Raw genomic sequence first — 72,089 nt, 5'->3', positions numbered from 1 at the left:
GTCGGTTGGTTGATTGGTTGACTGGTTGGTCGGTTGGTTGGTTGGTCGGTTGGTTGGTTGGTTGGTTGGATGATTGATTGATTGATTGATTGATTGATTGGTTGATTGGTTGATTGATTGAAAGGTAAGAGAATTTATGTGACCTTCCCGCATAGCTCTCGGGAAGATCACGTGAGAGATTTAGACAGGTAGATATGTGATATGACTGCCAGAACACTAGCTATGAAAGGTATAAGTTACGCCCGAATTTAAGACTGTTTTAGCCTGTTGGTAATGTAAGCAACCATTATGTGAGTAGCCATCGTCTTATTTACTCCCTTTCTCCATAAAATATCGTTATCCAACCAAAGAGATTTTTATTTCACCATTATCAGCATCAATGCTGAGAGTTCAATGTTAATGTTTATTTTCTTCACGACTTCGATTACTTGAGTTCCTTTTCTACTTTTTTTTTTTGCTTTGTTTTTGCAAACAAGTACCTTTTTTGAACAAAACCTGGCGTGACTGTGTGGTAAAAAGTTTGCTTCCCAGCCACATGGTTCCAGGTTCAATCCCATTGTGTGGCATTTTGGGCAAGTGTCTTCTACAATAGCTTTGTAGTAGCCAAAACCCTGTGAGTGGATTCGGCGGGGAAAACTGAAAGAAGCTCATTGTGTGTGTGTGTGTGTGTGTGTGTGTGTGTGTGTGTGTGTGTGTGTGTGTGTGTGTGTACCTGCCTGTGTCCACCACCATAAAACAGTGTTCTCACTGTTTTATTTAGTGTGATATACACACAAATGTGTGTGCCTTGTCTCTGTTTTATTTCTCCGTTTTTATTTCACTTTTTGTGTGTCCTACCTTTCAGAAGAGGAATGTATACTCGAAACATAAAAGACATTTCCTTCTTTTTACCGGTTTCTTACACATTTCTTTTATTGTTTTGTTTTCTACTTTGTCCTCGTGTTATATTTTTTCTGTGCACTATATGCGTGTGTATATACATATATATACATACAAACACACACATATACAGAGAGAGAGGAGGAAGGAGAGAGAGAGAAAAAACGTATGTTGCCCAAAGTTTCTGATCATATTCACTGTTTATATTCCAGTTGCATTATGCTGTCTTTTCCTGTATTGACTATTCAGTTTTTATTATGTATACATGTATTACACTCTTTTCTTTTGTTTCTTGCCATAAGCTTGGATTAGTCCCCAGAACGTTTTCCGGGATTCTATTACTTCTTCCGCTGTTTGCGATATTTTCTAATTCAAGATATTGTTAATTACATTTAATATCTTTTTTTTTATTCCGAAATATAAACTATTTTATTTCGGTTATTTATTGTTTTTTAAGCCATTTTATCTTCAAGATTTTGCTCTAGGAATTTGCTTCTCCAAGTTAGAAATTTATTCTTAGCTTTCTATTTCCTCTCTTGTACTGCTTTTCTTTCTGTTTTTTTTTTTTTATACTTTTAACCTACTTTTCTTTATATGTTTTCGTTAATTTATTTCCCAGCCGATTCTGATTTTTGTTTACTTTTTACAAAATCCTCTTTTCCTTCTTTGATTTTGATCTCAGCTTTTACTTTTAGTATATGGACTGTTGTACAATTTAGGTGAATTATACTGCTTTTTATCAATTTCGTTTTCTCCTGTTGTTGCAAATATTGTAATGTGTCGGTACTTCCATCATGTTCTATTTTGAATGTTAAATGGTGTCAGATCCGTTTGTAAGGTTCTTTCACTTGACATACATACTACTTCTTTGAAAATTTTAATTTGATATTTGGTTGAATAACATCTAATTGTAGTTATTGTTATCGCTTTATTTTTCACATTTTATGTTGACGTAGATAATTAAACTTGATCTATGGTATCTATCAACTATATTTATAATTCACTAAATTTATCAATGACGATGTCTATCATAAGTCAGAAACTTGACGGCGGAGAATAGTCGATTCAAGTGAGATCAAGCAGTACTTGACGAGTACTTATTTCATCGAATAATGAAAGAAAGGGTGTGGATTCAAATTATAAAGGGACGTTACTAAATACCACAAGACATTCGCAGATCGATCGACAGTACCTACTTCTAATCCATTGGTATTCCTTGTAGTCTGTTCTCTTTGTTTCTTTTAAGGGTATTCCTTCAAATTTTGGCACAAAAGAATTTTGACCTTGCGCCAAAATTCTTTCAAACTTTGACACACGGTCAGCAATTTTAGGAGAAGAGTAATTACATCAGCTCCAGTGCTTAATTGATTTATATTTTATCGACCACAGAAGGATGAAAGGCAAAGCGAAACTCGTTCAAATTTGAGCACAGAACGACTCTGCCTGCATTAATGACTCCGCCTGCTAGCCGCCTCCTTTCAGGTATATAATGATCGTGATATGATGCTCTTCTCTATGTTTCATTTTAAATAGGATTTGTTTTTGTTTTTGAAGCATACAAACTTTATAAATGTGACATTCTGAAGAGTTCACATTAACTTCAAATAACCCTTAACCTCTTGTGTCCGATACTTCTTGCGTTTGGTGCGGAATTTGCACTTGTTTTTGGTTGGATTTTTTTCTTTTACTTTTTTCTTTTTTGGCTTATATTTTGTTTTGCTTTTTTTACGTTTTTTTTTTTTCTTTTTTTTGTTTTGGGGTGGGTTGTAATAAATGAGTCGGAGGAAAATGGGCACCAACTACTTCAACTTCATAGAAAAAATGTTCCCTGACATCAGTATGAACTCCTATCAGTATAAAAACAACATCGAAGCGAAAGTACCATGGCATTATTTTAATATTCCCAGCCAACCGGACAACACATAAATACAGTAATAATTCGAAGACCAACGAAACACTTTGTATACATCTGATCGAACGATAGTTTGAAGTAAACTGAGACCACGTTACCAGAACAGATGTCATAAGTGCTATCTGTGCGCACACACGCACACACATACACACACACACGCACATACGCTAGTCTCTTACTTTCTCATTAACCTCTCAACAGAGAGGTTAAATAGAAATTAGAACAAAGATCCGTCACACTGTCACATGAAATGCAAGAAAGAGCAACAAAATATCTTTCGAATTACACTTTACCTTGCTAAAAAAATAGCAAAATGCACGACTGGAATATTTTTGATCTTAGGTGAACTCGATCAAAATTGCCCCACGGTTAAACAATGATATCAATAACAACAACAGCTCTGGCTATTTTCTTCTACCACTTTCTGAAGACTCTTTATTAATAACGCAGATATGTGTGTGTGTGTGTGTGTGTGTGTGTGTGTCAATAGATTATTACACATAAACACACAAAAATATACGCATACATACATACAAATACAAAATTATATGCCCAAATTATATATAAAATGAAAGTGTTTCGTAATCCTTTAATGAATTAATGGGTCGCCTGTGAAAGCTGAGATAGTCTTATAAGTGTTTAGATTGTTTTGTAAGATCTTGAAACTTGTCACTTTCTTTTTATTACTAATAAAGAAGCTGTCCTTCACTCTATTTTATTCTATCTTCTCTTTCTTCACTTCAATGAGGGATCGAGGATGGTTGACTAGAGAAAGGTAGGTGGAGAGAAAATAAGAGAAAAAGACAGCGTGAGAGAAGGAAAAGACAAACAGAGGGTAAACAACGACTTGAAATAATGTGATTAATCTTTCGCTTTTCACGATGGTTTCAATTCAAATGATGACCATGTTCATAACAATAAGTGTATAAACACATTTCCTTTGTATTTCTAATTATGCTTTCATTGTTTAAAAAAACTGAAACAACAACATTTCAAACTTTCCGAAAGAAAAACCGTATTATTTTAATGATTTCATTGCTGCATATATGATGGTTTCTTTATTCGTTAGTGTCGTATACTTTCGTTGAACAAGCTGACGTTTCACGGTCCCAGTATTTTTCTTTCTGCATTTTATTCAAAAAGTTGTTTTTCTTTATTTATCATTTCAAAGGGATTGTATTATAAACAGTATTGAATTGGATTCCACATATTAATTGAGTTTAAAATATTGTGAAATACATCATAACCATTCTTTCTAAAATGGCTTGCCATAACTCCATTTAAATAATTCGAGACCAAAAAATATCTTTTTTAACAGTCTTGAAAGAAATACAAAATCTATATTTCTTGGGGAAATGTTGTCTTCCCAATGTAATTTGATGGGGATGTGTGTCATGTAGAAATTCCATCTTATAAATTAATTTCAAGTTCTAAACTGACATAATAATGCAAAAATTTGTTTGAGACATTCTGAATAGAAAGAAAAAGTAGTTTAAATAATGCAAGATAAAACTCATTAAAATTATGTTTCCAAGAATGAAACTAACAAAGGAAAATAATTTGACTGGGAAAAATCAACAATGCCCAGAAGGCAATATCGTAATTATATAATTTATCAAGTATTGTCCGTTACATTTAGTAAAATTTAATTTTCAGTATATCTTAGAATTTACTGATCTCTTTCAAATGGAATCTTCAGTCAGAGTAGAGTCTTAGTTAAATATTTCACGTAAATACTCAATTATGTGTGCATACATATACACAGAGAGACAGACAGTTATATCAGCGCTAAGCAGTGATGAGAAATAAACGAACCTTAGGTTAGCTAAAATATGTGACATATTTTAAATTAATTCTAAAGGTAAATTCACTGCAGTTATGGTGCAGGAAAAAATTCTCGCTTGCGGTAAAATATGTAAAAACACAATATCTGCTCAGTTTTTCCTATTTTTAAAAGTTAAGGAGCCAGACACACGTCTGAGAGTCGGCTATGTGAAAACACTGAGCAGATATAGTGTTTTTTTTTCCCCCTTTTTACCATAAGCGGGAATCTTTTTTCCTCCACCGTAACTGCAGTGAATTTGTCTTTAGAATTCAAAATAGTCATATAAACATTTTTAAAACTAATCTGAAGTTTCTATCATTATGGCTGAGCGTTACTACTACTGCGTTTATTCTGACCAGGTGGGGCCCGATGGCAATCAGATACCGATGTTGACTGTTCTAAGCAAGGGCCCGGGAACAGGGGGTGCAGCGGGTGCACCTGCACCCCTTGGAATTTTCAGGTGGTCCAAGATCAACTTAGAGAAAAACAATTTAGATGACACTCGGTATCGGTTTCGGACTGAACGAAGTTGCCAGTCACAATTCTTACAGCATTATAACATTACCTCTAATAATCTCTTAAGGGGAAAGATCATTGACTGTTAATACCTTGATATTGTTAAGGTGTTTGACAAGACTGATCATGGAACCATCTGTCATAATTTAAGAAATCTTGGTATCACAGGAAAAGTCGGAGAATGGTTCTTTAACTCCCTATGCGGTAGGGGGTCAACCTGTTACTGCAAATGGATTTCTCTTTAAGTTACCTGTAATATGTTGTATGCATCAGGGAACGAATTACACAAAAACATCGATGGCTAGGAGCTAAACCAGGAAAAATATGAAAATTAGTACATCAAAATTTCAGCTTCTTCATTACAAACGAATTCACCCAAATCGCAATATTTGATACAAGGTAACATAATGATTCAGAGCACTAATGACATACAGGACTTAGGTTTAATCATGTCAAATGATGCATTTTCCATCAGCCATATTATCTAAGTAACCTTTAACTGCAGCAAACTCATAGGCTGCATCCTATGAACATTCATGACAAGGGAACCGGTAGTTAGTTTTTTTTTTTAGGGAAAACACTAGTTCTGAGCAGTTTATATTACTGCTTACAATTTTAATCTTCTAACTCATCCGGTCTCATAGAAGAAATTGAAAGGTTACAAGGAACGTTCACTGGTAAAATACCTTCGGTTAAAAGTCTTATTTACCGAGAATGTCTGAAAGCGCTGCGTCTCTTGACACCGAAGAGAGATTTCTACTATCACATTCGTATGGAAAATTGTTGGGGGACATATGGCGTAGTGGTTAAGAGCGCGGGCTTCTGACCCCAAGATTCCGAGTTCGATTCCAAGCAGTGACCTGAACACTAACAACAACATCAACAACAACAACAATCATAATAATAACATCGAAAAATACCTTAGGAATGAGAACCCAGGTTCGAAATTTCCCCAAGACACCTGAAGAAGGCTGGATGGTATATCAGCCGAAACGTTGTGTTAACAACAAATAAGATGAGGACAAATATCCATCGAATATAGATAATGTAAATAATGTATATAATTCCTCATCTCTTAAATATAAAACTATGGAGGGACATGTTCCAAACTTCGGCACTGGAGAGAGTTTTAATGCACGAACACTTATATGCTCTATTATTATTATTATTATTATTACCTTGGTTTTGCTTTTTTCTGCTAATCAAATCCACTGAAGACAACAGTAACATTGACAATCTCTATATACTTATAAGATTCTTTTTCTGTATGTTCCCTATGCATTCTCAAACGGCTCCACCAAATCAAATCAAATTTTACAAGGTAATAGCATTAGACCCCGCAAGTGTTAATATGTAATTTTTATTTTCATTTGGACTAAAACAATATAACATTTTTACGAAAATAATCTTTCTATAGTCAACTATAGTAAAGAGCATTTTATACCAGTGTGTATGTGTCTGTCAGTGTGTGTGTGTTTGCCTGATCGTTACGTACGAAATAGTAAAGGATATTTTATACCACGACGATGATGACACATTTTGTATATGAGTGTGTAATGTGTCTGCCAGTGTATGTGTGTTTGTGCATTTGTTACGTACGAGATAGTAAAGAGCATTTTATGCCACCACTACGACACGTTTTGTATATGAGTGGATATGTGTCTGTGAGTATGTGTGTGTTTGCGCATTCGTTACATAATGTATATCTGTGTGTGTCTGTCTTAGTATATGTATGTGAGAGTGTATGTATGTGTATGCATGATTGTCAATTACACTGATGTAAACTGGCTATGTGAAAGAGCTATACTGGCTCCAACTAATGAAACGGTTGATAAAGTCAATCGTGAATTTCAAAATTTAACAGATACATCAGAAATGACTTTTCCATCAATTCACACAACAGTCGATCAAGATCAGGCTGTTCAATACCCTATTGAATTTCTGAACACACTTAAACCTACTGGCAAGCCACCGCATAACTTGACACTAAAGCTGGATGCTCCCATCATGTTGCTTAGGATTCTAGACCCACCTTGCCTGTGTAATGGAACTCAATTGTTACTTCCATGAAGCCCCATGTCCTGCAGGCAACAATCATAACAGGTAGTCAAAAAGAAGAAAATGTCTTTATTCCAAAATTTCCTCACATACTGACAAATGTTCCATTTGAACTTAAGAGGCTTCAGTTTCCAGTCAAACTAAGTTTTGGTATTTCAATTAACAAATTTCAGGGTCACTCTCTCAAGGTAGTTGGACTTCATTTCTCTACTATATGCTTATCCCATGGCCAACTCTATGTTGGTTGCTCACAAGATGGAAGCAGCAACAATTTATTCATTTGGACACCAACAAAAAATTACACAATGAATATTGTTTGCCCTGAGGTGCTTCAAGATTGAAATATTTTCAGTTTTAAATTCTATTATCATTACAATTTGAATATTTTTTTAATAAAATATACATATTTTGAAATAATTATGAGAAAAAAATATATCTTCATGTTTATTATTTACTAATCTGAATTAGAACTGCAGTAACCCAAGCAACGCTGGGTACTTCAGCTAGTCATAAATAATTCAATATTTCATGATTCTGATTGTGATGATCATGATAATAATAATCACCATTAATCAGCTTAAGTCTTAAATTTTGAGAAATTTTTTTTTGTTGCAACATTCAGAGACTTTCAATGAAATAGTAAGGCATAATTTTTTTTTCAAAATCAGTGCTCAGAAATCCGATTTCAGAAAGTATAATGATTTTATTTTTAATCTCGGTAGCTTTACAAAGATTAAATGGATACTTGGTAATCTACATCTATTAATTTACACTACATTAAGGAGATACGTATATGCATGTATGCAAGCATGCACACACACACACTTTCATATGATCAGTCCACACATCTTGGTGTAAATGAGGCAAGCATGAATAGCATTTGTGAAATAGATTTTATTCACATTATTACAGGTGACAAGCTGGGCAGAATGCTTAGCAGCATCCTTACACTCTGAGTTCAAATTCTCCGAAGTCAACTTTGTCTTTCATTCTTTTGAGATTGATAAAATAAGTATTAGTTGAAAACTGGAGTACTGTACTTGTACTTGTGACAGCGTTCACCCAGTGCAGGTTGAGCCGGCTTCTTCTCTGGTCCTAATGGCATCACAAACCATGGCGGCCCATGCTCGACGGTCCTGTGCGAGGTCACTAGAGATAGCAAGCCATTCGCGGTTCCATCTGCACAGACCGACCACCTGATAGTTTGGAGAGGTCCTCTTTTATGGCCATTGCCCAGGTCTTCAGCTGTCGGCCCGTGCGTTTGCGCCAACTGAGAAGTGGAGGTGGGAGGAGGACATCGCGAATCAGCTCACCCTCTGGATGCCGGGCTGCATGACCGAACCACCTTAAGTGCCATTGTAAAAGCATCGAAGGGAGGGGCTAGGGATTCAGGCGATGATGAAGACCGGCTGTAGGAACCCGATCAATGTGTTGGTAGCGAAGAATGCGGCAGAGACAGTCATTGTCGAGCACCTCCAGCCTTCGCTGATCGGCTACCCTCACAGGCCATGTTTTGCAACCATAGAGGAGGATAGTACGAACGACAGCCTGCTAGATTCACCCTTTGGTCACTGAGGAGATTTCGCTTCTGTCCCACAGGCACCGCTGGAGGCGCACGAATGCGGACCTGGCAACACCTATGCGACGCTGGACCTCAGCTGCGCCCTGGCCCGTTGGAACCACCGTTGAACCCAGATAGACGAAGGATTCCACATCCTCCAGTTCCACACCCTCGAGAACGATTGGCTGCCATTCATATGCTGTGACCAGAGACGTCATCACTTTGGTTTCGCCAGCATTGATCCGAAAACCGACAGCTTCTGCCGCCGCATGCACCCTTATGAGAGCATCTTGGACATCTGCCTGGTTAGAGCCCATGAGTGCAATGTCATCTGCTTAGGTCAGATCCGTCACCACAAGTCCTCTTCCAGCTTCTACGCCCGGGTAATCTCGAAGTGCAGTGTTGAGAATGTAATCGATGGCGTAATTGAATAGGGTTGGTGAGAGCGCACAACCCTGTCGAACACCGGTAGTGACATCAAACGACTCCGTCTCCCTGCCATAGACCCCCACAAGATTGACCACTGTAGTCAATATAATTGACTAGATACCATCCCCCAAAGTTTCAGTCCTTGTGCCTATAGTAGAAAGGATTACTACCGGTAAGTAAACAACTAAAATATTTTTCCATCTACTTCATATTTGATATTCTTTCTATCTGTATCCTGCCTTATTCAATATTTCATGCATCATCAGTCCAGGATAGGAGACAATCATATTAATTATATCATATTGTCTTTTCAATAACTGAGAAGAGTGAAAAATTTTCACTAAGATTTACATAGGACTAGTAATTGTTAGTGTAAGAAACACAGTCTTATGTCCTAAGTCATGAGAGATATGCTCAGTATTGTTTCAACCACTTTCAAAAAGGATTCCAATAGCATCAGTGTCAGTACAATGTATTTTTAATGACAGAGAACATGAGAAAAAGGTAAGAGTGATTTCAAGAATATTACTTAATGTATAAAGAACACGGGTCAGGTAAAACAAAGTGTAATTAATTAAAAGTTTACAAGAGAGAATTTGTCAATGAAAAGGAGTAATCTCAGTGGACAAACTAATCAACAAGAATAAAAGAGATACGTGTGCAAAATATTTTTTAGAAAATATAAAGGAATTTAAAATAAAATGAATCTCTAACACAGCAATCACCATCTCTAAAAGAATAATTAAAACAATATTAGCAACAATCACCACCACTAGTTTCAACAACGATATAAACAGCATACAGTATTTGAGCTACCAGGAGAATATGAAATAAATCATGCCAAATACTGTAGACTTTTCAAATGTACTTATTTCATCATTCTTTATTAAGTAATTCTCAAGAATTACAAATTATCACTTTCAGTTTATTTAGTTGCTACGAAATGATTTAAATACTTGAGTAAATGTTGTTTAGGTAAAAGGGTACATCATTTTATTGGGTGGAATATTAACTAATTTTTATTTTTTATCTTATTTTTTAATTTCTTAGTCTCTGGAGGATGGGCAATTCCCATGATTTCTTGCATGGCCTCTAAGATTGGTGAAAGTAAAAGAGCAAACTAACCTTATACAGAGACCAGACTTGAATGTTCACAAAAGTGAGAACTTCAGTGAAGGCACCCAAGAGCCATATGGTGGCATTAACTTTAGCAACAAATAAAGTCTACCCCAAAAAAGAAACAGGAGCAGTCCTGATGGACTCCTACACAGTTTCCTTCAACCAAATTTCACTCACAAGGTCAATTCAAGGCTGTTATAGTGAATGGATATGAAAAGCTACCAAATGTAAGGTTCGATACTAGAGATAGAATATGTGCAAACTTGAAGGTGCAGGCATAGCTGTGTGATAAGAAGCTTGCTTCCCAACCACATGGTTCCAGGTTCAGTCCAACTGCATGGCACCCTGGGTAACTATCTTCTGCTACAGCCTCGGGCTGGCCAAAGCCTTGTGAATGGATTTGGTGGACAGAAACTGAAAGAAGACAGAACTGAAAGAAACTGGACAGGGGATCACTCGGCTCGTCCGTCAATGAAGAGCACGGCTATCCACATGAACTGATGCGAATTGCAGGACTCGGTGAACATCAACACCTCGAACGCTCATTGCGGCCTCATGATCCCATTGTCCCGGGGCCCCATCCGTTTGAGAGGTTAATTTATAAGGCGGCGAGCTGGCAGAAACATTAGCGCCGGGTGAAATGCTTAGTGTTATTTCGTCTGCCATTACGTTCTGAGTTCAAATTAGGGGTCAATAAATTAAGTACCAGTTACGCACTGGGGTCGATGTAATCGACTTAATCCCTTTGTCTGTCTTTGTTTGTCCCCTCCATGTTTAGCCCCTTGTGGGCAATGAAGAAATAAGAAACTGAAAGAAGCCAGCGTATGTGTGTGCATGTGTGTGTGTGTGTGTGTGTGTGTGTGTGTGAGAGAGAGAGAGAGAGAGAGAGAGAGAGAGAGACTTTGTGTCTGTGTTAGACTCTCCACAACTACTTGAAAACTGGTGTTGGGTTTTTTTACATCCTGTTTAACTTAGCAGATCTGCAAAAGGAGGCCAACAGAATAAGTACTGGGCTTTAAAATAAGTACTGAGCTTGATTCATTCAACTAAAAAGTTCTTCAAGGTGGTGCTCCAGCATGGCTGCAGTTTAATGACTGAAACAGATAAAAGATACAGGAATTTATGTAAAAATGTCTCTCTATACCGTGGTAGTTGTGCAGACCAGAGATCCAATGAACTATGTTGTGTTGTGACCCTTTCGGTCATGAATGACCATGGGATTGCACCTAGAAAGTTACCCTCTGAGGCACAAGTCTGGGCAAGGTTGTTTATGGAAGGACAGCAGTCGCCCATGCATACCAGCCTCCCCTCTCTATGCCACCAATGTTATCCAAGGGAAAGGCAAAGGCCAATACAGTTTGGCACCAGTGACGTCGCATTTCATTTATTAACGTGCAAGTGGCTGAGCATTTCACAGACACGTGTACCCTTAACGTAGTTCTTGGGGAGATTCAGCATAACACAGAGTGTGACAAGGCTGGCCCTTTGAAATACAGGTACAACAGGAAGAGTGAAAGTTGTGGGGAAAGAGTACAGCAGGGTTCACCACCACCCTCTGCCAGAGCCTCGTGAAGCTTTAGGTGTTTTTGCTCAATAAACACAATGCCCAGTCTGGGAATCAAAACCGTGATCCTATGATCACAAGTCCGCTGCCCTAACCACTGGACCATTGCGCCTCCACCCAATGAACTATAAACGAGGTGAATTTTGCTAAAAACTATAGTTGGAACAACCTACCAACTGCTAGATAAATTGTTGATGACTGAGTGTTGTGCAGTTACAGCTCCAACAGACCTGGAAACTTTTCTTTTGAACAGAGGTCACTAATGAGAGGCATTCATCCAGATCGATTAATGTTCTCTTAGACACTTCCCACATTTGATTTGTAAAGACAATAAAAGTGAAAACAGTTGCCTAAAGACAAAAGCTATATTTATACCTGAACCTTCAGTAAATCTGTCTTATATAGAAATATGAATGAGATGTTTTTCTGTCAATCATTGGTATTGGAGTTGGCTTTTCATTAACCAAGTTAAAGAAAAAGGTTTCCTGACAGCTGAAAGGTGACATTCATTTAAATAAAACAGAATATATTTCCAAATCAACATATTGCATAATTAAATTAATTATAAATTCTAAGTGCTTTTTAATTTTTGTTTGTTTATTTTTGTTGTTTTTAGGTTTTGTGGGGTTTTTACTGAGTTCTTTTTTTGCTTCCTTTTTTTTTTTTTCAGTAAATGGCAACCAGCAAAAAGGACAAAAAGGATTTCTTTAGCGATCTTTGGTCACTATTTCCATTAATCTCACATTCACAAACTTAACAAATACAGCTTTTTGGCAGAATAGGGAGTTCAGATGAGATTGATTGATTGATTGATTGATTCTAGTTTCAGCTTATGAGCTGTGGCCATGCTGGGGCACTGCCATTTAGGTTATCTTAAACTTACAATTTAAACATAGACAACAAACTGATCTTTATGTCTCCATTCTAATTCCTTATTTGTTTTATCTTAGACACACACACCATTAATATCAGATATGATACACCAGAAAGTAAAACCAATCAATGCTTAAGCTCACCCAAACCAAATACTCTAAAACATCAGGTCCACTTCACTAACCACACACTTTCTTATGTTTTGAACCACAATTCAGTTAGTTAAATCTCAAGCTAACAGAGGAACCTCTGTGCAAAAGCAAATCTTCATGGACTAGTAGCAAAATTTCCCTAAAAATTACACACTGTTATCTTTGGAATAGAAGAGCATTTTAGACAATTTAACCCTGTAATTTTATCAGAATAAATAATTTGGCTGGAATGTCTTTAATCAGAAGTCTGCTGAATCAACAAATAATGTTTTAATTGGAATAATTTTCTTCTTGTAAGGCTGTGGATGACAGATTTTGTGTTTGTAGCTGATAAAGGGTAAGGACACAGAAATACATGCATCCTTCAATCGGGTGACATCATTCACAACCCCTTATATGTTTACAAATGTGTCAAGGAAGAGAATCTCCTCCCAGGACTAATTCTGTAGCAGAAGGTCTTCTGGCATCCAAATGCAATCAAATTAAATGCAATTTTACACAACTACTTCAATTTCTGATTGAACTAAGATGTAATACTCTTGTACACATACATATCTTTAAACTGCTTTTGAACTCAAATCATTTATTTCTAACACATAATTAGAACATCCTTAAGAATTAAACCAATTTCCATAGACAGTTATTCCTCAAATTTTGGAATATTTAGAAATAATTTCAGAAATAACAGACATATTATACTGAAGTGGATTTTTTTTTTAATAATTATTGAAACTATTATTTTTGGAGGGAAGCAACCTGGCAGAATCATAAGAGAAATGGAAAAGTACTTTTCACCATTCATTCTGGTTCTTAATGTTCTGATTTCAAATCCAACCAGGGTTAACTTTGCTTTCATCCTTCCAGAGTTGATAAAATAAAGTACCAGTCATGGATTGGAGTTGACAGAATCAACTAATCCCCTCTACTCAAAACCACAAGCCAGGAACAAAATTTGAATAAAATTGAAGGTGGTGAGCTGACAGAATCATTAGCATCTCAAACAAATTGGTTAGTGACATTTCTTCCATCTCTTCACATTCTGAGTTCAAATCCTGCCAAAATCAACTTTGCCTTTCATGCTATCAGGGTTAGTAAAATAAAATAACTAGTCAAGTAAGGTGGGAGGGAGGATCAATATAATTCACTATCATCCCTGCCTCTAAAATTGCTGGCCTTGTACCAAAATGTGAAAAGTATTAATTATTAGCAACAGAAGCAATATGAATACCAAAAGGTAATCTTTACAGCCATCTTAACATGAATGTCTTGTTAGACCACCAAATACTGCATTATCAACCTTGAAAGATCCTCTCATATAGACGCTAGGTGCATAAAAGCATACATACCAATCAGAGTAGATGAGAACCATCTGTCATGGGTGCTGAAATTCCCATATCATGTGATTTTATTCTACTGGAAATCATCAGAGGAAAGCATTCACTCACCACATGCCAAAAAAATCTTGTTGTTATCAGTATCTTTTCAGACACTGATATCACAAATAGCCTGCAGGCGGTGGTGGCAGCGGCTTCTTCTTCTTCTTCTTCTTCATCATCATCATCATTTAACATCCGTTTTCCATGCTGGCATGGGTTGGACAGTTTGACTGAGGACTAGCAAGCCAGTTGGCTGCACCAGGCAAGGTTTCTACAGCTGGATGCCCTTCCTAAGGCCAACCACTCCGATAGTGCAGTGGGTGCTTTTTACATGCCACTGGCATGGGAGCCAGTCAGGCAGCATAGGCATTGACCACGTTCAGATGGTGCTTTTTACATGCCACCAGCATGGGAGCCAGTCAGAGGACACTGGCATTGAACACATTCAGATGGTAGTTTTTACATGCCAGCGGCATGGGGAGCCAGTCCGGCTCTACTGGCATTGACCCAGGCACTGGCATTAACCAAAAGTTAATAATTAGCAGCTGAAGCAGCATTAACAATATAAAAAAGTAATCTTTATATCCAACTTAGCATAGATGTTTTATTAGAACACTGAATTATGCATCGTTAGCCACAAGAGATCCTCTCATATAGGCACTTGGTGCATAAAAATACACACATAGATCATAGTAGACGGGAATCATCTCTCAGGGGTGCTGGAATTCATTCTAGTTGAAATCATCAGCTGGACATGTCCTATCATCATCATCGTTTAACGTCCGCTTTCCATGCTAGCATGGGTTGGACGGTTCAACTGGGGGTCTGGCAAGCCCGAAGGCTACACCAGGCCAGTCAGATCTGGCAGTGTTTCTACAGCTGGATGCCCTTCCTAACGCCAACCACTCCGAGAGTGTAGTGGGTGATTTTATGTGCCACTGACACAGGTGCCAGATGAGGCTGGCAGACGGCCACGCTCGGATGGTGTTTTCACTGCATTCAAATCTCACTGCTGCAATTTATAGATTGATGTGCCTAAATCAGTATCTAAAAATTAAAAAGGCAGGAAGCTGCCATCAAACAAAAGTGTTTGGTAGTATTTCTCTCAATTCATTATGTTCTAAATTGAAATTCCTCAGAGGTCAACTTTGCTTTCCACCTCTCCAGGGTTAATAAAATAAAATACCAGTCAAGTACTAGGTTTGACATAATCAACATGCTTCACTTCTCAAAAATTGTTGGCCTTGTGCCAAAATTAGAAAGAATTATTATTGTTGTTACAATCACCATTATCAGCATTATCATTATCATCATCATTATCATTATCATTATCATCATCATTATTATTATTATTATTATTAAGAAAAGCAGTGAGCTGGCAGTATTGTTAACACGCCAGGCAAAATGTTTAGTGGCATTTCGTCTGTCTCTACGTTCTGAGTTCAAATTCAGCCAAGATCAACTTTGCCTTTGATCCTTTCGGGGTTGATAAATTAAGCACCAGTTACGTACTGAGGTTGATCTGATCAACTGACCCTCTCCCAGAAAATTTCAGGCCTTGTGCCTATAGTAGAAAGAATTATTATCATTATCATTACTAAGAAAGTCAGCAGCAAGCTGGCAGAATCATTAGCATGCTAGACAAAATGCTTAGTGGTATTTTGCTCATCACTATGTTTTGAGAGCAAATTCCATTGAGGTTGACTTTGTCTTTCATCCTTTCAGGGTCAATAAATTAAGTACCAGTCAAACACTAGGGTTGATGTAACCAACTTAACCCCTCCCCCAAATTTCAGGCCTTGTGCCTCTAGTAGAAAGGATTATTATTAAGGTGGTGAGCTGACAGAATCATTAACACACAGAGCAAAATGCTAAGCGCCGTTTCACCCATCTTCACATTCTTTGCCTTTTGTCCTATCAAGATCAATAAAATAAGTACCAGTTAAACACTGGGGGTCAATGTAATTGACTAGTCCCTTACCCAAAAATTTCAGGCCTTGTGCCTTATTAAAGCAGTGAGTTGATAGAATGCTTGGCAGGATTCCTTCCAGCTTTTTATGCTCTGAGTTCAAATATAACAGGTCAGATTTTCCTTTCATTGTTTTGGGAACAATAAACTATGTACCAGGATCAATGTCATTGACTAACTCCCTGCCACTAATATTACTGACCTTGTGCCAAAATTTCAAAGAATTATTATTAGTTGAAGGCAGCAAACTGGCAGAACCATTAGCACACCAGGCAAAATACTTAGTGGCATTTCATTCATCTTTACATTCTAATTTCAAACTTCACTGAGGTAGACTTTGCCTTTCATCCTTTTGGGGTCAATAAAATAAGTACTGCTTCAACACTGGGGTCAACGTAATTGACTATACCCCTCCCCAAAAATTTCAGGCTTTGAGCCTATAGTAGAAAGTATTTTTATTAGCCAGGCCTGGAACTGCCCTTGATCTTCAAAGGTTCACCGAGATTAATGGACTAATGAGATTAATGCTGTTAACACTCTTGCTAAATGCAATGAAAACTAAGGTGACCACCTCCAGTATCCTCTAAAATCATCCACCTCTACTGACAAGAGGCACCACTGTCTTCAGTCTTCAAATACCTGAGTTCATGGGCCAGCCAGATGAAGTGAGGAAGATACTAGCTTGAAGGATTTGACCAGCATGGCCAATATATGGGACTGTGGTCTCTCCTAAGATATCAAGTTCCACTTCTTTTATACCACAGTATAGTCTGTTCAATTATGTGTTTATAAATACTGGCTCCAATATAATATAAATAATATAAATACTGTAACAGTCTCTGAATAAGTGCTACACCAAATACTACATGTAGTACTTAACATGAAACAGAATGAACATGTTAATAACAAGTGTCCGTACAGAAGGCTACTGAGGTTGAGTGATAAAATAGTATCAGAAGAACAAAGCCAGCCAGTCACTGTCAGAGACACAGGGAGCTTCCAGCTAGCAAGTGCTATGGGAACCAACACATGGACATTGGAGAAAAGGTGGTCATATACCAATATATGGATATGCAGTAAACTTGTAGAAATAGAAACTACTGGTAAGCTAGTAATATGTATAGAAGACCAAAATACCAAGTGAGGATTCATCTGAGGTGAACTTAAATAATGATAGATGGTTGCAAGACAACAGCAGTAGTATTGATATGGACAAAGAGGTAAATTCAGAGACAATGTTCTGATGAAGAAGGAATAGGTGTAGGGGTTAGCACAGGGCTAGTGGAGTTTGGCCACAGCATGAATGATGAAATAAAGAGGGACATGTGAGTCATAAATGCCGCAGAAGTGGCATGAGACCAGCCATCTCCAAGAAATAGATGACACAGTAGTAGTGGTAGAAAAGGCAGAGGAGATAGCACAACAGTAGGTCAGAGGTTAGAACATGTCTGTGAATGGCTTTACACTAATCAGTTACATGATCTTTCTCAGAGTGCAATCAAGTGTGTCTGTATATGTGTAGCAGTAGCACTGTCCCAGATGTAAGAGCAGTAGCTCCTTGTGGTCCTCACCTGAAATTTACAGAAGATTAGTTGAAAAAAAAAGGAACACAAGAATTTACTCAGAAAAAATATTGATTTTAATATTTTACTATAAAAGAAATATTAAAGTATGTCATGTAAGAAAAATTTTTTTTTTTAAAAGAAAGTAAAAATAATAACTGACTACAATCAAGAGCCCTGATTATCAGTTATATTTGTAATATCCTTCTCCTGACTTACGTCCAAGTTTACCTTCAGCTACCAGCTTGTTCAAGAATTCACATGGTTTAAATAATTCATTATCTGGGTAAGCTTCATGCCAACCTAACACATCAAAGAAACAATAGGATTATTTAAAAATAATGATTAAAAACAATGAAATTAGTCAATTTTTTTAGCTCAGTAGAATTTTTAACATAACTTATTTCATTAGTAGTATTATTAAGAGTAGTGGAGCGACAAAATCATCAGCACATCAGAAAAATACCTTGCATTATTTAGTCACAACAAAGTGGCAAGCTAGTAAAACTGTTAACACAAAGGGCAAAATGCTTAGCAGCATTTTGTCCACTTTTATGTTCTGAGTTCAAATTCCACTGAAGCCGACTTTACCTTTCATCTTTTGGGGGTCGATAAAATAAGTACCAGTTGACCACTGAGGTCAATAAAATAAGTACCAGTTGACCACTGGGGTTGATAAAATAAGTACCAGTTGACCACTGGGGTCAACAAAATAAGTACCAGTTGACCACTGGGGTTGATAAAATAAGTACCAGTTGACCACTGGGGCCGATAAAATAAGTACCAATGAACACTGGGGTCAATGTAAATGACTTACCCTCGCCCCCAAAATTGCTGGCTTTGAGCCAAAATTTGAAATCATTATTTAGTTACAGGCCTTTACGCCCTGGTTCAAATACCTCCAAGGTTAACTTCGTCTTTCATCTTTCTGGGGCCAATAAAAGTAAAGTACCCTACAAGTACTGGGTACACATAATTATTAATATCATTGCTACCACTTCTGTATTACCAAAGACTAAGTTTGTGGATTTAAAGGGTAGGAGAGGAAGGGCAAAAAAAATATGAAGAATATACTACAAGTGAGATTTGGCAATATTTAAATAACAGAGATCGTAATACCAATTATCTAAATGATATTAGATATCATAGTTATCAGTCTGAGACAGTAAAAGTGAATAATATAATAGGGTTTAAATGTATAAACTTAAAGCCTTAAACCTGACAAATGTATCACTTATCAGAAGATGTCATCATATTTTTGTTTACTATTAATCCTGTCACGTCAGCAGGAAAAGCTTAAATGTCATCTCTGCTGGATTCTTGCTAAAGCAGTAATGAACAATACAAATACTAAAATTAGACAACTGATCACACTGCAGCTTTGTGGTCAAGTGTGTTTAGAATTTATTGTTAATGTTGCCCCCAATACTATTGTTTACTTCTGGTTTTAATCGGAGAAAATGATTTGGGAGTGAAGCATGTGACGATGCCAGCATTTAGTCTTGTAAACAAACAAGGCCTAGACTCATTGCATTTGAGGAAATTATTGATCATATTCTTCACATGAAGAATTTACATTTATGCCAGCAATGGAGAGTGATTCTGACATTCAAACTGGAGAAAGTGATGAGGAAAATAATAATTTGGGTGAATAAATACAGTAGTTGAGAGATAGGCCCTTTTTAACAAATATAGAAGTTTTAGAAAGGTCTATTATTGTTATTCTCCTGAATTTGTCTGTGATTCTGTCCTTTAGTTTACCAGCAATCATTATTCTTGAGCTGCATGTGCATTATGTTTTTGCTCAGCAGACTAGGTGGAGATAAAGTTAGACAGAGGTCAGAGGTTAAGGTCTGGAGAAGAAAGCAATTAAAATGGCCTTCACAGGATCTTTGAGATGAGTAAGATTGATACCATTAACATTCTGCTTAAATTGTTGCATGATGCCTGCAGGTAAGACATATACAAAGAGGGAATTCCAGAGGATCAACATACTGGGAATGAAGTACTGAAAATAGTTGTTAATACAGGGCCTGGGAGGTTGGACACAACATGGGTGATGAGAAGAGGGGAAACAAATGAGTGAAATGTTCCTCTCACAATAGCAACAATAATTACAATAAAAACAAGAACAATAGTAACAAGTAATTAAAGAGACACCCCTGAAGACATAGATATGGTGATGGCCATCTAAGGTCACAGACCAGTTGCAAAATATGTCAACATAGAACATCTGAAACAAGATATGAACTATGGACCACTTGATCAGCTAACAGCTGTCAATACAGTTAAGTAATGCTCTTGATAAAGTAATTATGAGCCAATCGATTACAGCATGCATCATTTAATATTAAAGTAGATATAATATCATCATTATACTTACCATCCAGAATAAATTTGCAAGTATCCAGACCAACATAATCTGATAATTCAAAAGGACCCATAGGATAACCAGCACCAAGTTTCATGGCAATATCAACATCTTCAGGACTTGCATCACCTACGTTAAGAAAAAAAAACATGTACATGTATGACATCATCAACATCACCAGTTAACATCTGTCTTCCATACTGACATTGGCTGGACAGTTCAACAGGAACCAACTAAACCTAAGGGGTGTATTGGTCTCCATATTAAATGGCCTTCACAAAGTCTCTGAGATCTTTAAATTTTTAAATATTTAAATTGTTTCAGCTTCAAAGCTGAGGTCATGCTGGGGCACTACCACTGAATCTGCTACACCATTATTTGAAACCTCCACTGATATGTGACATTTAATGAATGAAGGAGTTTGATGGTGCTGCCCTCATCTGTGTTGCCAGATGTGAGGAAGATGAGTAAGATTGATACCATTGACATTCTGCTTAAACTGTTACAAGATGATGATTGCAAGTAGGACATATGCAAGGAGGGAATTCCAGTGACTCAACATTCTGGGAAGGTTTCAACAGTTGGCTGCCTTTCCTAGTAAACTAAGTACATTTTTCGTGATTCCAGCACTATTGGAGTCACCAAGTAATATGCATGACAAGACCCCTTCACAGAGTTGGGGTGCAGTAGTGAGGAAGGTGGCATTGTACAAGGTGTAGAGAGGCTAAAATGAAAGAGGGACAGGAACAGGTGTCTTGCTAAAGTTTTACCAGCAAGAAGTGGCAGTGACCATGACTGTTGTTGATTTTCTAACACTGGTGTGATTGATTAAGTTGCTACAAAATTTTAACGTCTGTAAGCTGATGTTTTCAGGAATCTCATAGAAGGAAGTCCAGAGAATTGATGCTCTGGGGAAGAAGGATTGGACAGAATGGTCAGTATGGGACCAGAGGGTTTGGCATAATAGAGGTAACAGGAGGAGAGATAGGTAGGTCTGCATGGAGGTCATATAAAATGAACTAGTTCAGATGAGCAGAGGCTGATTATTAGTGACAGAATAGGAAGATAAAACAAACAGTATGTCTGTGAGTCAGTGATTGTAACATGTTGGTGCAGGAGTCTCTGTCCATGAGTTAAATAGACTTATTTATAATGCTGTCTAAAATGTATTTGAGTATAGTGACAGCACTCTCTTAGATATGGGAGTAGTATTTCATCATGGGTTCAGTTTTGTAAAGAGTTAATAGTGAGACCAGAGTGGGATTATTTTCTGGTTCTGCAGAAGACAAATCTTTGGGAAAGAGTTTTAGCTAAGATATGTATGAGGAGTCACTAGCAGATGTTGCTTACCTGAGCCTTTGAGGCTTTTGAATGCGTTTTATCCAAGCAAGAGAAGGTGAGGTACAGAATAATTGTGTCATTATGCTTTCAAAAAATACAAGATTGTCAAGCTGAACTAAAAGATATTTAATTCAGTCCAAGTACACATATATATAGATATGTATGTATATGTACACACACATATGAGTGTGTGTGTTTATATATATATATATATATATATATATATCATCATTATCATTTTTAACATCAATTTTCCATGTTTTATATGTATATATATATATATATATATATATATATATATATATATATAAGGAGAGAAATAGTCTCTAAAATAATTGTAATGTTGCAATACTTGGAGAGGATTATGATTTTGACCTACTTTGTCAATACAGGGTACATCATATAAGATAACTATATGTTCTGAAACTAATCTTAACAACCTATTAGTTCAATGTTACTCTTTCATTAGCTACAAACTGAAGGTTAAAGTACTCACAAACCTATCTTCAAATGATATCTCACTAAAACTAGATAAAAGGATAAAAAACCCTTCCCAAGTCATATAGGCACAGAGGGCTGATTTTCCAATTTCCATGGTGCAGATATTTTCCACCCTGGATAGGACACCAGTCTGTCAAATGAAATACTCATTTTCGTCAGCTGAGTGGACTGGAACAATATGAAGTGAAGTGTTTTGCTCAAGAACACAAAGCATTACCTGGCCCAGGAATTGAAACCACAATCTTACTATCATGAGTTCAATATCCTAACCACTAAGCCACACACCTTCATTCACTGAGACTACTGTCAACAATTTTATAAACCTCAGAGGTATAAATGACTAAATATGCTAAAGTGAAATGTGAACGTCAGAACTTTAAAATCTGAAGTTGTTTCTCTTAAAATAACAATTTCGATGATTTTATAACCGTACTTTATAGATGGAAAGAACAAACATTAAGTGAATCTGAAAGAACTCTACAACAGCATTCTAACAGAAATGAATCTGTGGGCTCTATATTATATCTGAGGTGCCATCTCTACAATAGTAACTCAGATCTGCTTGCAATATGTTAAGCACCAATGAACTGCTTGGTTTTTCATCTCCAACAGTCCTTATTTCAACATTATGACTAGCAATTATATTACACAATCATAAACCCAAAGATTTACATGCACGCATGCACACTCACACACACACACACATTACAGGATACTTAAGTGTGTTTCATTTCTCTAAGCTATCTGAAATAAAGACCTGTTCTCAAAATGAAAATTGCTATTTTTTAATAATGTCTTATCCAAAGAAACATTTGTCTCTTAGCTATCGAACAACATGTGACTAGAGTTAAGTAGCAGCTTTTAATAACCCTTGGGCTATTAGAAACAATTACGTCTATATTTTACGTTTTCTTACAATGAGTATAGGAAAGTGAGTAATTCTAAATGGAAGAAAACGAAAATCCAAGGAAAAGTTATAGGTGTAAGCATGGTTGAGGGTAAGAAGTTTGCTTCCCAACCACATGGTTCAAGGTTCAGTCCCACTGCATGGAACCTTGGACAAGTGTCTTGTACTATAGCTCTGTCTGACCAAAGCCTTGTGAATGGATTTGGGAGCAGGAAACTGGAAGAAGCCAACCATGTGTGCGTATTTAAAATATATATATATATATATATATATATATATATATATATATATATATGTGTGTGTGTGTGTGTGTATATATATATATCATCATCATCATCATTTAGCATCTGTTATCCATGCAGGTATGGGTTGGATGGTTTCATCAGGGCTGGTAAACCAAGGGGCTGCACCAGACTCCAGACTGATTTGGCATGGTTTCTACAGCTGGATGCCCTTCCTAATGCCAACCACTATGAGAATCTAATGGATGCTTTCGTGTGCCACCAGCACAGGTGCCAATTGCATGACACCAATATCTACCATGACTACGATTTCACTTGGCTTGATGGGTCTTCTTCTTAAGCACAGCATATTGCCAAAGGTCTCAGTATAGATTCAGGTAGTCTGGTAGTACTCATAAAATATGCTCCTTAATGTGTAATTGTACAAACCATATAGAATATATAGTAATATACAAGAGGAGTGTATATAGTCATAAATGATAGAGAAATATTCAGACAAATCTTTATTTAATCTTTAAAAAAATCCAAATATCATGACAAATTTATTTCATAAACCAAAAATATGTAAATAACTTATATTATAATATTTAATAATAGATAAATTACTTACAAAAAAATGTAAAATTTTTTTTCAAAATGATATAGAATCTGAGCTACGTCATCAGGTGGAATAGATTTTATGTTAAATACAAATCTAAGCATAACGAAATATGAATGTGGTGCTAAAATTCAGAAAGATTATCAAAGACAATAATGACAAAATTAATATAAATTAATAAAATATTATTTATTCTTAATAGAATTGAAGGATAAAATCACATTAATGATTATATCAGGTAGCCAGCATGAAATAAAATCTTATAGGTAATTTATATAATTGATAATTATATATGTATATATATAATTATCAATTAAATCAAATTCATTTAATTATTCTACCATGAATTATTTGCATGTTTAAATATCGCTGTTTGAAACAATTATATGCATGTATTAAAATTCTTTCAAATTTTAGCATCTCTTCTCCATTTTTAACAAATTTGTTGAGTTCTATTGGATAACTTTCCATAAATTCACACAGCACACCATATATATATATATATATATAATAATTAATTTGATATATAACTTACCTATGAATTAATAAAAGTAATTTCTAATAAGCTGAAGGGAATTTTAATAATATAATTAAAAAATAAATATTCTATAAACATTTTTAGTATGTGAATAATTTCCAAACATGAATTATCATTATAATAAAGGTGGTGGAATTGACTATATAAATAAATGCATATACATATGTAGATATACACATATAGTCAAATGTATATAGACACATATACATACATAAACATATACATACGTGCATGTGTATGTATGTGTTTCAGTTATTTGACTGTGGCCATGCTGGAGCACCGCCTTTAGTCGAGCAAATCAACTCCAGGACTTATTCTTTGTAAGCCTAGTACTTATTCTATTGGTCTCTTTTGCCGAACCACTAAGTTATGGGGACGTAAACACACCAGCATTGGCTGTCAACTGATGTTGGGGGGACAAACACAAACACATGCTTATATAAACATTTAGAGCAACAAAGAGAGAGGGAGATAGATATCTATATAAATAAATATACAAATGCACATATATACACATAGACAGACACACCTATAGACATATATACATATACACACATACATAAATATATACGTAATATTACAATCCTACAAGTGTTTTGATTCAGACCCAATAACAAATTTACCCAAAATTTTCAAAAACATGAATTGTTATAAATTTATTATTGGCTCTGAATCAAAACAATTGTAGGATTATAATATTTATATATTATATTATATTATATTATATCATATTATATTATAATATTAAGTTAATAAATTAAATCTTAAATCAATCTTAAATCACCCTTTTCTTTTCATTTTTGTATATTGAATATATACCCATTTGAATTGTGAAAAAGTTATTCTGTACTATATTGGGTATTAAACTAGTTAAACCAGTGTAAAATTGGATGTTTCCATCCCTATAAGAGGAGCCTGTTTTGCCTTGTATTGAATTTTAATTTTATATATATATATATATATATATACACACACATATATATATAGACAAACACAAACATATACATAGATATATATATATACACATATATATAAAAAAGTTGGCATTAATAGAAATGAAAAAATAGTAATAGGCACATATTTATAGATATAGGATTACAAATGCAACTATCAGATTAAAATTGTCACAAATAAAGACATATTACAGTCATAATGTTAAGTAGGTTTATAGTATAAAATGATTTATATTTAAAATGTTGACATCTCAAAATAAGCTCATCATGGCAATTAATCATAATTACATTATTTTTTTTATCATCAAATAAAAATTCATCTAAATATTTCTCTATCATTTATGACCATATATATATATATATATATATATATATATATATATATATATATATCATCATTTAATATCCATCTTCCATACATGCATGTGTAGGATGGTTGACAAGAGCTGGCCAGGAAGAAGACTACTCCAGGCTACTATGTGTGTGTGTAGATATATATATGTGTGTGTGTGTGTGTGTGTGAAGGCACATGGCTCAGTGGTTAGAGTGCCGAACTTATGATCGTGAGGTTGTGAGTTCGAATCCTGGACCAGGCCGTGTGTTGTGTTCTTGAACAAGGCACTTTATTTCACATTGTTCCAGTTCACTCAGCTGTAGAATGAGTTGCGATATCACTGGTGCCAAGCTGTATTGGCCTTTGCCTTTCCCTTGGATAACATCGGTGGCATGGAGAAGGGAGGCTGGTATGCCTGGGCAACTTCTGGCCTTCCATAAAAAGAACCCTAGGTTGTGCATTTGCTAGTAAGGCAACTTTCCACCCAGACTTGTACCCCAAAGGGAAACCTCTTAGATGCACCCATGGTCATTCATGACCTACGGAGTCAAGTGATATATATAGCAGGAGTGCTTTGCGACACTCCGTATGCCACTCACTCAACCTTGATCTATGAAAGTACTAAGCTTCCCGTCCACCGAAACTAGTGAACGAGGGAAACATCTGTTTCGCCAGCAGAGACCACACCTGTCCACCATCCAAAAGAATCCAGAAATGCCTCAACCTCAGTGCATCAACAGCCAAGGCATACCTAGTTTTCCCATTAATGGTCTTTGACAGCAAAAAGAGCATCTTATAAGTGGCGTTGAGCCCTTCCACAAAAAACAAAAGAGCTGTCTTTCCAATTTGATCAACCACAAATCTGGGCAAGGAACGATGGCTAGGCAGTAGGTAATGACCGATGTGATGAGCACATTGGCCACCTCTGCCCTCCCTTTCAGGGATAGCCACTGCCAAGACCAGGTCTTGACTATGTATACCACCTTACTCAAAACCTCAGCCCAGTTCTTCTCTCCTTTGAGGTCTGGACCAAACCAGACTCCTAGCAACTTAACCGCCGCACATGCTTTTTTTTTTAAATAATTATTCCCCCCAGCGGGGGAATGAAAAACAAATACTTCCTAGAAGCAATGAACAGTCTTTAAGCAGTAAAACCAACAATAAATTTAACAATTGCCACAAGGCAGTATAACAAATAGAACAAAGTGTCAACAAAGTGTTAAAAAAAACCAAGCAATATCACAATAAATCACCACTCACGAAAATGTGGCTGGTATCATACTAATAAGCAGAATCAAAATTTCCTAACAAAATGATTTACAGCTCATATGAATATGAACACATGTATGCCATGAGTGGATGAGTCAAAATATTGGGGAATCATAATTATAACTACAACATTATTCTAATTCAATTAGCTAGTAGATCTAATTTTATAGGTTTTCAGAAATGTAGAATGAAATTTATGGCTACAGGAAGGGATCACGTCTGAAAACTTATTTAACATACAAGCGTTATATAATTTAAGGATTATATACGATTCCCTTACACACAATGTACACCTATCTGAACCATTACCATATGGAGGAGCCCTTGCAATTAAGGATCATATCAGGTCATAAGGCAAGTTATAATCCCTAAGTTTATATATGCTGCTAAGGTAGTGGAATTCTTATATTTAGGGTTTGAAAAGGAATTCAGATGGGTCCTATATCGCCTTTTGAAGTCTATTGTACTACCTACATATATATATCTTGTTTTGTCTATTGGGTATGCTAACTATACATTTATACACAACATTGTATCGAAGACATGATCCTGCAAGTGGACAGGTTTGTGGGGCTCTGAAGTTACAATTTTATTCAGTTGCATTCTACTATTACTGTTCTTATCTATATTTCCAGCATTATTGATATCATTAGATTGGGGTATGGTACCTGGTTTTAAATTAATTAAAGTTTGATTATTATTATATGTTACATTAGTATTTGGGGTCAATACCTTAACTTTACCCTTATTTCCATTAATACATAGTGCTAGTTCTAAAGCATTATTATTAGTTGCACTATTTTTGTCCTTGTTTTTAGCTATATCCTACGTAGTCCTTTCCCTAAATTATTATTAGTTACACTATTGATGACCTTTTTCAATATTCATTTAATTTTGCCCCTATTTATAGAAGCTATTATTGTTCCTAAATTAGGCATTGCCAAGTATGAAAATTTTACAGTGGATTTATTACAAACAGTGTAATATTTATGATGTTTTGGGAAGATTGTAGAATTTAAAAAAAACAATCTAGGTAGATTATTGACCCTAAGTGAAAAAGGAAGAGCAAACCAAATAACTTCACATATTCTGGATTTAGACTTTCTTATTATATTAGAAGTCTCAAGAGTAGAAGGTTTATACTTACAGTTATTATGATTATTATAGTACCTATGATTTCTCAGTCTAAAGCATTTAATATGCTGTTGATCATTTAATTAACCTAGTTCTCTTATACCTATGCTATTATTAGGATCCATATTTGCAATTTTTATTTTTAATTTAGTATCTGGTATATAGTATATATTTTTATTAAAGCCACTTAATTTCAAGGTAATTATTATATATAGGAGCGTGTTGATTGAAGATTTCCTCGTTAACGGATAGATTTAACACCCAAATAGAGATGATGACTACGATGTTATTAATAGTTGAGCTAGGGTGTTTAGAGGAAACACTGACGTACTGGAGGGTTTGGTTTGGCTTTTTGTATGGGTAGTAAAGTTTGGTGCTCATCTAGAAAGTTAGCCATTTTAGGGCTGATATTGAAAATGATATCAAGGTTAAAGAAATTTTTTACAAAATCTCCTTAAATTCTTTTTTACCCTTTCAGCAGCAGGATCAGGCAGACCGCATGCAATAAGTAGGGCATCATCCCTATATAAACCCCCAGATAGAATAGGGAAGCTACTTTTTATTTCCACAAGAAGATACAAGCCCACTCAATCCGTAATCTGTGCTGAGTCTGAAGAGCCCATGGTTATGTCAAATAGGTCCATGGAATAAGCCCTTACCCAATTTTGATCATTGTAATTGATCAAGGTCATCCTGACTGCCAGAATGATATCTATGTCCAACTTACGGATGTTAGTAAAATTACGGGCAAATATTAATGCTTTGTTAAGAAGAATAGGGGAGATTGAAGCATAGTACTTCAAAATATTGAACTGTATAAATCTAGTAGATTTTTTTTATACTTAAGGGAATGGAACCAATAGATCACATCTCTGTCAGATTTCCATAAGGATAATGCAACATGATGGGGACATTACATATATGGAAGTTTAACTTTTTAAACCCTGACTGGTAATGTACCCTTAAAACAGCCGTAGATAAAACACCCTCCTATTTTTCAGATCCTTTTTATTTACTGTTCTTAACCTTGATATCTTGAGTCACTTTTATCTCATAATTTAGATGTATTAGAAATTTTAGACAATTTAGGCAGCCTGCCATTTTGAAGATTGACATTTTTATTCCTATATTTATCAACCTCTCATTCGCTTTGCGCCCGCTATATTTATCATGCATAACGTTTTACATGTAATCCTTATTTATATGTGATTTTATATGTACTTTTATATATTTTTATATTCTTTTATATCTCTCCTATATTTTTATGTATGCTTGGTTTTATTCTTTATACCCTTGGAGAATCTTTACACCTAAACATGCATTATCTATGTTGATGTGTATAAATATATGATTCAATTACATTGATTGGATATCTTCATTTATGCATTTGGGAATTTGGTAGATGCCTAGGATTTGTGCTTTCATTTTCCAGTACTTTGTATTATTTCATATATATATTATTTCGTATATATATGTTTTGAATTTGTTGGCATTGGAGTTGGATATAGTTTGTCTGATGTTATTTGAATCAAATAGGTATGTTCAATTTTTTCAGTGCTGTCTACTTTAAAATCTTGAAATCTTTGTGCTGATGAAGAGAATGGTAGAATGAAGATGTAATTCTTGCATCTCCATATCTATCTAACTCAGAAACGCATCCACAAGTAATCAAATGCCGAGTGAATTTTCGTTATTTTTTCCCCTATGCCTACGTGAATTGTTTTTGAGTATACATTATCTGGGAGATTCTTCTTATAGTAGAAGAAATAGCTAAGTTCTTTGGCTGCTATTTCTAAAAGTTCGGTATGTGGCAAAGCAATTTTATTTGTTTTCTTTTGCTGAACTCTAATTATAATTATACTCATAATTATAAAACGTAATGTTTAAGTTTACTGTAAATGGTCCTTTTAACATGCTGAACACTACTTGGTGGGATTATTAATTACTGATTAATTAATTTTACCCTTTATTATTATTGATATATACACATATATATATATATGTATATATGTGTGTGTGTGTGTTTGTAAATATATATGTATGTGTATATATGTATATGTGTGTTTGCGTTTGTTCCCCACCACCATACAGATGTTGGTTTTTTTTTTTTTTACATCCCTGTAACTGAACCGTTCAGCAAAAGAGTCCAATAAAATAAGTACTAAACTTCAAAAACAAAAAATATAAGTACTGCAGTTGAAAACCCTTCCTGACGAACACCCCAGTATGGCTGCAATCCAATGATTAAAACAAGTAGAAGATAAAAGATAAAATCTATAAGATTAAGTTAATCTGGTGGTTCTCAGATTGACAAATACTAGTTCCACCATCGTCACCAAGCTATTAAGAAAAATTTTACCTCTACCCACCCACCCACCATTTTTGAGAAATGATGAGGCAAAATAGAATTTACATCCATAAAATTCCTTCTTTACCATGGTCTTGGATATGTTTACAATGTTATAAAACAATTTTAATTCTACGACTATAAAACCATCTTATTAAAAATGTTTCTTTGTCCCTATTTCAATCCTCACAAGCTCACTTTCACTTTTGTAACGAAACATTAGGCTAATCTATAATTTATAAGTATAATCAGGCTAACAGTGAATCAAAGAAAAGGAAAGGACACAGGTGTTTTAACAGAAGTTGAAATTTATTTTACCTCTCTCTATCAAACGAGTTGCTTCCATCAGATAAGGTACCAAAAGTCTGTTGACAATAAAACCAGGAGTGTCCTTGAAAGATAAAACAAAATTATATTAACTTTCTTCCTTTATTTTAATTTTTTGTGCTTTTTTTCTTTTTCAGAGTGTGAGTAAAATATTCAGTTTCGGTATTTCCATCTCAATTAACAAGCAGAGTAAGTGAGGAAATTGTGTTCCTTTTTTACCTTGTTTTGGAGGTTGCCCTTTGCCAACCTGACCTCCTTCCACTGAAAATATCTTGTATTTTTACATCAACTTCCAAGTGTGCATGTGTATATATATATATATATATATATATATATAAAGACAAAAACTGGAAAATTTTGTATATCTGTAATTCCATATCACACATATTTCATTACAGGATAGGAATTACAACATATCTACATGTAGAAAACATGTATGGGATCTCCTTTCCATAATTTTTCAGACAAAGATTAATTTAAAATAATTACTAGAACGTGCAGAAGTCGTTCATGAAGACACAGCTTGGATTATAATCTCATTGAGATATAGAGGTATAAAAAAAACCCATTAATCTTAGAGAATTCAAAGTGAACATTACATTAACTTCACTCAGTCTATGAAAAGTAAAAATGGTGACATCACCATCCACTACCACACAGCTACACTATAGTACCCACATTATTGTCTGGTGTCCACAGCTACAAACATACACCTATGTATTTCATATTCTAGGTCTTACCTTACATTTCACAGTCGTCTTCTTCATGGCCTTACCAAAATCCAACAAAGATTGAAAGGTTTCATCTGATGTCTGATCAGTTTTTACCACCTGAAATATAATAAATAAAAGAGAAATATGAAAAATGGTTAAACAAAATGTGAAGTAGGTATATAAAGAGAAAATTACGAAAATAATGTACCGACTCAATACATCCACCTGTCTCCATTCAATGTCTATGACTATATCCCATTTCCCAAACCATGAATAAAGGTTTGTTTTCCCAATTTTCTTTCCTTTAAACTGCTTTCTTAAGAAAGTAGTTTGGACGGGTATGGCAGTATATCCATTTTGCCTACATTTTCCCTCCTTTCCCATAAACCAGAATGATTCTATACATGGTCACTCAACATGCTAACAATAGTAGCAAAATCTCACTCAAATTACAACCTATCATCTTAAAACAAATACACTGGATAATGTAATCATGGAATCTTTGCAGATAGGAAAAAGACAAGATAGTCAAAGCGGGATTGTCTTTGATCATAGGTCTGTTTAGTCAGGACTGTTCTGAGACTAAACAACAACCAAATTGCAAAAGTTCAAAATGAATATATACAATGAAGTTATTATATAGTGCCCAGCTGCACTACAAGCCATCAGAAAAAGTAGTCAAAAGTGCATGAACAGTACATAGAATAATACACAGGGAGTTATCAGCGAATGAGTCTTTAAAATAAAAAGGTGGGGGACATCAGATATACTGTTGGTAAATTTCAGGAAGCATGAAAATTTTGAAGGATGTAGTGTCTCAACAGCTAACAACTGATGGAGGTAGTTTATTCCATGCTTCAGCAATTCTGAACATGAAAAAATGTTTCTGAAAGTCATGGGTACTGTGTTCATTTTTGATTTTGCAAATATGTCCATGTGTGTTTGATCAACCTTATTCAGTTATGTTTAACCTGGCACGTAAAAAGCACCCACTACACTCACGGAGTGGTTGGCGTTAGGAAGGGCATCCAGCCGTAGAAACACTGCCAGATTTGACTGGGCCTGATGAAGCCTTCTGGCTTCACAGACCCCAGTAGAACCGTTCAACCCATGCTAGCATGGAAAACGGACGCTAAACGATGATGATGATGATGACCACCAACAACAAATTCCATGGAGGGTTGAAAAGTCTATAGAAATTAACATCTAACAGTTGCTGACATGGCTCATGTGTACAGCATGACGCCAGAGTGGAGACGACTTAAGGCATGCTTGAACCTCATCTCCTCACGTGCCTTTGGGGATAAAAGGAAGAGTTTGCCTAAAGTTACCTGAAAGCAAAAGCGTAACACCTCCCACGGAGACTTCACAACCCCTGATATCCTGAAGGGTTTTGTTCAATGTGTCAAAAGCTCCCTCGTGGGCCATTGTACACTCATTCTCACACAATAAGTTGATAGCATTTCAGCACTTGCTTATATTGCAGGTAGGTGTTTCTGACTTAGTTAAATTGAGGGGCAACTTAAAGGTGGAGTGTGCAGTTCTGCTGCCAGGCAGCAAAGTTGCAGCAATCCTTGAAGATGCGACCACAACCGCAATGCTCTTTTACATCCTGATCTTCACTAGGATGAGCTTCATTAGAAAGATTTTGCCTCTACTAACTGGAGCATCAAGAAAAAACAAAGCACCTTTCCTGTGGCGCACATGATCAGTCACAATACTATAAACATACTGTTGATCAGGAAGAAGCTTTAGTTCAGTTTCTAGGATGAAATTGGCAAGGGCAACAGTGTCATAGGACGTCTCTCGCAAAATAGCTGTAGAAAGTAAATTTGACTCTGAACGCAGCGGTTTAGGCAGACTGTATGAGGGCAAGTCATTCCCACTGAGTGATGCGACTGTATTTTCAATGTCAATCAAGGCTTGATTGTATACCTCATTGCTTATACTTTCTATCCTACGAAAAAGCAACTTCGCCTGATGTATGAAGTCCTCCGATAAGTCATCTTTAAATTTTGAGCCACAAAGAGAAAGGGTTGTTCAGTTCACAAATTTGCAGCTTACAGCAAATAGAGCTCCTAGATGCTTAGGTGTCTGGGATGCAACAGCTTCAAATAACGTAGCCTCCCACTACGCATCATCTTCCAGCAAACTGCACTTGAGGCATGCTTCCCTGTAAGTACTGCAAACTGAGCCATCAACAGTCCTTAAGTCATCAAACGACTGAGGCCCACATACCTCATGTAATAGAAGGTGAAGATAAAAGCGTTCATGTTGGCTCGGATGCACCGTGTAAATTCTCCTAAGACAGCTGTGAAACTTTACACCAGGTTGCCAATCAACTGGCTGGCCTGACTTTCTGCACACCCATTGTTGCTTAGTCCATGTGTAGTAGGACGGAACCTGGGGATAAAGCAGAGTTTTTGCAAAAGGGTCATTCCGGCACAGAGCGAAGAATGCAGTGAGACTAGTTTGTCAAGGCTCTTCAACCATTCTGGCAGCAATCGCATTGGTAAAGTACACCTTTTGACTGTTCTCCAGGTGAACTGCAAGTTGCTTGATGGGTGGGTGCCTTTGGTATATTGGAAAACCAAAAATACACCAGAAGGCCTTGTTACTGCTAATATAATGGCCAACTTGGTATTGTATGACCATGTCACGGCAGTTTTCCAGCTGTAGACTGAACATAGTGGCATCTGAGCTCTATATTTACAGATATACTTGATGGACTTGACAGAATGGCAACACTCCACATTGATGTAGGCACCAAACGTCTTCGAAAGAAGCAGTGAATATGGTACAACCCATCTGTTGTCAACCTCATGTTGTCCAATTTTCATGGTAAAGCCACCATCTGCAGGTTGGCACCTCAACGCCAGTTTGCGTTTCCTTCAGAAATATTTTTGGAAACTTCTTGCAGCAGATATTGTTGCTCAAGCAAGGGGAGCCTAAATTGAATCCGTGTCCACATGGCCCATGGATCATGGTTGCCTTAACTATTAACTGTCAGTAGATGGGTTTGATATCTCGGCAGAGATAATCTTGTCAATATCGTCGGGAGGTATTTTTATGGAGAGCCAGATTAGAATGTGAGTATGTGATAGGCCTTTCTTTTACCATTCAACAGTAAACATATCACATCTAATGGGGTCAAATATTTGTCCTCCCTTAAGAAGTTCCATTAGTTTGATAAGCTTCAATCAGAAGACTTGCACTAGGAGGTCATGACAGTCTTTCGCATGCTGGCCTGGAAAAATTCATTGTGCTTCTGTAGTTCAGTTTCAGTCTTCTGGTCATCTGCTGAGTACCACGATGCCATGGGTCAAACTACAAATGTGTACCAAGTTTGGTTGAAATCGGACGACTTTGTGAAAAAAATCGATAATTATCAATCGAGTTTTTGCGAAAACTGAACATTAATGAAAGCAGTTGTTATGACTAAAACATGCCTTGGAACATACCAAATGCATGTCTGAAATTTCAATCAAATCAGTTAGGTGGAACTCTAGTTATAAACCTTCAAACTTGCATGCACACTCACAGACAATTTTTGCTAGTGTGTGTGTGTGTATATATACACACATACACACAATGGGCTTCTTTCAGTTTCTGTCTACTAAATTCACTCATGTGCATGTGTGTATGCACACTTTTTTGTTTGTTTCTGTATCTTTCAACATATAGACAGAGCAAAACAGACTTTAAAAAAGAAATTTACTTTGAACAATTTATGAAGGGCTGTGCATGATTAAAACATAGTTTTACCAGCAGTGAAGCGACAGGTAACAATCTGGTTAATAAATAAAATACAATGTTTTGTATGATTATTTAACCATCACTTTGATTTACCTCATTATTGGGTTATTGTGTGAACCCACATCAGCCCTGGTTGAGCAGTCTGATAAATACACCTTACTACCAAGCTATTGTGTAACTTCAGATCAGTCTTAAACTAACAGAACTACGATCAAAATTATGCACATAGTGATGAGAAAAGCAGGGAGGGGATGCTATAGAGGAACCATTGTTGACTTCATCCTTATGTAGTTTATATACAGCCTGTCAATCTGTTTGATCCGACCGATTTCTAAGCTACATTTAAATGAAGAAAATAAACAGCCATTAATTTTTCATTGTTGCTAAGTTAGCAATGAATACAAAGCAGTGCTCATCAAAGTAGATGGACTGCTAATCTTTTGGCTGGTGACCACTATCAACTGGGTCATCTGCACTTTCCGATAGCTTATCTAGTGGTGAGAGAGTGTGGGGGGGACAAGCTATATCAATGTAAATTTGTGTGAAGGGAAATAACTGCATACTTCACTCTAGTCGAATAAAAAATACAACCGAGATTCTTTCAGTCCAAAATGTTCATAGCTGAAGAAATTTGAACCATGTGTGTATGTGTGTGTGTATGTGCACGCATATGCTGAATTTTAGAATGTGACATGAAACTTTTTAAACCCAAGTCCTGTGATTATTTTTCAGTTAGAGTAGAAAATAAATATCTAAATAAAATTCTTTTAAGTGTTGCTTTATCTGTTTCACTCAAACACAATTCATATAAGCTAATAATTAGCTCAATGTGATGACTCAATCTGTCAGAAATAGCAACCAAGTCTTTCTCAAATTATACATTTTCATCTTTAAAATGGAAGGTTACATTGAACAATGTAGTTCTAGATACACTATGTTTCAAAAAAGATCAGGCTTACCATAACTAGAATACCTTTAATCGTTAGTCTATTTAATCAAGGACATCTTCAGTCTAAACAACATCAGTGTCGAAATAAATTAATTAAAATGCTTAGTTAAATTATTTACTTCTTCACTCAACCATTAACTTCTTTTTGAAAACAATGCTGACAAAGATCTTTTACTAGGAAAGAGACAAAATTGGAAATTGGTGTGTTTTACTGATTCTAAGAACTCAGTTTTTGCTTTGACACAGATCATGAGAAAGGCCTAAAACAATATTGCTATGTGTCACTTATGTGGTGATTTTACAGAATCATAAGAGCATTGGATAAAAAACCTCAGTAAAATTTTTCCCAGCTCTCTGTACCCTTGAGCTGAAATCCCATTAGTTGATATCAACTGTTATGTTTCAACTGTTCCAGTAAGTACAGGAGACAACTCTGGACATGTTTCAGTATTATACTGAACTTACCAGCCAAACACTTACACACCAAAGTTGTAGTAAACAATTAACAAAGCAAATATTCAATAGTGTCTTTCATCTTTCGGAATTCATCTAAGAAAGGTACCAATCTGGGAACTGTTAGAGCATCAGATGGTAAGCCTTATAGTATCTGTTCCAGCTTTTGCATTCTGACAGCAGCACCTACAACAACACTGGTAAACAAGCTATATCAGCATTGCTTTTCTCAACACCATCAGCAGCCTAGTAACAGGAAACTTGTATGTATGAACAACTGTTAATCTTCCATGAGAAACCTGGTACACACTTGTGCAGGAATCCATAATCAGCTGGAGAGGTGTTCTTTAATCCTAATGAAACACCACTTCAAAAGAAGTTACAAATAGATTAAGGTCTTTTTGTTTAACCCTTTAGCATTCAGATTATTCTATCAAACGTTATGTCTATTTATTCATATTGTTTTGAATTCATCAACATCATCGTCGTTTCACGTCCGCTTTCCATGCTAGCATGGGTTGGACGATTTTGACTGAGGGCTGGTGAACCAGATAGCTGCACCAGGCTCCAATCTTGAATTAATTATGGATTATCTTATAGCTTCAAAATTTTCATAATGTGATTGCTTACTTTTAGAACATTGTAGGGTAAGTGTGAGAGGCTGGATCTGGCTAGTTTGAACATAAAATGCATCGAATATTTTGGCTGGATATGGCCAGTTTGAATACTAAATGATTAAATAGAATTTTAAGCTACATATCTGTAACTTTAATTTCACCAGCCAAGGAGGATATGTAAACATCAAAGTTACTTCCCTTATTCCTCATATTACCTTATATAAGAAAACAAAGTTAAGAGTTAGTAAGAATTCAGTATTATTCACAAGGTTGTAGAGTGAATTTAAACTTCTCTAAATCAGAATTATGTGAAGGTACATGGCTTAGTGGTTAGGGTATTCAGCTCATGGTTACCAGGTCGTGGGTTTGATACCCAGTGGCATATTTCACACTGTTCCAGTCCACTCAGCTGGCAAAAGTGAGTTGCCTCGTAATTAAAAGGACCAGACTTGTCACATTCTGTATCACACTGAATCTCCCTGAGAACTACATTAAGGGTATGCATTTTCTGTGGAGCACTCAGCCACCTGAACTTTCATTCTGGATCAACTGGGACATTGTGCTCCAATGTCTGTAGCACTTATATATAAGATAACACTTTATTTACAGCAAAATGACAGTTGTGCAGTAAATATATCAGTCAGACTATTTAATGTGTGACACATTAGACATCTGAAGTACAATAAAATGTTTCAGGGGAGAATATTTTGTTAATGACTAATATTATATTTGCACTTTTCCCCATAAGTAAAAAAGACAACTCTGATTAAGATTCAGTATTATACTGAACTCATCAGAGACATTTAGCCACATACATACACACCAACATTGTAATAGACAAATCACTACGTAAATATAAAGATATGTGTGTTTGTTGATAAAAAAAACAATACAACTGTTCAGAAATTAAATAATCCAAGGACACACTCGGCATCATAAACAGCAGGTGAGTGAGTGTTGGCATATTTAATGCATAATACCTGGAACAGTAAAATTATAAAGGTACAATAATATTTATGTGGCTGTATGGTCAGAAGTTTGCTTTCCAACCAGAAATAGTTTACCAGAAATATGGAAAAATAATATTAGTTGTCATTAACCATTTTTTTCTTAATGTTTCCTATATTAACCCTTTCGTAACTGTATTTATTTTGGGATGCTCTGTGTTTCTTTCAATTACTTTAAATATAACAAAGAATTTAGTAAAATTACTTGATTATCATTATGCTAGTGTTAGGAACATAAATTGTGACTAAGGTTTGGTGGAAGATTTTAATTCAAAACTTATGAAAACAAGACATTTGTACTCAGAGCCAGAGCCGGTTTCAGCAGGGCTGGTAACAAAAGGGTTAAATACACTCTCATCCACTTATTCATCAACCAAGTGGCGTTTCAAAATATCATTCTAGCATATCAGCAATCAAAATTTATCTCCCTTTATACAAAAGAACTAAATGGAGTCTAATGATTTTCCACGTCAAGTGCAGTCATCAAAAAATAATCAGCACTTACTGAATTTAAAAGAATATCTCTCCACAATTTACTCACAGTATAGGTCATATATATATATATATATATATACATATATATAATGTAATTGATTATCCCTGTCCCCCTAAAATTGGTGGCCCTGAGCCAAAATTAGAAGCAATTATTATTATTATTATCATTATTTTCATTATTATTATTATTATTATTATTATTATTATTATTATTATTATTAAGGCAGTGAGATGGTGGAATCATTAGCAGGTTGGGCGAAATGCTTAGCAGAATTTTGTCTGTCACTATGTTCTGAGTTCAAATTCCATTGAGGTTGACTTTGCCTTTCATCCTTTTGGGGTGTCAGTAAAATAAGTACCAGTTGAACACTGGGGGGGGGGGGTTGATGTAATCAATTCATGCCCTCCACCAAAATTGCTGCCCTTGTGGCAAAATTTTAAACCATTATTATTATTATTATATTATTATTATTAAGGTGCCGACCTGAGAGATTTGTTAGCATGCCAGACAAAATGCTCACTGGTATTTCGTCTGCAGCTACATTCTGAATTCAAACTCTATCAAGGTCAGCATTGCCTTTCATTCTTTCAGGGTCGATAAATTAAGTACCAGTGAAACACTGGGCTCAATGCAATCGACTAGACCCTCCTCCCAAATTTCAGGCCTTGTGCCTTTAGTAGAAAGGATTGTTATTATTATTTTATCATTTCATGCTGGGCAATATGCTTAACAGCATTTTGTCCATCTTACATTCTGAGTTCAAATTCCACCAAAGTCAACTTTGCCTTTCATCCTTGGGGTTAATGAAATAAGTACCCAAATGAGTACTAGTATCGATGTGATAAACTAGTCCACTCCCACCAAATTTCAGGCCTTGTGCCTATAATAGAAAGGATTATTATTATTGTTATATTACCCTTTACTTTCAATGCTGGGACAAATAAGAATGCTGCAGTTTCTAAAATTCAAAACTTTAAAGTGACCATATTTAAATTGAATTAAAACCTTGTATCAATATTTTACATAAGAACACCAAACCTAAAATTAATAGTGACTAAATCCCACCAGATTCTTATCCCCAAAATTTATCAAAACACACGTAACAGTGTAATTCCATGGAAATGTAAAATTCAAAAGGGTTAAGATACTGTACTACAGATACTAATGAAAAAAAAGAAGCATGTTTAAACACTATTAGCAATGGTAAACTTATTTTCTTACATCCTGGACAAACCTACAAAGCAATAGGTATCACTCTAATGATATATCATCATCATCATCATCGTTTAACATCCGTTTTCCGCGCTAGCACGGGTTGGACGGTTTCGACCGGGGTCTGGGAAGCCAGGGGCTGCCCCAGGCTCCAGTCTGGTCTGGCAGTGTTTCTACAGCTGGATGCCCTTCCTAACGCCAACCACTCCGCGAGTGTAGTGGGTGCTTTTTACGTGCCACCTGCACAGGTGCCAGAGGGGTCTGGCATCGGCCACGGTTGGTTGGTGCTTTTTATGTGCCACCTGCACAGAAGCCAGTCGGGGCGGTGCTGGCATCGGCCACGTTCGGATGGTGCTCTTTATGTGGGGGGGGGCAGAAATATAGAGGAGCACCAGTGGGGAGGGGTGTTCAGAGAAACGATGACAGGTTCTAGACAAGTAGAACGTAGGATATCACGAGAGGGGTAATGCATGGTGAAATAGCGTATTGAAGGGGGGGGTTCGAAGAGTAGACACCTATAATGGTGGTGGGAGAAGCGACATCCGGTATAGATGGAGCAAAAATATAGAGATATCCGGTATAAGTGGTGGGGGTGGGCAGGGCGGGTGCACCGCGAATACGCGAAGGTTGATAGACGAGAGAGCGAGGACTTGGACGGGCAAAATTAATAAAGGGACGGTGGAGAAATGGAGAAATTATCGGCACATAATGATGAGAGGAATTAGGGAATACTTAATGATGAGAGGACTTAGGGAATGCTTAAGCGTATTAGTAATTAGTAAGTAGATAAAATAGATAGATAGATAAAAACATGTTTTGAGTGTAGTATGATTGGTCGAGAAGTGAAAATAAGTTTTCAACTTATCTGTACTCAGGATATAGCTGCTAGGTGAATGAGATAGAGCACGTGTGGGGTGGCCTTTTAAGTATAAGTTGACCGGAAGGGGAATTTTTGGACAAGGCGGAAGTGTACTAAAGAAACAGACTTCAAGATGGCAAAGGTTGATCTCCGAGTGTGGTTGTTGCCAGTGCTGCTGGACTGGATCCTTTGCAGGTGGCATGTAAAAAGCACCATTTGAGCGTGGTCGATGCCAGTACGCCTGACTGACCCTCGTGCCGGTGGCACATAAATGCACCCACTACACTCTCGGAGTGGTTGGCATTAAGAAGGGCATCCAGCTGTAGAAACTTTGTCAGATTAGATTGGAGCCTAGTGCAGCCTTCTGGCTCACCAGACCTCAGTCAAACCGTCCAACCCATGCTGGCATGAAAAAACGGACGTTAAATGATGATGATGATGATGATGATATATTTGAAAGTCTTTGTGAAAAATTACTTAATATATTTTTAGTATAAAATGGATATTTAAAAAGAATTTTTTTTTTTTTAAAGTAGTAAAATCTTTTATCAGGATGTTACTAACCTATTTTGGAAAAATTTTTTTCCCTATTGTATGAGCGCTTTCGATAAACTTTTTCAAACATACATGCTTTTAGTTAATGTATGAAAGAGGAATATATATATCTTTTCCCCACCCTGTTAGGAGGCACAAGCACTTACACTCATGATGGTAACATCTGCGTACCAAAATCAATCACAAGGCTTCGGTTGGCCTGAGGCTATAGCAGAAGACACTTACTCAAGATGCCACACAGTGGGACAGAACCCTAAACCATGTGGCTGGAAGGCAAGCTTCCTAATAATATATGTATATATATATATATATATACGGGTTGGATGGTTCGACCGGGGTCTGGGAAGCCATGAGCGTTAGGAAGGGCATCCAGCTGTAGAAACACTGCCAGATCAGACTGGAGCCTGGCGCAGCATCCTGGCTTCACAGGAGCTGGTTGAACTGTCCAACCCATGCTAGCATGGAAAACGGACGTTAAACGATGATGATGATGATGTATATATGTGTGTGTGTGTGTATGTATGTGTGTATATATATATATATATATATAAAATATTATTAGAGACAAAACCACTATTTTGCAAAACAAACAAGGAAAGACTTAATCAATACATAAAATTTTAATAAATAGTCAAAAAAACCGCCACTACAATTGTTTCTTGTCTTGATCGACAATCTTCAGGTGGACTTCCAATTTACAAGTCAGTTTCAAATTTCATAATTTGAAACTGGAAGTCCACCTGAAGATTGTCGATCAAGACAAGAAACAATTGTAGTGGCGGTTTTTTTGACTATTTATTAAAATTTTATGTATTGATTAAGTCTTTCCTTGTTTGTTTTGCAAAATAGTGGTTTTGTCTCTAATAATATTTTATAATATTTTACTATAAAATTGGATTTAATCCTAAATCTGATTTTTTCCCTGTAAATTTGGATTTATTCCCTAATATTTATTATATATATATATATATATATATATATATATAAATAGTCAGTATAAAGGGAGGTAATGATCTATAAACAAACTCCCCTACCTTCCTGCAAATATTTCAAATGAGAATAAACAGGTAATAGAATAATTAGAATAACAAGCACACATACAGAGAGAGAGGGGGGAGAGGGAGGACGAGAGAGAGAGTGATGGCAAAGCTGATGTTGGAGTACAAGTGTTTGAGAAGGCTGCAACACATCTCTTTCACAGAACAAGGCAAACAACTTTGTCATGCAACAAGTAACTAAGTGTGCAACCAAACACAAAACACTTTAATACAATGAAATGTTCAAAGCTCACCTGCTATGGTCGTGTATCCTAACACAACACCCAGGCCAAAAACCATTCACTTAAGCTCAATTCACAGAGCGTGAAGAAGAGATTTTTAAAAATTATCTTTGTCTGGCAACGTCAAGTAATGGACAAACCTCAACATCACAGCTCTTCTACAGGTGACAGTCACCAGCAACCAGTGGTATTTGCTGACTGCCAAAGTATTTAGAGTGTCATCCCAATGACTAGATATACCAGTCAGAGAGTAATGATGGTGATGATGATGTTGACCATCATCTTCATCATCACAATCACCACCTTCGCCACTACCACCATCATCATCATCATTTAATGTCAGTCTTCCATGCTGGAATGGGCTGGACAGTTAGAGAGGAGCTGGTAAGCTAGAGAGCTGCACCAGGCTCTATTGTCTGCTTTGGCTTGGATTCTAAGGTTGGATACCCTTCCTAATGCTAATTACTTTACAGTGTGCTGGGTGCCTTTTACATGGCACCAGTACAAGCAAGGTTGCAAAATAAAAACCTGTCAGCTTGAAGAGGGAGTGGTACCATGAGAAGAGGTTAGAGAATACTAGAGATAGAGATGGGTGCATTACTATAGAGGAGATGCTTGGTTAACCCAGTATGAAAAGAAAGGAGTGGAAGGGGAGATAGGGTTACAGAAAAAGATAGAGAAAGACAGCCAGAGTGAGAAAGAAAGAGAGAGAGAGAGAAATAGATGGTATTGGAGATGCAGTTGGAGGGGAATATAAATGGAACATAACAGGGGGTGGGGATATAAATGGGTTAGAGGGGAATGTTTCATCAGTATATGAGGAGAAATGTTTAGAGATGGATAAGTGATGGTGAGAGAAATTGGAGTGGTTAGGTGGATATGGTAGATATGTGCAGACAGGTATGTGAGGGAGACACACAAAGCCTGAAATTTTAGTGGGAAGGGTTAGACAGTTACATCAACCCTGGTTCTCAACTGGCACTTATTTAATCAACCCTGAAAAGATGAACAGCAAAATCAACCTCAGTAGCATTTGAACTCAGAACATAGAACCAGGCTGCTAATCGTTTTGTCCAATATGCTAAAAATTGTGCCAGCTTGCTGCCTAAATAATAATAGCAATCCTTTCTACAATAGGCACATGGCCTGAAATTATGTGGAGAGTGGGCTTCTTGATTATATTGATTTTATATTTATTTTATTGATCCCAAAAGAATGGAAGGCAAAGTTGACCTCAGCAGAATTTGAAGTCAGAATGTAAAACCAGAAGAAATAATGCCACTAAACATTTCGTCCAATGTGCTAATGATGCTCTCACCTTGCCACCTTAATAACAATGATATCAATAATAATGATGTGTATGTGTGTGTGTGTGTGTATAGACCCAGAAAGACATGGGATGAGATAGCAAAGCATGACCTTCGAACAATGGGCCTCACAGAAGCAATGACAGGAGACTGAGACCTTTGGAAATATGCTGTGATTGAGAAAACTCAGCAACTAAAGTGAGATTGCAGCCATGGCCGATGCCAGTGTTGCATGTTCGGCGCATTTAAGAGTACCCTTGATGCATCAGGTGATATGATATGCTTGAGAAGACCTGTAGAGTCAAATAAAACCAAAACCATAGCTGTGGTCAGTGCCTGCCGATTGGCTCCCATTCTGGTAGCATATAAAAAGCACCATCCAAACATGCCAATACCAGTACCTGCTGACTGGCTACTATGCCGGTAGCATGTAAAAAGCACTATCCAAACATGATTGATGCCAAGACCACTTGACTGGCTCCCGTGCTGGTGGCATGTAAAAAGCATCATCCAAACATGGCCAATGCCAGTCCCTCCTGACTGGCTCCTGTCCAGGTGGCATGTAAAAAACACTCTCCAAACACGATCAATGCCAAGCCCACCTGACTGGCTCCTGTGCTGGTGGCACATAAAAAGCACCCACTACACTCTCAGAGTGGTTTGTATTAGGAAGGGCATCCAGCTGTAGAAACATTACCAGATCAGATTGGAGCCTGGTGCAGCTGCTGGCTATCCAGACCTCAGTCAAACCGTCCAACCCATGCCAGCATGGAAAACGGACGTTAAACGATGATGATGATGATCACACACATATATGTGGGTGTATTTATGTATTTACATTTTAGCTATATTCACTGTTGATTATAGGGTTTAAACTTCTTTGATACTTCTTGTTAGTTTTTCCACTTAATTGCTATGTTACAGCATTTAAGACCAAAGGAGGCTTTTTTCAAGAAAGTTATCTGAAGGTGTATAAAGGAATGGTCATCTAGAAAGGACTTGTTTAATTGTAACTGTTTGAGTGACCCTATTTATCATTGTCATTATTATCTTACGTATGTTGTTTCCATGCTGACATGGATGAGTTGCACTGTCCCAGTCCTTTGTCATCTGGCACACACAGCAACAGGGAAAACAGCCAATCGTTGTCATTAGCATCATCATCATCATCATTTCATCCAACCACTTTATAACATTGAACAGGTACACTGTCTCATGCCAACTATAAAGTCATTATCTGTGACAAGACTCACCTGCATTCTGAATCAGCTTTTATTCAGAGTTACAGAATAAAAATAATTAATTACAATAATTTCAGTGTTTGTTAGTTTATTTAATTACACTGTCATAATCAACTGGAAGCTTTTTATAGAAATATTTATAAATTTTTATTCTAATAAATTGAAGCTTGCTTCCCAACCACATGGTTCCAGGTTCAGTCCCATTGCGTGGCACCTTGGGCAAGTGTCTTCTACTATAGCTCCAAGACAACCAAAGCCTTGTGAGTGGATTTGGTAGATGCAAACTGAAAGAAGCCAGTCGTGTGTGTGTGTGTGTGTGTGTGTGTGTGTGTGTGTATCTATGTGTATGAGTCTTTTTGTCTGTCTTTTTGTCCCCCAATCAGCATTTGATAACTGATGTTGGGTGTGATTACGTCCCTGCAACTTGGCAGTTCAGCAGAAGAAATTGATAGAATAAGTACTGGGCTTAAAGAATAAGTTCTGGGGCTGATTTTTTAAACTAAAAACCCTTCAAGGCAGTGCTCCAGCATGGACGCAGTCAAATGACTGAAACAAGTAAAAGAATAAAAGAATAATATATAATACATCAGGCCCTTACACCTTTTCTAGCAATTTATTTTACGAGCTGACCGGTATGTTTTGAAGTGCTTAAAAGAAGGTTTAATCTCAGAGCAGCTATGATTATGCAGATCTATGATCAAAAGCACTTTAGCAATGACCATCGAGTGTGATGTTATAACTAGCAGGTCACGCAACCCTCTAGTAACTCCATCTCACATTGGTTTGCGGTAAGGTAAGGATTGTCTCCCTTAGTAATTCATTACTAATACTGCAGTACTTTCTAACTTTTGTTTTGTTAATGGCAGCATCTCTCTTAAAGTGAACGTTTTCCTGATCCAGAAATTCCTCCAATTGGTTGGCTGAAAAACATTCTTGTACATAAAGACTATCAGCCAAACTAATCAAATTAAAGATTTTAAAAGATACAAAACATCTAGTCAGAACTTACCTCAAGAAGTTTCATCATTGGAACAGGATTAAAGAAATGCAATCCACCAAAGCGATCCTGTCTTTTAGTTGTAGCAGAAATATCTTTGATAGGAAGAGACGATGTATTACTGGTAAATATCACATTCCTGCAAGAGATATGTAAATTGCCATCTTGATGTTGTTGATAAGAAACTATACAGTAAATATGTATATCTGAGCATGAAAAAAGTCAGACATTTAAATCCTTAGGTATAGTTAATTTCTTATACAAGACACACCTAAAATTAAACATCACACAGGATATTTGACTCTAAACATTATGTATATCTTTTAATCCAACAGTATCTTAATTGGACATGAGCAATATTGTCTTTTCAGTCATAATGATAAAAAACAGTTCATAGTCATAGCAAGAAGTTTTCTCTTATAGTGCTTACTTCCCAAACTTTGTGATACAACCCAGGTTTTCTTATTAAACTCTTCATGAGAACAACATACCGCTAAAACTCATTCTCTCACCTTGACCTTGATTTCCCCTCACAAAACATTAATCTGCAACTGTTCAAATGAAATAACTATCTCCATCTCCCAATTTAAAAGTAGCTGTAAAAAGCCTTTCTTCTACAGACTAACAGATAAAAGGAAAATTTCTGAACTACACTGAATGATATGATAATTATATCTACTAAGCATATAATCATTAAGCTAACATTCCTAGTCACACCTTTGATAACCCAAAGGTCAAGTTACTTAGCATATTACCTACAGTTGTTTTTAACACATTCTTCGAACATTCTGATAAAATCATCATGATCATCATCATCGTTGTTTAACGTCCGCTTTCCATGCTGGCATGGGTCGGACAGTTTGACTGAGGACTGGCAAGCCAGAAGTCTGCACCAGGCTTCAATCTGATCTGGCAAAGTTTCTACAGCTGGATGCCCTTCCTAATGCCAACCACTCCAAAAGTGTAGTGGGTGCCTTTACGTACCACTGACACGAAGGCCAGTCAGGTGGTACTGGCAACAACCATGCTCAAAAGGTGCTTTTTACATGCCACCTGCATGGGAGCCAGTCTGGCAGCACTGGCAATGATCACGTTCGAATGTTGTTTTTCATGTGCCACTGGCACATGTACCAGTAAGGCGACACTGGCAACAATCACGCTCGAATGGTGCTTTTTACGTGCCACCGGCACGGGAGCCAGTCAGCACCCTGGCAACGATCATGCTCGGATGGTGCTTTTAACGTTTTACTGGCACAAGTGCCAATCAGGCAGTACTGTCATCAGCCATGTCAGAGATTTTGATTTCACTTGCCTCAACAGGTCTTCATAAGCAAAGTTTATTGTCCAATGAATGAAGGGTACTCATAAGTGGGCTGGTTATACACCACTGGCACAGGCTATGGGTTATGGTCTCACTTGGCTCGTCGGGTCTTCTCAAGCACAGTATATCTCCAAAGGTCTCAGTCACTAGTCATTGCCTTGGTGAGGCCCAATGTTCAAAGGTCATGCTTCACCACCTCATCCCAGGTCTTCCTGGTCTACCTCTTCCACAGTTTCCCTCAACTGCTAGGATGTGACACTTTTTCATACAGCTGTTCTCATCCATTCGCAACACATGACCATACCAGCGCAGTCGTCTCTCTTGCACACCACATCTGATACTAAGTCCAACTTTTCTCTCAGGGCGCTTACACTCTGTCATTTATGCACACTGACATTACACATCCAATGGAGCTGGATGTGTTATGTCATTCTGTGTAATGTGCAATGTGTAATGTGAAGCTGGCTTCATTCCTTGCAAGCTTACACATGTCCTCAGCAGTTACGGCCCATGTTTTACTGCCATGTAGCATGGCTGTTCGTACACATGCGTCATATAGTCTACCTTTTACTCTGAGTAAAAGGCCCTTTGTCATCAGCAGAGGTAGGAGCTCTCTGAACTAGGCTATTCTTATTCTAGCAGCAACACTTTCAGGACAACTGACTTGGTCACCTAGGTAATGGAAGCTATCAACTACTTGTAGTTTTTCTCCCTGGAATGTGACTGTTCTTTTTAATTAGTAAATTTGTAAAGACAAGTGAAATCTTACCCATTAAGCATTTAAGCAATCTAAAAAAATAGTATCTGACAATATACATACTACTATTACCCTTTTTAATAGTTGTGGCTAACTAATTATCATCAGAGATTTAAATCACACTGTAGCTATTGTGTTGTACTCTTGGGCAAGGTACATAACTTTGTTTCCCTCAGCTTGTACAGCTGACAACAGGTTTAGAGCAGAGAAATATTTCAGTTCATATCAGACTATCATCAGTATGGTACAGTGTGAAGTTTCCTTTCTTTGTCTCTTCTACCACTATTATAAAGCTTCTGAACTACTAAGTTACATCCACCCTTCACTCTGGACCAGGACTGTCTCAACACAATTATCGCCCTAGAACTCTTACTTGCTTAACTAACATGTATGCGCCATTGCATACAGAGGTTAGCACTGGGTTCCTAGAAAGAACTGCTAAGTGAGATATAGCAAGAGTGAAAATCCTCCAGAGCAACAATGTACTAAGGCACTAGTTTTATACTTTAACATGGCACTGCTCTGGAACACCTGCCATTCTCACTATGTTTCACTTTGCAGTTCTTTTCTTGCCCATACTTTTCTGCAAGCATTCACCAATAGATCTAACTGAACATCAACTGCACTAATCTCACCAGCCTATGAGAGCATGCAAAGGTCATGATTATAAGCATTTCTTCTCTGACTAACATATATGTGTATGTGCATGTTGTGTTTGTGCCCCACTACAACTTGACAACTGGTGTTGGTTTGTTTATGTCACCTTAACTCAGCAGTTCAGTGAAAGAGACCTATAGAATAAGTACCAAACTTAGTAAGTACTGTTATCAATTTGTTCAACTAAAACTTTTAAAGTGGTGCCCGAGCACAGTTACAGTCCAATAACTGAAACAGGTAAAAGAAAGATAAGATATATATATATATATATATATATATATATATATATATATCATCATCATCGTTTAACGTCCGCTTTCCGCGCTAGCACGGGTTGGACGGTTCAACCGGGGTCTGGGAAGCCAGGAGGCTGCACCAGGCTCCAGTCTGATCTGGCAGAGTTTCTACGGCTGGATGCCCTTCCTAACGCCAACCACTCCGCGAGTGTAGTGGGTGCTTTTTACGTGCCACCTGCACAGGTGCCAGGGTGGGTCTGGCATCGGTCACGATCGGTTTGAGCTTTTAACATGCCAGCGGCACGGAAGCCAGCCAGGGCGGCGCTGGCATCGGCCACGTTCGGATGGTGCTTTTTGGGGGTGCAGGTAATATAGGGAAGCACCAGTGGGGAGGGTTGGGGTAAGGAGGAACGATGACAGCTAGGGTTGATGCAGGTTCGTAGGAAATAAAACGTAGGACATCACGAGTGGGGGAGGGGACTGGAAGGAGATAGCCGGTTGAGGCAGTGACAGATTCAACAGGAAGAAACGTAGTATAGGTGGGGCGGTTGATGAGCTGCGGTGCTAGCTGCTTGTCTTGGTGGTGGTGGGGGGGTAATACACAGTGAAAGCATGTGAGGAGGAGGGGTAGGAGGGAGAGACACACATAATGGTGGTGGGGGAGGGCATATATATATATATATATATATATATATATATATATAGGAACAGATTTTACTTGAACCTTCATGGTTAGGAGCTTCACAGCAATATGAAACTAATTTGAGAAAAATGGATGTAAAGAAATCAAAAAAGAATATAAATGAAAGTAAAAAACTGAAACACAACTTACTGTGGTGCTGCTGCATCGAGTTCTGCAAACAGTTTCTGCTTGATGCCAATATTTTCTATAATAGCCTCAATAACAAGATCCGTATCTTTCATAACAGGAATAGGATTTGTGTGAGTGCTGATACGAGACATGATGTCTGATATAAACTTCTTGCCACCCTGCAAAAGATTTGTTTTGTTTATTTTAATTACCTTCTCTTATTGATTTATGAAAAATCTTTGCATTAATAATTTTTTTTTTATCAATTTATAAAAATTTATAAATTGATCAAATATAGGAGTCAAATAATTATGTATTATCATTATATATATATATATATATATATATATATATATATATATATATATTCAGTTATGAATTAGAAGCAGTGCTAGTGTCATAAATATTATTGACCACACACAATGTATTTGTTTTGCTTGTTCACTGGCATGCTGCAATTTAGCGTAGTGGGGATGACACCCTCAAAGAACTGGGTATTAAAACACCTGAGTCATAGAATGGGATAAGGGCAAGTTGTAAGGGAGTCATCCCCACTGCACTAAACTGCAGCATGCTGGTGAACAAGTGAAAGACATATGTTGAGTATGTGCATTCAATAATATACATATGAGGGAGAATCAAAAATTATACACAAAAGTAAGGGATAAACAAGTATGTCATTTTTCTATATAGTCTCCCTCCTTTTTGATGCACTTAGTCCAGTGGTTCGCAGGCTTGCATATTCACTCCAAGAAGGTTTTCGACTGGTCGTGCAACCATTTATGCACCACTTTCTTCACATTTTCATCCGTAGGAAATCAACGACCTCATAAACTATCTTTGAGCAATCCAAAGATATGATAATTGAAAGGGGTGAGATCTGGGCTGTAGACAGGGTGTTCCAGCCCCTCAAAACCCAATTGATTGATGGTTTCAATGGTCTGGGTGGCCGTGCATTGTGATGCAACAAGAAAAATTTCTTTGACAATAAGCTTCGGAGTTTGGTGCAAATTGCTGGCTTCGGTTTGTTGGCCAGCAAAGCATTGTATCTTGCACAGTTGATCGTACACCCCTTCTCCAGGTAGTCTGCCAGTATAGGCCTTTTGAGTCCCAAAAAAAGGGTCAGCATCACCTTTCCCAAGGAAGACCAAGTCTTGAATTTCTTTGTCACTGGCAAGCCAAGGTGTTTACTCTTTTGGATTATATCTAATAATGATGGGCCCAGGTTTCATCTCCTGTGACTATTCTGCTCAAAAATTACTCACCCTCATTGTTGTAGCAATCGAGTAAACACTGGCAGACTTCAAGATGTTTGCACTAGAGTTCCGTAGTAAGCTCTCTTGGCACCCATTTTGCCCAGATTTTATGGCAACTGAGCTTATCATGGATGATTTGATAGGCAGAACCATGACTAATCTGCAGAGAAAAAGCTACCTCATTGGTGTTAACTCGCCAGTTCACCATTACCAGCTTGCTGAACCTTCTCATCAGTGGTAGAGCTTGCAGAAAATAAATGACAGCCAACAGACCAGATTCAACGTATAGGTGTAACCTCTGCAAACGAGACTGCCACTCTCGCATCGGTCTCTACAGCTACAGGAGGCGTTGCAAAAACTGAATAGACAACTCAACAGAGGGATGACATCATCCATGGTCAGCCATGACCGATGGAGGCCCTAAAGAATACATTATCAACATCATTGCCATCATTATCATGGTCATCATCATCATCAATGACAACTAAATACTATGTACAATCTATGATATTCCAGTTGGCATGATTTCCAAATACCACAAGAGAACTGAGATGAATGGAAGTAAAATATCAGAATTAAAAAAGTACACAATACTTCCTGGTGTTGAAACTTAAGGAAATGACAAAATTAACCAACCAACTAATTAAGCAAATATAATAAACAGATAACTATTACAGCTCTTCTAACCTCAGGGTCATCAGAAAACTTTTTCTTTGCCACTCTGGCCAAGCTCTTTTCGATACCAGCAGTTGATTTAGCAAGCAACTCATCCTTCTGGTCAATGAGGGTAACACTGTGTCCAGTAGTGGCAGCAACCTGAAATTAGAGAAGATAAGGTGAGCTTCTAAAAATTCAATAAAATTTCAAGTATCTAAAAGTTTAGATATAAATTTAAACATGATAAATTAAGAAGGAAATGCGATACATGCAACTATATATGTAACTGACTCTTTACTCTGAAAGTTTGTTGTAGCTGTCTGTCTGTGTGTCTGTATGTATGTATATATGTATGTATGTACGTACGTACATATGTATGTAGGCCGATATTCTGAGGAGAAAGGACTGGACATGGTGGTTAGTGCAGGGTCAGAGCATTTGGATGCATCAAGGGTAATAAAAAAGGTAGAGAGATGGGTAGGTTGGGGTTGCTTGTGTGGTGGTGTGGTACAAGACCAATCAGTTTTGAGGAACAGATACCATTATGGTAGTGATAAAAAAAACTTGTTTCTTTCAGTTTCCATTTACCAAATCCACTCACAAGGCTTTGGTCATCCCAAGGCTATAGAAAACACTTAGTGAGGGTGTTATACAGCGGAACTAAACACAAAATCATGTAAATGAGAAACAAATTTCTTAACTGCATAGCCATGGCTTGCACCTCTTAATTATGCCACTAGGCTGAGGAAACCTGGTGTAGCACATGGAATTGCCAGTTCCTGTCATGCCATTCAACCCATGCAGGCATGGAAAATGGACGTTAAATGTTGATGACGATGATGATGATGATATATATTTATATATCTTAGCTGCAATTATATAAAATGCACCTCCTTCTGACAAGCACTAGTATTATAGTTTCTTTTATTTTCCTTCACATGAATTATGTTGACTTATTCTCTTCCCTCACTTGTATTAAGGAATCAAAGTACAACATTCACAGGAAGCAGTTTTAATTTTTGTGCCATGTTTTATATCTTTTTTATTAGCTACAGAATAGTAGTGTGGGGCATATGAAGAAATTATTTTCTACTTCTTTTAAGTTTGTGTGATTGCTGTCAAACCTATGATTACACACCAATCCAAGTACTAAATTCATAATTTCTACAAAACCTACATCAGAATATCAAACAATCCAACACTGTCAAACTATTATAAAATGCACTTTATATTTTTTGTGTTATTTTTTTTAAAGTCATGCTCACTTTCTGGATTTACATTATGTTATCAAAGTGGTAGTGTCTGGAAAGAATTAATAGGAAGTTATTGAACAAGCTACTATGAAAAATTCTGCCTATCGTAATGCAATAATAATGGGGTTCTTTTCATAAATTAAAACGACACAAGACTCCAAGTTTACAGAAGAGAAAATATGACAGAATCGATCCGAGTAAAGTATCAGGACTTGTCAATGAATCATTTCTTCCAGCCTGTGGCATTTGAGACATTTGGAGGGGCAGCACAGCAAACAGTGAAGTTATTGTCATCGTTGGTGAGTCGCCTTACTGAGGTGACAGGTGCTTGGCTGTTCCAACATCTTAGCTTTGTCAACGACCGCAGCAATGCCACAAGCACGTTTGTTTCCTTCAGTAGGTTCCATTGAACTTTGTCGTATGTGACCTGTTGAAGCACTTAGTATCGAATTGATGTTTTTTTTTTCTTTTTCATTCACCTTCTTTCCCTGCCCCTTTGTTTTTTACTTCACTCAAGTGTGTATTTCTTTCAGTTTGGGATTTGTATTTTAAAATGATTTTGTATTATACATGTATCATATTCAGACATGTTATTATTAAATTAGCTAAACTGTAGTTAAATAAAGGGTGAAACGATTTTAGATTATTTTTTTTTAATGCAGCACATATATAAACCTAGAGGTGACGAAAGACGGGCTATTTAAGAAAGATTTGTGCAGAATTGTTCGAGCACCAGAGAAAATCGTTTGTAGTATTTCCTCCAGCTTTTTACATTCCAACTTCAAATCCCACTTAAGTTAACTTTGTCTTTCGTCCTTCTAGGGTCAATAAAAATAAAGTACCAGTCTGCTGCTGGGATCGATAGTATTGATTAACTCATTCCTTTCAAAACTGTTGCATTTGTGCCTAAATCAGAAACCTATATTTTTACTGTTGTTGTTGTTAGAAATTTTATGATATTTAACGAAACTGATAAACTATTTCTATCTCTTACAACAAGCCTTTTACTTGGGGATCGAATCGAAGGTGATTTTATGTAGTTGCTTCACTGCTGAAAATCACCCTCAAATCACACACAATTATTTAAAGTGTGTGTGTGTCCGTTAAGACAGACAGAACTGTACAAGAACGAGGGGCGAGACCGTCTGTGTGCATGTGTGTTAAAACTCATGCACGTTTAAGAAGCGTTAACTTGTGTACACAGCGACAAAACAACAATATATAATTAACTAGCCCTGATGAGTTCAAGAGAGAGGATTTCCATTATTGAGAAAATATGCACATTAAGGATCAGAATTCAGCAACCTACTATCGACGAAGAATCCTTTACTAGTTACAACCTATTTACAACTTGGCGAGCGATTGACAATACATATAGTTGTTAATAGATGCCGAAAGCGAAGTAGAGATCCGCTTAAGCTTTCAACGTGTTAAAACTCTTATTACTGTATTATAAATATAATAAACAAAATCTTTGTTGGGTGAAGAACAAATGCCACAACCTTCATAACGGGAATTTCTGACCTCCAAAAATATATTTTGTAAACATACCTGTGCAATTCCACTTCCCATCAACCCTCCGCCAATTACAGTTACATGTTTAATGCGGTTCATAGTAGATAGGCTTAGGCTTCGAGCCTGGATTCTGCAGATGTTGGAAAGCATGCTGTACCGCTGAGTGACGGAGTCGTAATAGATATCGCAGTGACAGCCAAGGTAGATAACTCTAATCTACTAAGGGTAAACAACATGTCAAAAAGTAGGCTTTTCTTTTAAATTAGATTATATCTAACTGGAACACAAAGACTCTCAAAGTCAGTATCCTGTTCTCTCTCTCCCTCTCCCTCTCATGTCTGTACGCGAGCACTTAAAAACATTACTGTATAAAATATATTTGAATTGTTTACTCCCAAAATTTTCCAGTCTTGTATCTTCTTTATAATGCTTGATATGAATAAAGTTATCGGAAACCCACACTTATCTAAAGGAAAAAAAAGATGGACTAATTATATTATGCCCAAAGCTAGGGTTGCTAGACGTCCCTTATATACGGGACATGTCCCATATTTGATAATTTTGTCCCGTCCGTACTGACCTTTCAGGGACACCCCAAACGTCCTGTATTTAGTTCATTTTCAAATTTCCTAATAAAGATCTAGTTTTACTACCTTCTTACGGTTCTTAGTTGTAATTTTATAAGTAAATTCTTGTTGCATATTCTCTTGATGAAAATAACCTAAATGTAACGAGGAAACTAGTGTCGCCAAAAGTTTACACAAAACTGATGTTTCCAACTTGATACTGTTTACAAAGTGTGTTGTTACTAATCGCCACGGCCCACTATCTTTCTAATTTAAAAACTAATCCATCCGTCCCTAGATGCCAAAACGTAAGTGTAAACGTAAGTGTAAACGTAAGTGTAAACGTAAGTGATGAATATTCCAGCGAATGACCGTTTATCAAACAGAGCACAAGCTGTTTTGAAGCAAACTGTGGTCTATGTGATTGCACTTTCAGTATTGAACATAGCAAGAAGTCAGATATCAAGCAACACATAGAAACAGCAAAACACTAAAGTAGTATTGCCTCTACTTCAAAAGAAGCTGGTAAAATAACAAACTTCTTAATCAAGTATTTTCCTGGTATTTTCCAGAAGAGAGCCATCAGTGGAAGAGTAAGGTTAGCTGCAGCTGCACACATCTTTACCAAACCAATAATGGTACCAACTCTGACCAGGTGGTATTGAGGAACTAGAACTACGAAGACAGCTATTACTGTGATCATTACTATAAATAGAAGACTTTGCAATCTTATCTAGATGAAACTGAGAGGAGAGCACCTATATCTGCAGGCAGCCATCTGAGTTCAAAGAGCCACCAACTTTTGGACCGTGTGTTAGACAAGCAGGTGCATCGGCCATGACCTATGCCACAGTTGATTCTGGTGAAGAGACTTCCACGATTTGATCTGTGGTTTGTTCAACTGAATCAGTGCCTTTAGTGGAAGTTAAAATAATTTGAGTGTTGGTAAGAAGTCATTGCAGGAAAATCTCTTCCTGTTGGGTATTGTCTCTGAGGGAGCAACACATTCAACAGAGAAGCTGAGTGGCTTCCTGTTCCCAAGTTCTTTTGCAATAAAGTGGAGCAGCATTTTCTGTGGAAATATAAAGCTCTTTACATTTTAGTCCCAGCAAACTTTTAAAATGAAACTTTATGAGCTCTATTTCCAAGGTTTGGTGGGGTGATTATCAAGTTGGGGACCTATTGTGTAGATGAACTGGCAGTATTTTCATGCATTGTGTGAAAACATTCTTCTTTTATTATATGCATGTCAATATAGAGGTATTTATGTGTGTGAGGCAGGCTTGCTTCTAGTGAAAAGAAATTCAATGTATGAACTGAAATGAAAGAATTCTGTACACTCTCTTTTTAATAATCATTACGGAGCACCACAGATTAATCGAATTACACCAACAAAAAAACGTTTTGTTGCTAAGGTAAAAAAATTACCAAACAATAAAATTGTATACCTGAACTTTCCACTTGAAATTTGCCAGATTTCATGCCACACATAGAGAATTTTTGTCAATGAAACACAAGTTCTAGTTTCTGGTTGTATTTTTTTTTCAGATAACAATTTCATAAATCCATACAACATTGATGTACCTTGTTGGAGCAGAAATATCAAATAAAATATGGAAACTATATTTTGTCATCCATATATCTTAATTCATGACATAAATAAAGTAGTCTTAATATTATCACTAGCAAATATCTTGCAGGTGATTAGTTTTTATTTTTATATAAAAACATTTTTAGAAAAATAATTTACTCTCAGACTTTTGACCAGAACCAGATATATACATATACACATGCACACAACACACACACACACACACACACACACACATATATATATATATATATATATATATATATATATGCACACTTGTATATATATATATATGTGTATGTGTGTGTATGTATACATATATGGATATATATGTATGTATCTCTCTCTCTCTCTATCTCTCTCTTTCTCTCTCCATATATCATCTTCATCATCGTTTAACGTCCGTTCTCCATGCTAGCATGGGTTGGACGGTTCGACCGGGGATCTGGGAAGCCAGAAGGCTGCACCAGGCTCCGGTCTTATCTGGCAATGTTTCTACAGCTGGATGCCCTTCCTAACGCCAACCACTCCATGAGTGTAGTGGGTGCGTTTTACGTGCCACCTGCACTGGTGCCAGGCGAGGCTGGCATCGGCCATGGTCGGATTGGTGCATTTTACGTGCCACCTGCACGGAAGCCAGTCGAGGTGGCACTGGCTTCGGCCACGATTCGGATGGTGCTTTTTACGTGCCACCGACACGGAAGCCAGTCGAGGTGGCGCTGGCATCGGCCATGATTCGGATAGTGCTTTTTACGTATCTCCAATCTAGGGGTCCTGGCATCTGCCGGGTGCCAGTCATAGGATTGGTTCAATTTCGATTCCGATTTCACTTGCCCCAACAGGTCTTCGCAAGCAAAGGGGGGTTGGCATAGGTGCCTGTCGTCGGATGAGGTTTGATATCGACTTCGCTTGCCTCAACAGGTCTTTGTGTGTCCAAGGGAGGAAAGGCATGCATAAGTGGGCTGGACTCACTTGTCCTGCCTGGTCTTTTCACGCACAGCATATTTCCAAAGGTCTCGGTCGCTGGTCATTTCCTCAGTGAGACCTAAAGTTCGAAGGTCGTGCTTCACCACCTCGTCCCAAGTTTTCCTGGGTCTACCTCTTCCACGGCTTCCCTCCACTGCTAGGGATTGGCACTTTTTCACACACCTATCTTCATCCATTCTCGCCACATGACCATACCAGCGCAATCGTCTCTCTTGCACACCACAACTGATGCTCCTTAGGTCCAACATTTCTCTCAGGGTACTAACGCTCTGTCGAGCATGCACACTGACATTACACATCCATCGGAGCATACTAGCTTCATTTCTCGTGAGCTTACGCATGTCCTCAGCAGTCACGGCCCATGTTTCACTGCCATGTAGCATGGCTGTTCGTACACATGCATCATACAGTCTGCCTTTTACTCTGAGCAAGAGGCCTTTAGTCACCAGCAGAGGTAAGAGCTCCCTAAACTTTGCCCAGGCTATTCTTACTCTAGCCGTTACACTTTCAGCACACCCACCCCCACTACTGACTTGGTCACCAAGATAACGGAAGCTATCAACTACTTCTAGTTTTTTCCCCTGGAAAGTGACGGAAGTTGTTTTCTGCAGATTTTCAGAGGTTAATGCTCCCGAGCATCTGCCACATACAAAAACCATCTTCCTAGTTAGCCTTCCTTTGACATTGCTGCACCTCTTATGTGTCCATAGCTTACACTTGGTGCATCTTATAGAGTTTCTACCTACACCTTTTCTACAGATCGAGCAGGGCCATCTACTTGAAGGCGTTTGTGATTTGTCTACCTTCCTACTTATTACGACTTTGGTTTTAGCTAGATTGACTCTAAGGCCCTTCGATTCTAAACCTTGCTTCCACACCTGAAACTTCTCCTCTAGTTCTGATAGTGACTCAGCAATTAGAGCAAGGTCATCAGCATAGAGGAGCTCCCAGGGGCATCCTGTCTTGAATTCCTCCGTTATTGCCTGGAGGACTATGATAAATAGGAGGGGGCTGAGGACTGAGCCTTGGTGGACCCCTACCTCTACCCAGAATTCTTCACTGTACTCGTTGCCAACCCTCACCTTACTAGCAGCGTCCCTGTACATGGCTCGCACAGCTCTCACTAACCATTCATCTATCCCTAGTTTCCTCATTGACCACCAGATGAGGGATCGGGGGACCCTGGCGAAGGCTTTCTCCATGTCAACAAAAGCCAGGTACAGGGGCTTATCTTTGGCTAGGTATTTCTCCTGCAGCTGCCTTACCAGGAATATAGCATCAGTGGTACTTTTCCCTGGCACGAACCCAAACTGCATCTCATCTAAACTAACTCTCTCTCTAATTAGTTGGGTTATGACCCTCTCTGTAACCTTCATCACCTGATCCAACAGCTTGATACCTCTGTAATTATTTATAATTATTAATATATATATATATATATATATATATATATATATATATATATATATGCTGAGACCCCCTTCGGTCATGACTGATAATGGGATTGCACCTACAAAGTTATCCTCCCAGGCACAAGTCCAGGCAAGGCTGTTTATGGAAGACTAGCAGTTGCCCATGCATACCGGCTTCTCCTCTCCACACCACAAGCATTATCTAAGGGAAAAGGCAAAGGCCGATATAGCCAGGCACCTGTGACGTCACAACTCATTTCTACAGCTGAGTGAACTGGAGCAATGTGAAATAAAGTGTCTTGCTCAAGAACACAACATGCAGCCCGGTCCGGGATTCAAACTCACAACCTCACGATCGTAAGCTCGACGCTCTAACCACTGAGCCATGCACCTTCACACACACATACACATATATATGTGTATGTATGTAGTTATGTATGTGTGTGTGTAATGAAAATGAGCTCAGTAAAACAACTCAGAGTAGCATGTACCATGGATATGTATTTAAGCAATGAAGATGAATAAAGCTACGTTAAATAATGTAGATGATAACTTCTTGATTTATTGAAATTTTCTCAACTTCTGAAGAGAGTTGATCGATTGTCTTTTCATTTTATTTATGCAAATTAAATCATTTTCATTTCATTTATGTCAGAACAGGATGAATGTCCTGTCAGCCACGCCAAATTATCAGCATTCAAACAGAATACTATGTGTGACTTTTACCTGAGAATTTACCTTAAGAATGTAAAAATATAAAACAAAGCTATGTAGGCCTAAAGGCTGACTTATGAGCAAATCGACTTACAACCAATCGGTCCAAACCAATTGTGGTCATAAGTCAACAACAGTCTGTATAAAAAAAAAACATTGATAGGCAATATCACTACAACTTTATCTCTTCTTACTACTCTTAATAGAGTATGATTATCATACAATTTATCTCACCCAGCTTACTGACTTGGAATACCTTTGTTGCTAAGGAAGAACTAGTTCACTCATTTATGTGAACCTTTCTTGAATGCTTGATACTTGATCAGGAATTTCATTAGAGGAATTGTGTCACTAATTGAAGAAAAGAGTAACTGCAACTTTGAGAGATTATTTTTGTTGATGTTTGATGCCATTTGCCTTTAAGTAAATGCTAAGACATATCAAATATGTAGTAAGTATAAAATAGCAGCCAAACTGTCACCAAATGTTATGTCTACCATCTTGAAAAAAAAATGGACACATTGTAGACATGGGGTTGTGGAGTTAAGAAGCTTGTGGCTTTGAATTCAGTTCTACTGTACAGTACTTAGGATAAATGACTTTTACTATAACCTTGTACTAATCAAAGCTTTGTGAGTGGATTTGGAACAAGGAAGGTGAAAGAGGCCTCTCATGTGAGTGTGTGTGTGTGTGCTTGTATGTATGCATGCATATGTGTGGGCTTACTTTTGTTCCTATACATATTTATATATGTGTGTGTGTATAAACACACACATACACATACATATATATATGTATGTACATATATATAGAGAGAGATTTATAGATAGATACATACATACATACACACATGCACATACATATATATATGTATGTACATATATATAGAGAGAGATTTATAGATAGATACATACATACATACATACACACACATGCACATACATATGTACATACATTTATACTTACATATGTGTTTGCATATATGTATATGTGTGCATGGGTGAATGACTGTATGCATGTGTGTATTTGCATATGTGTGAATTGATGCAAAAGTATGTGCATTTGTGTCACCTTGTCTTGATAGCACATCATCATCATCATCATAATCACCATCATCTTTTAATGTTCATTGTCATTCCTGGCATGGGTTAAACGGTTTGACCAGGGCTGGTAAGCTGGAAGGCTGCACCGAACTCCAGTCTGATTTGACATGGTTTTCTATGGCTGGATGAGTGTAATGGTGCTTTTATGTGCGACCAGCATGAGTGCCATTTGCATGACACCAGTATCTGCCATGACTGCAGTTTTGCTCAGTGATGGATCTTCTCAAGTGCAACGTAATGCCAAAGGTCTCAGTCATTGCCTCTGTGAAGCCCAACACTTAAAAGGAACTCGGCCACTTTGCCTCTGTGAGGCCCAACACTCAAAAGGAACTCAGCTACTTTGCCTCCATGAGGCCCAATGTTCAAAAGGAACTCGGCCACTTTTGCTTCCATGAGACCCAGTGCTTGAAAGGAACAAAGCCACTTTGTGTCCGTGCGGTCCAATGCTCCAATGGTGCTCTTTACATACCACTGGCGTGGGTGCCAGTTATATGACACCAACATCTGCCATGACTACGATTTCACTCGACTTGACAGGTCATCTCAACTACAGCATATCGCCAAAGGTCCCAGTCACTAGTCATTGCCTCTGTGAAGCTCAAAAGTTCAAAGATCCTGCTTCACCTGTTCGTCCTTAGAGATTGGCACTTCTTTACACAATTGTCCTCGTCCATATGCATCACATGACCATACCAGTGCAGTTGTCTCTCTTGCACACCACATCTGATGCCTCTTATGCCTAACTTTTCTCTCAAGATGCTTACACTCTATCGAACATGCACATTGACATTGCACATCCAGTGAAGCATACTGGCTTCATTTCTTTCAAGCCTACGCATGTCCTCAGCTATCATAGCCCATGTAGCATACCTGTTCACACACAGGGCATCATACAATCTGCCTTTCACTGTAAGAGAGAGGCTCTTTGTTGCCAGTAGATATAGGAGGTCACTGGACTTTGCTTAATCTATCTTATTCTCACAGTTATGCCCTCGAAGCACCCCACTCCACTACTAACTTAGTCACCTAGATAACAGAAGCTATCTACTACCTCTAGCTTGCCCCCCTGACAGTTGAGGAAGTCTATTTTCTGCACATTTTCAGCATTTATTGTACCTGTGTATCTTCCGCATACAAAAGCTAGTTTCCCTGTTAACCTTCCTCTGAAGGTGGTGGTGGTGGCAGCGGTGGTAGCGGTGGTTGTGGTGTTGATGGCAATTACAGCAGCTACAAATTCTGAAATTGTCCAAGATCATCAGCATAAGTTAACAGTTTGAAAGCAATAATCAAGAACAATATGGATTCATAAAGTTATGTTATGCACAATATAAGGTGCAGAGTAAGACCAAAAGTACTTAATCCTTTTGTTACTAAATTTCTGTTGAAATATGTTGTTTTTTTTTATGAAGAATTTAGCAAATTAATTTGGACATTAAGTTAGTCTTTAGAACAAAACTTAATGTGAAATTTTGATGAAAAGTTTTAATTTAGATCACTTTAAAACAGGAAGCTTGTATCATAGAACCAGGTGCAGCCTCAGCAGTTTGGCATCAAAAGGGTTAACAAAAGAATATTATTATATTGCCAAAGTCACAGATAATTAACCCTTTGCCATTCAGATTACTCTGTCAAGTGTAATACATATTAATTTTCATTGTTAAGAATAAATCATGCATTATCTTGTAGCTTCAAGATTTCGATGATGTAATTATTTATTTTAAGAATGACATCATCAAGTAGGTGTGAAAGGCTGAATCTGTCCAGTTTAAAAATAAAACAGAGGTAAACTATTTTGGCTTGAATTCGCCAATTTAAATGCTAAAGAGTTAACAACCATCCACTTATCTTTGGACATGAAATAGACATGCTATCCTAGTGTCAGATGGGAAGAGAAGTGATCAAACTCAGCATGATGGAAAATAATTTTGCATGAACTTTAGACTATGTACACTGGAAAAATAATAGTTACTTAAAATGCCCATTAAGATGTCTTGCAGATTAATAGACAACTAGGACATCTGATGCATTATCTGTATGAAATATAATCAATGAAATACTCATTGCTCACAAGAAGTAAGTGGTAGATTCTGTTATCTATATGACCTAAATTCTCACTTGAGGTTGTTGTAATAAAAGTATTGTGGGTACAGGCATGACTGTGTCATTAAGAATTTCACTTTACAGTTATGTGATTCCAATCAAAACCCCACATTAGCCCAAATACTGTAAATTAAATGGGGTAGATGAAATCTGTGTCACAAGGATTATATAAGATGAATACTATTTTCTCACCAACAGTATCAAAGGCTCAGTAAAAGTCTTGGCTTGCTGCCCTACTTCTTCTCATGAAAAATATGGTGAAAGAAGTTCAGAGATCGGTTAACAACAAAAGGTTTCTATATGCAACAAGCAGGCTGTATGAAGCATGCTTAAGGGGTTAGATGCTACATGAAGACGAGATATCAGCAACAGACGCAGATGATCAGCATAGGTTGGGCAGAAATGAGGAAAATATATGAGGTCCATATAATGGTAAGCTATGTAAAAACTAACACTTCTTTCCTCCAAGTTTATATTCGAAACTGAATATAAGGATTCTTGTTCATCTGAACCACCATGGACCGACAGGTACGAAGAAATTTTCTTTGTCCTGTCAAAAAAATGATAAATCATCTGCCTTTGACCTACGACCTCAGCCATGTCAGGCGAAGTTCAAATGGACAGGAGCTGACCTATTTAGACACAATCTCTCCTGCAGTATGTCTATCCTTCTAGCTGCCACAGCTGTTATAAATACTATGGTCAGCAAAGGGACAGGCAGTCAGAAGACAGGCAGTCAAGACTAGAGATAGCCTACTACTTTCTCAGATGAACGACACACACACAGACACAAAGCATATTCAGTTTTAACACATCACATCCACAGATGTACCCTGTTTTTATTCCTCTCAACTCGTAGCAGTTGACAACAAATTCATGTAGTAAAGAATCATGTATACCAACAGCAAGTCCAGTAAATAAATTATTTAAACTATAAATCAATGTCATTCACTTAATTACTTCGAATGCATCCACATGCCTATCGCAACTGTTTACCTCAACACTTTCTGATACACCTTTAACTGTTCACCTCAACACTTTCTGATACACCTTTAACCACTACAAAACTACTGTGGAGGTGTGTGGTTTAATGGTCAGGATGCTGCACTCGAGATTCTAAGATAATAGTTTCCACTGCTGGACAGGGCAATGTGCTGTGTTCTTTAGTAAAACAATTCCTTTCATATCGTTCTAGTCCATTTAGCTAGCATGAGTAATCTTGCAGGGAATATATACTGCAGAATCTTGCAAACCAGCCTTATGAGCCTATGGCTGCGGAAGGACTTTTGATTCTTTTGCTTTTCTTTTTTGATATGACAAATATTATAGAGAGAGTCAGGGAGGAAGAGAGACCATGTAAAAGAAAAACAAGAGGGTATCATAGATAGGAGGAGACAAAACATGATTGGTGTGTGGGTACCCCTTATCTTTCCATAGTTTTGAATTCAGTTCCATTTTCACATCACACACACATGAGCTATGAGAATGAGTTGTTATTACAGATATTTGCCATGTAGGGGAGGTAACTGTGATCAGATACGAGCATGGTAATGAACGTGTAGAGAGGTACTTCAAAGGGAAGACATACATGATATTAGATTGAAGATCTGGGAATAAGTGTAGAGGAAAAAGAAAAAGGAGTGAAAGGGTGGCAAATAAAAAAAAATTGATTGCTTTTCATCTTTTCAGGGTAGATATAATAAGTACCAATTGAGCACTGGAATTGATATAGTTGACTAACCTACTCCTCAGACCTTATACCTATAGTGACTGGATTATTATTATTATTATTATTATTATTATTATTATTATTATTATTATTATTAGTCCAACCCATGCTAGCATGGAGAACGGACGTTAAACGACGATGATGATGATTATTATTATTATTGAGTGAGAGCCTGGTACTGCATCAGAGCATTTATTATTATTATTATTATTGAGTGAGAGAGCAGTTCATGCCATCAAAGTGACACTGGGGTAAAATATACGAAGCCCAATATACCCATCATGACTACCCGTCTGATAAAGGTACACCAGGCACATGCATCACAACCATATGTGCGCGACATGGTGATCTCATATCAAGATAAACAGCACATGACCTTGCGGGTGGGGCCCAGTTAGAATTTTCTTCAGGTTGAGTAGCCCATCCCGCTCAAACGGTCCCTGAATAAGGGTTGTTTAAGGATGTTGAAAGAACCACCCATGTTTCCAGAGATGAACTATTCAAACCCCAAAGAATCCCTCTCAACACATGGCTATGATGCTCCCCCACTACTTCTGCTCGTGATCAGAGATGCACATATCGTCAGCCACTAAGGGACATGCTCAACTGGTTAAGGTCAAACAACTGACAAGCAAATCTGTGGTATTGAGCAGAATATTTGCTGTAGCCCATCTTTTATACCAAGACAAAACAATGTACATGATAACACTTCCAATCAGTTAAGATCAGAAGCCATGAGAGCCACTGCCTGGTACTGCATCAGGGCATTTATTATTATTATTATTATTATTATATTATTATTATTATTATTATATTATTATTATTATTTATATACACACAACATATTAGACTGTTGGAAAAAAAAAAAAAAAATTCCTAACATTAGGCAAGTAACTTTAGATGCCAAGAACCCTCCTAAGTATCCTAGCTGCCCCTAATAACTCTGTTTCCTGGAACTGTACTAAACTGGGTTTTGTACCTATTTCCTCTATCCATCTGTTCAAATCTATAGGGATAGTCCCTAATGCACCTGTAACTACTGAGATACATTTTATCCACAATTTCCATAGTCTCTGCTAGGTCCTATTTTCTATTTTCTATACCTCTCATATTGATTTTTTCATCATTTGGGGCTGTAAAGTCAATTATCTGGCATTTTCTATTCTCTTTATCTACTACTACTACTAAATCAGGCTTCTACTACTCTGTCAGCCTGAATGTTAAAGTCTCACGACATCCTATATTTCTTACTTTCTAGTACTTTACTAAGTTCATATTCATACCATTTATCTGTATGGTCAAATCCTAGCTTTCTACATAACACCCAGTGGATGACTCTTCCTGGATTGTCATGTCTTTTCTTGTATTTTTTCTGCGCCAGCATGCTACATTCACTTACTATATGAGTAACACTTTCCTCTTTTGATTTGCATAACCTACATTGGGAATCTACTTGGTTTTTGTCTATCCTGGCTTTTATCCAATTAATCCTTAATGCTTGATTTGTGCTGCTACTAATAAACTTTCTGTCTCTCTTTTCAGCCTTCCTTTCTGCAACCATAACCATGTCTCACTACTACTATTTGAGTTTCTACTGTGCAAAGCTTTCTTCTGCCCATCAGATAACTTTTGTTCTTTTTCTGATTTTTAACTTTGTTAGATTTTTTTGATTTCTCTATGTCTTGTTGTGACTTTAGCAGCTCTTTCTTCACTATTACCTACACAGGAGTCTATATCAACTCTAGCTAACTCCACACAACTTTCTACTGATATTAATCTTCTTCCATTTTCCTTTCTAGGTAAGTATAATCTTGCTATTCCAGCTTTTGGATGGAGTCCTCCATTCATATTGAATTCCTTCCTAGTTCTGTCTTGCTTTGCAAGTAATGTTACTGCCCAAGTATTTACAGCCTTCACTACATTGAGACCATTTAGCATTGACTTCATTAGCTTCCCTTCTGATGTACTCCTTCTCAGTTTTCGTTTTCATTTCTACAGTTAGTTCTCTGTCAGATTCTAATACTCTTAGATACTTATAACTCTCTCCTTCTTTCAGTGATTTTAATGTCTGGCCATCTGCTAATTGGATGCCTTTGCTGCAGACTACTTATCTCCTTCTCGTGACTAATATTGCACACTTATTTATGCCAAATTCCATGCCTATATCTTTGCTGAAGAGTCTTACAGTCTGTATTAAAGATTTTTCATCTTTACTTAAAAAGTTTCAGATCATCCATGTAAAGCAAATGGTTAATTTTTCTCTTACTATTACTGAACTGATACCCTGCCTTTGCCTTCCTTAATACTGAACTGAGGGGGATCAAACATAAGACAAATATTAAAGGGGATGACAAGTCTCCTTGGCAAATTCCTCTCTTGATATTAACCTTCCCTAAGACCATGTCAACTGAGTAGAGATCTACTTTCCATTACTTCATGCTACAACTAATTAATTCTATTATGTTGTCTGCTATACTGAATATAGCAGACAATGTATGTTGGTACCTTTTAATGTTGGCTATCTTTTTCTTACTCCTTTACTCATTTCCTGCAGCTCATCTAAAATCTTCTGATCTTCCTCAATTAAATCCCTTAAATCGCTGGTGCCAGTAGTCCCTTCATTATTGGTAGTGCAATTATTACGTTTTTCTTTAGGGTCTTCTTTGGTTTGACCTGTATCTCTTATGTTGTTGTTGTTTGTCTTTCCTACTGCTTGGTCTTTCTGTCCAATTCTGTCATCCACTTTCTTCTCCTAATAGCATTAGCTTGATCTACTAGGCTCTGCTCAGTCACTTTAAACATACCCTTCTCTACCCAAAATGTTAGTAGGCACAGGAGTGGCTGTGTGGTAAGTAGCTTGCTTACCAAACACATGGTTCCGGGTTCATTCCCACTGTGTGGCACCTTGGGCAAGTGTCTTCTACTATAGCCTCGGGCCAACCAAAGCCTTGTGAGTGGATTTGGTAGACAGAAACTGAAAGAAGCCTGTTGTATATATGTATGCATATATATATATATAATATATATATATATATATATATATATATATATATATATATATATATATATATATATATATATATATATATATATATATATATATGACTGGTGATACAGTATGGGCAGATTTTCAAAATCCAATGAATCTTTATACACTTTTTGAAAGAGATATGACAAACCTATTATAATGGGAAATACTACATGTGTTTTTCATATTTTTTTATGTTGTGATGTAATTCTTTGGACTAACAATGTTTGCAGCTGAAGAGAGCTTTAAATCATCTTTTATATCAATAATACACTGATGTAATAATGGATTGTTTATAAAGCTTGAAACACGTGTACTGCGATATCCTTTGTGTTCTGTTTTTATTTTTATTTGATATATATATGTGTGTGTGTGTGTGTGTGTGTGTGTGTGTGTGTGTTTGTTTGTCTGTGTTTGTCCCCCCAACATCACTTGACAACTAATGGTGGTATGTTTATGTTCCCGTAACTTAGCGGTTTGGCAAAAGAGACCGATAGAGTAAGTACTAAGCTTCCAAAAAATAAGTCCTGGAGTCGATTTGCTCAACTAAAAGGCGGTGCTCCAGCGTGGCCGCAGTCAAATGACTGAAACGAGTAAAAGAGTATCTGTTTTCTATAACAACTTCTTGTAGGTTCACTTTCTAAGTAACACTACATCACTATCCTGTTTTTTTTTCGCTGGTCCACTTCCTCTTCCTGACTCTATTATCTGCTGATGATGTCTTAGGATAACAGCTGTGGTCAGTCTGCATCTTTACTGAACCATTGTTGAGTGAGAGGCCTTCCCTTAAAAGTTTAACTTCATTTTCACTGTTACAATCAGAGTTTCTATGCAAACTTTTGTCTCTCATAAACTGAGATAAGGTAATGTCTGTCACTATCATCATCACTGTTATTATTATTATTCAACATCTGATAGTAACTTTTTATTGCATCACTTGCTGCACTTTCATGCTGATAGGGTATGTGCTTCACATTTTTTTCTTTTTTTTTACCCTTGGGGTATATTGTATTGCATCAGTATATTTTGTTATGGAGATTGGCTTGAGGCTTCTGTTGTATTAGTTTTTGTATTGTGTGTTGTTTGTGTAGTGCAGGTTGTGTTCTTCTGTTTGGTATCGAACATCTATGGCATATGTTGTGGGGTTTGTTAATTTTATTAGGTATTTACTGTATGAGTTTATTCCCATATGTTTTTGGAGGAGTGTTGCATAGTAGTGTGTGTAAATCATAAAGCAACCATTTCATTGTATTCATGGTTATCTGTACACTCCTTTTTGTTATGGAGCCATCTTTACAGCATTTATGTTTTGACAGAACACCGACCGTGGACATGTGTTAATATTTCTTTTGTTTTTATAATTATTATTGATGTATAATGAGAGACTGAGAAGAAACAGCAATGTTCATATATATATAGAAGATCTGTATAGATATGGATGCATATGGGATTAAAATTTTACTCACATCCATTCATACTGGTTTCTTTAATTTTCATCCATTCAGTCATGATTTGATTTTTTTAGATCATGTAGTTCTGTTGGGTCAATTCCTGTGTGACTTTCTTCATCTATTTGATTTTAATCTGCCTTAGTGTTTAAGGTTGGTTCAGAGAATATTTCACTTTGATTATCAGTTACATTAACTCTTTCAATCATTATTGCATTTTCATCAAACCTGGGTTGGTCTATAATTATTTCCTCTGTAGTATCTTCTTTAGCTGCAACTTCATTCCTTTTATCCCTTAGTGATTGTTTAATTTGGTCAATCTCTAATTCAGTTACTCTTTTACTCTTTTACTTGTTTCAGTCATTTGACTGCAGCCATGCTGGAGCACTGCATTTAGTCGAGCAACTCAACCCCTGGACTTGTATTATTCTGGTATTGGGTTGTTAGTGCCTAATGTCAAAGAATATATATATATATATATAATATTTTTTTTTTTCCTTCCTTTTATTTGTTTCAGTCATTTGACTGCAGTCATGCTGGAGTACCACCTTTAGTTGAACAGATCGACCCCAGGACTTATTCTTTGTAAGCCCTGTACTTATTCTACTGGTCTCTTTTGCCGAACCGCTAAGTGACGGGGACATAAACACACCAGCATCAGTTGTCAAGCAATGCTAGGGGGACAAACACACATGCACATATATATATATATATGCATATATGCGACAGGCTTCTTTCAGTTACCGTCACAAGGCTTTGGTTGGCCCGAGGCTATAGCAGAAGACACTTGCCCAAGATGCCACGCAGTGGGACTGAACCCGGAACCATGTGGTTGGTAAGCAAGCTACTTACCACACAGCCACTCCTGCGCCTAGTTAGTAATTTCTTTTTCAGTTAGTAATTTCTTTTTCATAATGTTTCTTACTGTCTATGTAGGGTCTTCAAGGTGTTTCTGTCTCCAGTTTAAGTAGGTTTGTACAGTATTAAACTTATTGCGGGGAAATACATAGCATGAAAGAAGGCCTTAAGAACTTCTTTATGATCTCCCCTAGACCATTTTTCATTCTTTTTCTTTTGGTTATTTGATGACGAGCATGGATGGTCTTCTATTTGAATATTCTGGTTGTGGGGCACTTCTCAGCTCTTGTGTTTCAGGAAGATTTGAACCAGGAGCTGATTTTTCGTACTCAATCTGGTTCATCAATCATGTACGTGGTCCTTGGGTGGATCCAGTTTGTATTTTGCTTTATCTCAGTGAGGCATGACAAGCTTGAAAGTTGACATTAGGGGACAGATCAACATTGCCTTTGAGTTCTCTGAATGAAAATATTGCTCGGCTATTATTATTATTATTATTATTATTATTATTATTATTATTATTACTACTACTATTAAGATTATTGTTATTAAAGTATGTATATAACTGGTATATATACTAGTATATATATATATAATAGTTATATACGTGCTTACAGAATTTGTATGTGGGCGTATGCAGGTGTATGCATGTGTGTGTGCGTGTGTGTGTTTATTTAAGAAAGATGTATACATCTGCAAATTACAGAAAGTGGAAGAGGGAGACAGAAAGACCACAGTATAGGAAATGTAAGATTATCTAAGATTTTCTGAAGTTAAGCAGTCATATAAAAGCTAATCTTATACATATCTACATTCAAGATTGTGAAATATGAAATATAATACCAAGACCTAGAAATGAGTAATGGAATATTTAAATCGTATCTTTTCCAACTACTAATAAAATATGAGTGGAAAGGAAGGGCAGACATATAAAGGGAAAGAAAGAGAAAGAGTGAAAAAGAGGGAAGAAAGAAACAGTTTGTTTAGAGGCAAGAAGTGTTTTGATTTTAAATGTAAATTACTAAAAACAACTACACACACACACACACGCGCATACACACACACACATACACACACACACACACACATGCAGACACACATACACAAACAAATATACTTACATATATATGCGTGTATGTATGTATGTATGTATGTGTGTGTGTGTGTGTGTGTGTGTGTGTGTGTGTGTGTATGATAAACTTCTGTAAGTTTTACAGGTTCTTGTAGCTCTGGTGATGGATTGGATCTGTAGTTTTCGAACCAGCTTTCTCCTTTCTGGTTTTGAGAAGCTTAATTTCTCAACATTGGTATTTAGGCAGTGTGTTACATATCCCATTGTCCCAGTAATTACAGGTATAAACCTAAACTTGTATGTATGTATGTATGTATGTATGTATGTATGTAGTATGTATGTATGTATGTATGTATGTATGTATGTATGTATGTATGTATGCATGTATGTGAATGATTAATGCCAAAGATTTATATTTCCATCAATTTATATTAACTGGTTTAAAGCGCAGAATGTTAAAATAAAAGGTAAAGAAAGCATAAATATACTATTAATAAATAACTGCAATATTCGAGGATTTGAAGTCAACAAATATGGGAGACAACTCTCAGTGTTTTGTTCTCAGTAATTTACAATAGAAAAGTTATCTACGTCGTGAATCGTTCATAAATCCATATAAAAGGATCGCGAACGATATTTGGGCATCCTTGCATCTTGTTTGATAAACACGAATGTCTAAAGATGTTCTCCCGATTGCTCTCCTACTTTTAAGGATCCCACTAAACCAAAAAGTATTATATTTTTGCCTGAAGTATTGCATGTAAAGATGTAACTTATTCTTAGGCATCCTGAAATTAATACATCAAATACATAGATATACACACACGCATGCACACGCACGCACACACACACCTCTTTGCAAAATATCATAAAATTATACATCAGTTTCTTCAATAGATTTACAATAACCAATCGTGTAT

The 72,089-nt window shown here is 37.0% G+C and overlaps 1 protein-coding gene across 1 annotated transcript; it reads right to left on the bottom strand.

Annotated features, from left to right (window-relative positions):
• Positions 1–17,921: 17,921 nt before the first annotated feature.
• On the bottom strand, positions 17,922–54,769 carry LOC115209747 (hydroxyacyl-coenzyme A dehydrogenase, mitochondrial). The gene is made up of 8 exons (XM_029778258.2): positions 54,598–54,769; positions 51,824–51,952; positions 49,902–50,059; positions 46,111–46,237; positions 31,398–31,487; positions 30,649–30,721; positions 20,179–20,295; positions 17,922–18,098 (listed from the first exon to the last, which is right to left on the bottom strand). Exons 1-8 carry the CDS (start codon positions 54,709–54,711, stop codon positions 17,980–17,982), a joined length of 927 nt encoding a protein of 308 aa, XP_029634118.1. The 5' UTR covers positions 54,712–54,769; the 3' UTR covers positions 17,922–17,979.
• Between the last annotated feature and the right edge of the window lie 17,320 nt (positions 54,770–72,089).

This window comes from Octopus sinensis, linkage group LG3, assembly GCF_006345805.1.
Source record: "Octopus sinensis linkage group LG3, ASM634580v1, whole genome shotgun sequence".
Lineage (NCBI taxonomy): Eukaryota > Metazoa > Mollusca > Cephalopoda > Octopoda > Octopodidae > Octopus > Octopus sinensis.
Note: the sequence above shows the minus strand (reverse complement) of the source record. Positions and strands in the feature narration are given on the sequence as shown.

What these genes read in the sequence shown, in the direction of transcription:
- LOC115209747 (XM_029778258.2), bottom strand. Translation starts at nt 54,711, where the DNA reads ATGCTTTCCAACATCTGCAGAATCCAGGCTCGAAGCCTAAGCCTATCT. An exon ending in AACTCGTTTGATAGAGAGAG is followed by an intron (nt 20,296 to 30,648) that starts GTAAAATAAATT and finishes TTCTTAACGTAG; the next exon opens with GTGATGCAAGTCCTGAAGAT. An exon ending in TTGCAAATTTATTCTGGATG is followed by an intron (nt 18,099 to 20,178) that starts GTAAGTATAATG and finishes TTGATGTGTTAG; the next exon opens with GTTGGCATGAAGCTTACCCA.